At 37.6% G+C, this 72,089-nt stretch overlaps 1 long non-coding RNA gene across 1 annotated transcript; it reads right to left on the bottom strand.

Moving 5' to 3' along the window:
• Window positions 1-18,649: 18,649 nt before the first annotated feature.
• Window positions 18,650-53,070, bottom strand: LOC141523622 (uncharacterized). Its single transcript, XR_012478541.1, has 4 exons — window positions 53,049-53,070; window positions 52,503-52,598; window positions 32,533-32,569; window positions 18,650-23,665 (listed from the first exon to the last, which is right to left on the bottom strand). It is a non-coding gene; the product is annotated as an uncharacterized LOC141523622 (long non-coding RNA).
• Between the last annotated feature and the right edge of the window lie 19,019 nt (window positions 53,071-72,089).

Genomic DNA, 72,089 nt, shown 5'->3' with positions numbered 1-72,089 from the left:
TCTTCCTTCCCAATTCTAATTTCTTCAATTTCTTTTTCTTCTCTAATTGCTGAAGCTAACATTTCTAATACAATATTGAATAGTAGTGGTGATAATGGGCACCCTTGTTTCACCCCAATCTGTTCAGAAATGCCTCTAGCCTTTCCCCATTGAATATGATGCTTGTTGATGGTTTCAGGAACAGTCCATTTATTCTTACACTTTCTAGTGTTTTTAGTAGGAATGGATGCTGTATTTTGTCAAAAGCTTTTTAAGCATCTATTGATATGATCATATAATTTCTGATAGGTTTGTTGTTGAAATAATTGAGTATACTAAGAGTTTTCCTAATATTGAACCAACCCTACATTCCTGGAATAAATCCTACTTGATTATAATGTATTATCCTAGTGATAACTTGCAATCCTTTTGCTAAGATTTTATTTAAGATTTTTGCATCTATGTTCATCAGGTAGATAGGTCTATAATTTTCTTTCTCTGTTTTAACTCTTCCTGGTTTAGGTAACAGCACCATATTGGTTTTATAGAAAGAGGCAGAGTTCCATCTTACCCTATTTTTCTAAAGAGTTTATATAGAATTGGAATCAATTGTTACTTAAATATTTGGTAGAATTCCTTGTGAATCTATCAGGCCCTGGAGAATTTTTCTTAGGGAGTTCAATGATGGCTTGTTGAATTTCTTTTTCTGAGATAGGGTTGTTTAGGTATTTAATCTCCTCTTCATTTAACCTGGGAAACTTATATTTTTGTAAATATTTATCCATTTCACTCAGATTATCAAATTTATTGGCATAGAGTTGGGCAAAATAATTTTGAATTATTAATTTAATTTCCTCCTCATTGGTGGTGAGTTCACCTTTTTCATTTATGATACTAGCAATCTGGTTTTCTTCTTTCTTTTTTTTAATCAAATTGACCAGAGGTTTATCAATTTTATAGTTTTTTTTCCAAATACCCACTTTTGGTTTTATTTATTAATTCAATAGTTTTTTTTACTTTTGATTTTATTAATTTCTTCTTTAATTTTTAGAATTTCTAATTTGGTATTTAATTGGGGATATTTGATCTGTTCTTTCTCTAATTTTTTTAGTTCCATGTTTAGTTCATTGATTTCCTCTTTCTCCAGTTTATTCATGTGAGCATTTAGAGCTATAATATATCCCCTGAGAGTTGCTTTGAATGAATTCCATAGGTTTTGGTATGTTGTTTCATTATTATGATTATCTAGGATAAAATGGTTAATTCTTTCTATAATTTGTTTTTTGGTCCACTCATTTTTTAAGATGAGGTTATTCAGTTTCCAATTTGTTCTTGGTCTATATCTCCCTGGCCCAGTATTGCATATGACTTTCATTGCATTGTGATCTGAGAAAGATGTATTCACTATTTATGCCTTTCTGCAGTTGATCATTAGGTTTTTATGTCCTAGTACATGGTCAATTTTGGTATAAGTTCCATGTACTGCAGAGAAAAAGGTATATTCCTTCCTATGCCCATTCAGTTTCCTCCATAAGTCTACCATATCTAATTTTTCTAACAATCTATTTACCTCCCTAATTTCTTTCTTGTTTGTTTTATGATTTGATTTGTCTAGATCTGATAGCATGAGGTTGAGTTCTCCTACTAGTAGAGTTTTGCTGTCCATGTCTTCCTGTAATTCTTTCAGCTTCTCCTCTAAGAATCTGGGTGCTATCCCACTGGGTGCATATATATTCAGTATTGAAATGACTTTATTGTCTATGGTACCTTTTAGGAGGATAAAGTTTCTTTCCTTATCTCTTTTAACACTATGTATTTCTGCTGCTGTGTTATTTGAGATACAGATTGCTACCCCTGTTTTTTTACTTCAGCTGAAGCAAAATATATTTTGCTCCAACCTTTTACCTTTACTCTATATTTATCTTTCAGCTTCAAATGAGTTCCTTGTAAGCAGCATATTGTAGGATTCTGGTTTTTAATCCACTCTGCTATTTGCTTATGTTTTAAGGGAAAGTTCATCCCATTCACATTCAAAGGTATGATTGCTAATTCTCTATTGCCCTCTGTGCTATCTTCCTTCTGTTTGTATTTTCACCCTTCCCCCTGTTATCCATATTCCCCAGTATTTTGTTTCTGAATACCACCACTTTCAATGTGTTTCCCATCCTATATCACCCTTCCCTTTCTTTCCCCTTTCCCTTTTTTCCTTTTTTCCCTTCCCTTACTTTTGTTGGTTCCCCTTTTTTTCCCAATCCCCCTTCCCTTTCTCCATCCCCATTCCCCTCTTCCCCTTTTAATACTTGAAAGGTTAGGTGTTTTATAAGTTAACTGGGTATGTGTAGGTTGACTTTAAGCCAAGTCTGATGAGAAGAAGATTCAGGTGTTTCTCATCTGCTCCCTTTCCCCCCTCTATTACCATAGGTATTCTGTACCTCTTAGTGTGATGAGATTTACCCCATTCAATCCACTCCCTCCTCCCGACTCTTTCCTGTCCCCCTTTTTAAAGAGGTAGTTTTTTTAGATCATTCTATCTGAGTCATAGAAAATTCTGAGTATCTATCACTTCTAGTTAAGTATATTCTATCTAATAAAGTTAAAATTCTTGAGAGTTATTAGAGTCTTTCTCCCAAGTGGGGTTAAAGCCAGTTTCATCCCATTAGATAACAGTCTCATGGATAGATCATGAATGTCTGTCATTTCTGGCTAGCTGTATTCTCTCTGTTAAAATTACAATTCTCAAGATTTATGAGAATCTTTTTCCCCTATGCTGGGATATAGCCAGTTTCAGCTTACTGGATAGCAGTTTTTTTTTTTTTTTCCATTTACCGTCCCTTTCTTTTTTTACCTTTTTCATGTGTCTCTTGAACCTTCTGTTTGATGTCCAAATTTTCTATTTGGCTCTAGTCTTTTCATCAGGAATTTTTGGAAATCTTCCATTTCGTTAAATGTCCATCTTTTTCCCTGGAAGAGAAGGCTCAGTTTTGCAGGATAGTAGATTCTTGGCTGCATTCCAAGCTCTCTTGCTCTTTTAAATATCTTGTTCCAGGCCCTTAGATCCCTTAATGTTGATGCAGCCATGTCCTGTGTGATCCTTGATATTTAATTGTTTCATTCTGGCTGCTTGTAGAATTTTCTCTTTTATGTGATAGTTCTGGAATTTAGCTACAATATTCCTTGGTGTTTTCATTTTAGGGTCTTTTTCTGGAGGGGATCAATGTATTCTTTCTATAACTACTTTACCCTCTGGTTCCAAGATATCATGGCAATTTTCCATCCTGTAATATTAAGTCCAGGCTTTTTTACTCTTCAATGTTTTCACAAAGTCCTATAATTCTCAGGTTGCCCCTCTCTGATATATTCTCAAGGTCAGTGGTTTTGTTGATGAGGTATTTTACATTTTCTTCCATTTCTTCTATTATTTGATTTTGTTTAACTGGCTCTTGCCATGGAGTCATTAGTTTCTGTAGACTCCATTCTTTTTTTGGGTGGAGGAGTTTTCTTCATTAACCTTTTGCAACTCCTTTTCCAATTGGTAAATTCTACTTTTGAAAGAGATTTCCATTTGACCAGTTGAGGTTTTGAGAGAATTATTTTCTTTTTGCACTTGCCCAATTGAGCATCTGAGAGAATTATTCTCATTTTGTATGTGTCCAATTGATGATGTGAGAGATTTATTCTCATTTTGTTATTGTCCATTTGAGGATCTGAGAGATTTAGTCTCCTTTTGTATTTGTCCAATTGTATTTTCTAAGGATTTGTTTTCTTGTTGCAAGGTATTAATTGTCTCTCCCAAATTTTCCAGTTCATTTTTAAGCTCCTTCCTTATTTCTTCAAGGAAGTCTTTTTGTGCTGAAGACCAGATCATATTCTCCTCAGAGGTTCCAGGTATTTCTGAGTTAGGGTCTTTCCCTTCCAAGAATTTTTCTATGGATCCACCTTTCTGCTGACCCTTCTTCATTTTGCTAAGACCTTGATTTGGGTTGGGGCTGGTTCACAGGGGCTTGGGAACACTAAAGGCTTTACTCACTGAATGCAATTTCTCTGGCTGTCCAGTAGGAGGTGCTGGTTGCTTTTTCTTGGGTGTCTGTGACCTTGATTGAGGCCTTCTCTCTTTGCCTGAAGGGAGGAGTTGGAGCTATTGAATTCTTTTGCCTTCAATAAAGGGTGGGCTTTATTCTAGACTGAGGTCATTTCTCAGCTGGGCTGGTTTTTCTGCTCACATACCTGGGCTTGAGGGAGAATTAATCTGCAAATGTTTCTTCTGGGAAGAGGCTTCAGTTGTAATGGAGGCATGGATTTAAAGTTACTGAGACCAGAGGAGCCCAGAGATGGTGTTGGCAGCATTCCTGCACCTGAACTCTTTCTCCCCGCCCCCCACTGTAGGCAAGCTCCAGGGGGATAGTATCAACACCAGTGCCTCTGCTCCCTAGTTGACTCAAGCCCCTGCTGTGTAGCCCAACCGTTGCTCCAGCAGGTCCGGCTCTCGGGCCCTCAGACTCCCGGCTCCACTTCAGCTGCTAATCTAGCTGATCTGGGGTTGAACCGCCTTCTGAGCCCAGCCTCACCTACTGTAATTTGGCCAATGCTGCTGCCGGAGACAAATCCTGAGGTAGATGTTCTTTCACCTGGCTTTTCTTTCTGTGTTTTGTGGATCAGATTTCTGTTAAGAGGTTTTTTTTTTTTTGATATGATAGATGGTGAAAGTTTAGGAGACTTTAGAACTGTTTTATCTCCTCCATCTTGGCCAGAAACACAGTCCTACTTCTAATCTCATATTTCTATCTCTACACAATTGAACTCTAACCAGTCTTTGGGATCTGAATGTCCTCCAAATTGAGGGACCAAAGAAGGAAAAAAAAGTCTCCGTGAATCATATTTCCTATATTATGACAACCTGATGTTTCCCTTATATTGGTCACTCAAAGGCTATGACAACCTGATGTTTCCCTTATATTGGTCACTCAAAGGCACCAAAAGAACATCTTGGTCTCCTTCCTTGTCCCCATTTGGTTCATAAGAGCAAAGTGGGAGAATTCTTCACATGGAAGTCAGAAGAAATTGGAAGCTCCAAATTTACCATCCCTGGCAAAAGCTTCATTTCTCCTGCCCAATGATCATGGCCTTTATATTGGTCAATGGGTAATAACCACATATCTTTTATACCACAGAAAACATTTGTAAACCTGCAGGTTGATTATTAGGTTCTTTTTTTATTATTGAAATTTCATTTATTATTGACAATCTGTTTGTCTTCTGGGTGAGTAAAGCCTTCCTTTGCATTCATTCAGATTCCACTGACATTGCCATGAAATTCCTTAATTAATTCATTGCAGAATGTGAATTGTGACTCACTTTAGTCAACAATTGTACCCATTTCTTTGGTCAGATAGTAAAACTATTTATACAAAAATATGTGTGTGTGTATATATATATATATATATAATATATATATATATATATATATACACATTTATGTGTATGTATGTGTATTATATATAATTCTCTATAACAAGATCCTATAATATGCAGTTGAAGTATAAAATAAATATAATATATCTATGTGTTTGAATCTGTGACTTTCAAAATGTGTGCAAAGATTTTTTATATGAATGCATATTATAGAACTACAAAGTAGCTACCTTCTACAATTCAGCAGAACTGTGGAACAGAAATTCCAATATAAACACAAACTTGACCAAGGTTTGTATAAGCAATTTGCTTCAAAGTTTCTTCTACCACAATACCCAATTGAAGGATACCTTTATATGGGAAAAGAGAAAAAAGGGACCCATGTTTGTACTCCTTAACTACCTCATTAATGAATCCTGCAGTGATAGGAGCCAGATTGAATTGTGATCTGGCCTGACCTTTGGGAATTGTATTCCAGATGATCTATAATACTCAATCGGGATGGATATGTTAATGCTCCTGTGATGCTAATCTGCATGTTTTTATCTCTATACACATTGAGGACATCTCTCCAAACCAGAGTGCTACTTCCCTGAAACTGATCCACATTGGAGGGCCTATGTTGTGGGGTTAGACCAGTCTGCTGCAATCAAGCCCCAGTTCAGTGGGTGACTGAAACCTCTTCTGGCTGTAATGGGCAGTGTTATCTGGTGATTATATTTTCAAGAAAAGGCAGCAAGGTGTCAAAATGCTGGAGGCATCCCTGGCTAGGATCAGACTATGAAGGCCTTCAAATGTCAAACAGGGCATTTGTTATTTAATTCTAAGGACAATACAGAGTGGGAGTTAAGCAGGGAAATACTTCAGTCAAATTTAATTATGCTTCAGTGATACCACTTCATCACTTTTGTGTATAGATTCAATAAAGAGACTAGAACAAGGAGACCAATTAGGCAACCATTGCAATTGTACAGAGAAGAGGCAACCTCTCAGGTCCTTGGTAACCATAATATTCTACTAATTTTGTTCTTTTTCCATCAGGAAAATCTTAAGGATTTTGTATTTTGAAGTCATCCAGTAAAATGTCAGCCTATGATGTAGTTCAGTCCTGATCCAAATTTGTTCTCCCATTTCTGTGGTTGCTCAACTGTGAATCACTTCATTTCTTATTTTGAAAGTATTAGGGAGAGTTTCTATAGGTGGTGACCATTCTGACTGCCATTCCTCTGTGTTTTCCCATCCATGGGATGCTCTGTGCATGTGTGTGTGTGGTTTGTGTGTGTATGTGTGTGTGTGTGTGTGTGTGTGTGTCTGTGTGTGCACGTGCTCAAAAGTTCTGAATATGACTCTGCTGGTGTTCAATTCTCTGGTAACTACAGACAGAGACAGCCCAGTAAAGTAGAGATAAGTAGCTCCCAAGACAGCTGGTTGGTCCTTGTCATTTCTTATCAAGGAAGAATTAAATGACATCAGGATATTAGAGACAACTTACAGTGTGTCCAACTGGGGCTGATCAGACCTATACAAACTCAGAATGCTCTGCCAAAGTTCAGGCACAAGTCCACGTGAATATCTGGGGTGCTTACTCTAAACTTACATATCTCACGTTTCCTCTGAGTTACTTCAATTCAAATCCCATGAGCTTGCTCATGGAACACAGTATCATCTCTGATGAGGGCATGCCATGCAGGGTGGTCTTGTGCCAGTGTCTCCCATGCTGCACAATCAATTCTAAAGTTCTTAAGAGAGACCTTCAGGGTGTCCCAGTAACAGTTCATCTGACCCCACTGTGAACACTTGCTCTGTGTGAGTTCTCCATAGAAGAGTCTTTTTGGCAATCACATATTTGCTGTTTTAGCAATGTGCCCAGCACATCTTAGTTGAGCTCCCTGTAGTAATGTTTGAGTACTTGTCAATTTACCTAAAGAAAGGACCTCAGTGTCTCAGTTTCCTTCCAGGTGATCTTCAGAATCTCCCTAAGATAATTTAAATGGTGCTGGTAGGCTGTCCAGATTTCATAGTATCACAGTGAGGTCCACAAAACAGTTTTGTGGGCCTTCAGGTTGGTAATCAGTTAATACCTCTTCTCTCCTACACTTCTCTTTGAAGTTGAAAAGGAACAAATTAGAGTATCTTAGATATAGAGCTATAAGGGACCTGAGAAAATATTGAACCTAAATTTCTCATTTTACAAATGAAAAAATAGTGGTCCAGACAATTTAAATGACTTGGCAACTTGGCACTCCTGCTTTGTGACACTTTCTCTGCTCCAGCACTTAATATTGGTCTCTTATTGTTTCCCTTTTTCGAATACTTCAGCTTCAGTGCCATACTTCTCATGCATTCCTTCTCCATAGTTCACTCCATGACTCTCAGGGAAGCAAGACAAATATAGTTATTATTGTTGCCTCTGTTGTTGAATCTCTTTCATTCTCAAAAAAGGCCATGACATTAGGGAAGTGATGCCAAGACATAAAATTGTATTGGATTTCATTGATGGGGGCTTTGCAAAATCACCTGTCTCACTCTCTCCTCTAAATTCATCTATGTCCAATAACTATATTTGGATCAGGATGACTGGAAATGATCCTTTATTCAGTAGAACACTTTGACCTTGAGTTAACAGATCTAAGTTTGAATAAGACACCATCCATTCAATGATTAAGGCTAAATAAGAAAGAGATCAAGCAAAGAAGGATCACATTTATCTAGTTAAAAAAAATCAAACTAGGAGAGCAAGACCTTCAGGATTTCTCAGTGATTAAGGCAGGTAAGAAAGAAATGATGATGCAAAGAATAGGTACTTTTTCACAATCAAAAAAATCAATCTATGAGAATTTCTGGATAAAACAGAAACAATTATTTTTTACATTGAAGGGAGGAAGGGAGGGAGGGAGAGAGGAAAGAAGGAAGGAAGGATGGATGGAAGGAAGGAAGGAAGGAAGGAAGGAAGGAAGGAAGGAAGGAAGGAAGGAAGGAAGGAAGGAGAGACTTAACTGGAAAAACAACATAGGAAAGAGAGAGAAACAAAACTGGATACCTTAAAATACAGATTACATATCCTACTCTCATTGTTTTGCATCTTTCCCTAGAGCACACTTAAAGGAAGGAAAGTTTCCATGTCCCTTCTCTATCATAGAGAGGACTGAGATAAGTCTATTAAAAGGTGTATTTCAGAATTTCGATTCCATCTGTCTCCCTCTGAAGAAACTTCTTCAGCCCTTTGGACTTTAAGTATTGATTCAAAAGGACAGTCATATTCACCTATCAATTGAAGATTTTACAATCCTAGTCAAAATTCCTTAAAATCCATCTTCAAATGTACATTATTAGCATATGGATAAATGTCAATATTAAATCTGGTATAATTATTTTATCATCACTGGTATTGATCTGATGTTGATGTCTAATAAAACCTAAAAGTTATTGGGTGTTCTTACATCCCAAAGAGAAGATTCACATTTGCAGAGGTCCTGGCATAACTGATAAGACACAAAATTCCTTGATTGGAAGGAACCACCCCTGCTGAATGTCCTCCTGGTTATAGCTCCCATCTTAGTTTGGAAGCCACTCCCTTTCTTTGGCAAAAAAGCTTTTCAGATCCCACCTTCTGAGAGTGGAAAGAATAAAAATTCCATTTTGAATCTGTATCCTTGGGGTTCTGGCTTTGTAGTCAGAACCCCCCCCCCACAAATCTGCATAATCTGAATACTTAGAGAAATATTTATAAAATGTGTATACTAATTCTGTTTGGTTCTTTCTTAGGACCAACTCTGAGCATTAACATATATTTAATCTAATTATATTAAGGTCAAAACTCAATAAGGACCCCTCATTTTGGGAGACCCCCTCCACACTCTCAATACTCTTTCATCACATCCGTCTTATAGTATATGCAGGAATATGGCACAATGCAACTCATCACTTGATAGACTTCTTTAATGCCTAGATATCCTTAGTGATACTAAAGTGTATCCTTAAGGAAATAATCAACAAAATACACATTCAGCAGCAGGCATATGAAACAATCATACATGCATATCATTTAATATAAAAGCAAATGATATTCATTTCAAAATATTTTTTTCAGAACCAGGACACATGCAAATATAATTCACTCTGAAATATATGTCACAGTTTGCAGTTATATTCACAGTTTGTTACATGTGTAAAACCCCCTTGAAAATATTTTCTTCTTTGGTTTTCAGGACTTTTCACTGTCAACATCTTCCCTATGCTTCTGGTTTGTCCAATTCCATTTTCATATTTTGGCTTTCTTCTAAATCAATATTCACAATTTGTATTCTGTTTACATATTTTAATACAGTTTGAACTGTCTTTCTTAATTGATTAATTTGGTAATCCTATACTTTAATTTATACATCTAAAAACATTATGTTTTGAAGGGGTCAAAGGGCTTCCCCAGGCAAAATGCCAGATTCATAACAACCAAAAATGTTACTAGCTACACATTCTACCCCCACTCAATCCCCAAATCTAAACTGTTAAGGATTTGGTCCTAAACACTTGACTTGTCTTTTCCTTCCTCTACAATCTCATTCTTTACCACAGCTTTACCTTACAACTCATGGATGGCAAATTCACCACTGTGAAATTCTCTATGGGCTCAGGTATCATCTACATCCCTACTCCTTCCCTAAGTTCAGTTTCTGTGAATAGCACAATTTGATTCCTGGGGCTTCAAGTCCAAAATTTCAGTCATTTTTGATTCTGTCCTGTCCTCTGACCTACCTGTTCAACAATTAAGGATATTTTGTGGGGTCTGGGTTTGTTGTTGTTGTTGTTTTTTAAAGATTTCTCTAGTGTCTCTTACATTTCTTCCTTCTTCATTTCAATGCCAGTACAATATTTTATATCACATATTTTATGAATAAAATGGAATGGAATGTAAGCTCATTGAGGATAGAAACCCTTTTGTTCTGACCTTTCTTCATTACCTAAATAATACCTGTCCCTTAATCGAGACTTAGGAAATGCTTCCTGAATTATGTTGAATGGAATGATCCACTACTCAGTCTTCTCATTTCCCTTCTTGAGTTTCTCTTCAACTTCATGGTAGGGTGGGGGTGGGGGTAAGGGGGATTCCTGCACTCTGTTTATTTGCAGGGTTGACCTTCCTGAAAGCTCTTACCACAATGGTTCAAAACTAATTCTATATGTATGATCTCATTGGATCCTCCAACAGCCCTGTGAGGTGGTTGCTATTATCTCCATTTCATGCTGAAGGAACTAATCGAGGCTCCTACATGCATTCTTAATCCTATGTTATCCTGCCATCTTCAGTAGGGGTGCCCCGTTATCATCCCCACTTTCACTCGTTTTCAATCCCTATTTAGAACCTAATGACAACAAATAAAAACATGCCTCACCTACCCTTAAAAAACACATCTTTGGGGTGGCTAGGTGGCACAGTGGATAGAATGCTGTTCCTGGAGTCAGGAGTACCTGGGTTCAAATCTGGCCTCGAGGCACTTAATAATTACCTAGCTGTGTGGCCTTGGGCAAGCCACTTAACCCCATTTGCCTTGCAAAAACCTAAAAAAAAAAAAAAACCCCAAACCATCTTTAGCTAAGGCAGACTCAAAAACTTTTTGAAAATAATTACAAAACTCTTCTCCGGCAAACAAAATCAGGTTTAAATGCCTGGGCAAACATCAACTGTTCATGGATAGGTTGAGCTAATATAATAAAAATGACAATTCTACCAAAACTAAACTGCTTCTTTAACACCCTACCTAAATTACTTTAATGAGTTAGAAAAAGTTGTAAGTAAATTTATATGGAGAAATAAAAAGTTAAGAATTTCCAGGGATTCAATGAAAAAAGTGCAAAAGAATGTGGGTTAGCCTTAACAGATCTAAAATTATGTTATAAAGCATCAATCCTCAAAACTGTCTGGTACTGGCAAAGAAACAGAGTCATGGATCAGTGGAATAGACTAGGTGCAATAGCAGGAAATTATTATAGTAATCTGTTGTTTGATAAACCCAAAGAGTCCAGCTATTGGGATAAACACTCTCTATTCAATAAAAACTGTTGGGAAGGGGATGGAGCCAAGATGGTGACAAGAGCAGATCATGTCTTAGGAGCTCTTCAAAACTAAGGACTCTAACTAAATTTTTGAGAGACAGAACTCACAGAGGGACTCAATGAGGCAGCTCTTCTACTCAAGGTAACCTGGAAAAGAGCAGAAAGACTCTGCTCCCTGGGGTTGGAGGGGCGGCCTGCCAGAGGGGTGGACCACCAGTGTGAAAGAACTTCAGCCTCCTGGAGGCAGCCCCAGGGAGCTGGGACCCAAGGCTCACAGCAGCAGGGGAGTTTCCTCAGCTATGCCCTGGGGAGCACCGGGCAAAAACTGGGGGAGCTGGGGGGGGACCCTCTGCCAGAGTGAGCACGTGAAGCCCAGCCCACACAGTGAGCAGTGGCCACTGCAGCCTAGATCCAGGAAACAGAAACAGGTGAGCCAGTAAGCAGGAGGCCCTAGGGTATGAACCCATTGAACCTAAGGAGGGGAGTGAAGAGAGAGAGACTACAGACCTCTGCCCCTGGAAAAGGACTCTGGGGCTCTGAACACATTCAGATCCTGATCGCAGTCTAGGCACCCCCCAATAGAACAGCAGGCCCCCCCACCTCAGCCCTGGGGCAAAGGGGGGTACATATGGTCATTCATAGACCACAGGGAGGACAGAGCCTCACACACTGATACCCTTGTGGGAGTGTCCCAAAGGCTCAAGAAGCACCCCCAAAACAGGCTTAGCCTGGGAAAATGAGCAAGCAGAGAATGGAGAGGAACACCATTGAGAAATACATTATCTATGACCCCAAGAAGGATCAAAATACTCAGTCTGAAGATGAGGAAGCACAAGCTCCTGCATCTAAAGACTCCAAGAAAAACAGAAATTGGGCTCAGGCTATGACAGAGTTCAAAAAAAGACTGAAAATCAAATGAGGAAGTTAGAAGAAAAACTGGGAAAAGAAATGTGAGAGATGCAGGAAAAAAACATGAAAATGAAGTCAGCAGACTAGTCAAGGAAATCCACAAAAATGCTGAAGAAAATAGCATGCTAAAAACCAGCTTAGGTCAAATGGATAAAACAGTTCAAAAAGTTATTGAGGAGAAGAATTCTTTAAAAAGCAAAATTGTCCAGATGGAAAAAGAGATAAAAAAAAGCTCTCTGAGGAAAACAAATCCTTCAGACAAAGAATAGAACTCAGGGAGATTGATGAATTTACGAGAAATCAGGAATCAATACTTCAAAAACAAAAAAAAATGAAAAATTAGAAGAAAATGTGAAACATCTCATTGAAAAAAAGCAACTGATATGGAAAACAGACTTAGGAAAGATAATTTAAAAATTATTGGAATACCTGAAAGTCATGATCAGGAAAAGAGCCTTGACATCATTTTCAAAGAATTACTACAGGAAAATTGCCCTGATATCTTAGAAGCAGAGGGCAAAATAGAAATGGAGAGAATCCACCGATCCCCCAGAGAAAGAGACCCCAAAAAACCAACCTCCAGGAATATTATAGCCAAGTTCCAGAACTCCCAAGTCAAAGAGAAAATATTACAAGCAGCCAGAAGGACACAGTCCAAATACTGTGGAGCTGCAGTAAGGATCACACAGGACTTAGCAGCAACTACATTAAAAGCTTGTAGGGCTTGGAATATAATATATTGGAAGGCAAAAGAGCTTAGAATGCAACCAAGAATCAACTACACAGAAAAACTGAATGTCCTCTTCCAGGGAAAAAGATGGACTTTCAGTGAACCAGGGGAATTTCAAATGTTCCTGTTGGAATGGCCAGAGCTGAACAGAAGGTTTGATCATCAGATATAGGACTCAGGTGAAGCATAGGGATTGGAGGAGAAGGGGAAAATATAAGGAATTTAATGAGAATGAACTGAATGTATTCCTGTATAGAAAAAAATGACATTGATAATACTCATATGAACCTTCTCAGTTAATAGAGCAGGTAGAGGGACCTTTTATAGTTGAAGCACAGGAGAAAGCAGAATTTGAAGATGAAAACAGAGTCAATAGAAAATAAAAGGGAAATGTAATGGGAGAAAGAAAAAGGAGAGGGGGAATAGGCCAAGATATGTAATATAATAATATTTTTCTTTATTGCAATGAGCTATTTAAATGATATAGAAGGGGGGAAGGCAAGGGGGAATGAGGAAATCTTTGCTCTCATCAGAGGTGGTTAGGATAGGAAACAGCATATATACTCAATGGGTTATAGGCATCTGGAGTAAGAAGGAGAGAGGGGGGACAGGGGGAAGGAGGGTATGTGAGTCATGGAGGAGAGGATGGACCATGGGGGAGAGTCGTCAGTTATAACACATTTTCTTTTTTACTTCTTGCAAGGGGCTGGGATTGGATGGCCTGTCCAGGACCATAGGGCCAAGTGGATGCTAGGCCTAAGGGGTGGTATAGGGGCTCAGGGCTTCTTGGTCCCTGGGCCGGGGATCTGTCTGCTTTACCACTCAGCTACCCTACAGCAGAGTCAGAGTGAAAGGAGAAAGAAAATATAGTACATGGTAGTGGAGAAATAAGAAAGGAAGGAGTTGCAATCAGCAATGGCAATGGTGGAAAAATATGGAAGTAACTTTTGCCATCAACTTATCATAAAGAATGTGATCCACCTGCGACAGAGTTGTTGGTGTTAGAACAACGACTCAAGCACATTTATTATTATTATTTTTTTTAGGGGGTGCAGGCCAAATGGGGCTGGGTGGCCTGCCTGGGGCCACATAGCAGGGTGATCGTTGGGTGTCTGAGGCTGGATTTGGACCCAGGTGCTCCTGGCTCAAGGGCCAATGCTCTGTCTGCCACCCAGCCACCCCTACTATTATTACTATTTTATTTTATTTTGGGTCTTTTTTTTTCTTTTTGGGGGGTTTTTGCATAGCAGTGGTGTTCTGGTGGTTTTCATGTCACACAGCTGGGTGATTGTTGGGTGTACGGGGCCGGATGTGTGCTCAGATGCTCGTGGCTCCAGGGCTGGTGCTCCATCCATTGCACCACCTGGCCATACCTACAATTATTACTATTATTTTTTTTAATTTTAATTTTTTTCTCTCCCCTTTACTTTATCGCTCAAGCAAGTCTATATTCATGGGGGAGGGGTTATTTCATTTACTCTTAAACAAGAATGTTTTATTAATGCAAAAAACCCATTATTTGTACAAAATGAGAATAAATATTAAATAAAATATTACAATGAGCTATTGCAATGATATGGAAGGGAGGAAGGCAAGGGGGAATGAGGGAATCTTTGCTCTCATCAGAGGTGGCTAGGATAGGAAACAGCATATATACTCAATGGGGTATAGGCATCTGGAGTAAGAAGGAGAGGGGGAGGACAGGGGGAAGGGGGGATGTGAGTGATGGAAGAGAGGATGGACCATGGGGAGAGAGTGGTTAGATATAACACATTTTCTTTTTTACTACTTGCAAGGGGCTGGGATTGGATAGCCTGTCTGGGACCACAGGGCCAGGTGGATGCTGGGCCTAAGGTGTGGTAGGGGGGGCTCGGGGCCTCTTGGCCCCAGGACCAGGGATCTGTCTGCTGTACCACTCAGCTACCCTACAGCAGAGAAAGAGTGAAAGGAGAAAAATATAGTACATGGTAGTAGAGAAATACAAAAGGAGGAAGTTGCAATCAGCAATGGCAATGGTGGAAAAATATGGAAGTAACTTTTGTGATGAATTTATCCTAAAGAATGTGATATACCCACAACAGAGTTGTTGGTGTTGAAACAAAGACTCAATCATATTTTTATTATTATTTTGGGAGGGGGTGCAGGGCAAATAGGACTGGGTGGCCTGCCTGGGGCTGCATAGCAGGGTGATCATTGGGTGTCTGAGGCCGGATTTGGACCTGAGTGCTCCTGGCTCAAGGGCCAATGTTCTGTCTGCCATCCAGCCACCCCTACTATTATTACTATTTTATTTTATTTTGGGTCTTTTCCCCCCCCTGTTTTAGTTTTTGCAGGGCAGTGGGGTTGGGGTAGCTTGCATGTCACACGGCTGGGTGATTTTTGGGTGTATGGGACTGGATATGGGCTCGGGTACTCCTGGCTCCAGGGCTGGTGTTCCGTCCATTGCACCACCTGGCCATACCTACAATTATTACTATTATTTTTTTTAACTTTAATTTTTTTCTCTCCCCTTTACTTTATTGCTCAAGCGAGTCTATATTTTTTTGGGGGGGGAGGTATTTTCTTTACTCTTAAACAAGAATATTTTATTAATGTATAAAAAACTTTATTTGTACAAAATAAGAATCAATAAATATTAAAAAAAACTGTTGCGAAGATTGGAAGTTAGTATGGAAAAAAACCCATCTTTATCCAACTGTCCCTACTAACTGCTGTCCCACACATTTCCACATCTTCATGGCTAAACACATTTGAAAAGTTATCTAAAATTGGTGCCACTCCTTCATCTCCTCTTAATCTCTCTCTATTTTTCTTTTTCTTTCTTTTTTTTTTTTTTTTGGTTTTGGTTTTGGTTCTTTTCAAGGCAATCAAGTTAAGTGACTTGCCTGAAGTCAGATAACTAGGTAATTATTAAATGTCTTAGATCAGATTTGTACCCAGGTCCTCCAGAATCCAGGGCTGGTGCTCTATCTACTGTGCTGCCTCATTCATATATATTTAATACCACTGTTTGACTTTGAAAGCCTTTAGAAATGTGGCCTCTTTCTATCTTTCTAATCTTGCTGCACTTTGCTCCACTGGTTTTCTTGTTGCTCATTTTTACAAGCCACTCTGATTCTGTACTTTTCCACTGACTGTTCTCTAAGACTGGAATGTTATCCCTCATCTGCTTCAGACTTCTAGCTTCTCTGACTTCTTGCAAAGCCCAGATAAAATCCCAATTTCTGGAAGAAATCTTTCCTAGTCTCTCCCCATGTTAGTACTTTTTCTCTGAAACTAACTCTCATTTACTTGTATATTTTGGTTGTATATAGTTGATTTTGCACATTATCCCCTCCATTAGAATGTGAGCTCCTTGAGGGCAGGATATGTTTTCATTTTCTTTTTATCTGCAATGTCTAGTATATAGTAAATACTCAATCCATTTTCTTGATATGCATTATTGATGAGATTCATCACTTTTGCATTTAAAATTTCTAAATATTCTTCCAGTTGGACTAGGAGCTTTTTTGACTGATTTACTGTTTTTTTCTTGATTTCTCTCTTCTAAAAATAGTAATTCAATTTGTCAGGTTAGTCATGATTTAAATAAATCTTTAGGGTATATATAAAACTAGATAGATAGATAGATACAGATATACAGATATACAAAGTATTATGCTTTATTATCATTTTGTTCTGTTCCTTCTTTGACAATTTCCTTTCTTCTATTATTTGCTTTGTATGTTAATCATCTACACTGATGTGCCCCTTGAAACTTCCAGATTTTCCTTTCCCCTGAGATTATATATTGGATTTATGTTGTTCTAGTTTTATTTCTGGTCAATTTGTCTCAATTTTTTTGAGGTTACTTATTTTTTCATCATGCTAGTATTTTTTTATGTTTGCACATTTCCTTCGCATTGTGCTTTCCAATTCTGAATAAAAATTGTCTGTCAAAATATTTTGTTCACAAGGCTAACAAGGTAGGGTAACCATTGGGATATTTTTAGGCATTTGGTTCCCTATTTTTTTAAAAAGTAATTTTTTTGAATGTTCAACTTCTTTGGCATTTGGGTGAACTGTATGATTCATTTATCATCATTTTATTTTTATGAGTATAACCATTGACTCAAAGGGCCATGAGATGCTCTCTTTGTTGGTGGAACATTGCATACCCATCTGAGGGGCAGGTAAGCTTTGCGAGAGCCACAAAGAAAAGAATTCTGAACAATACTGACCTCCAGTATGAAGACAAGTCATAATTATAACCTCTCTTTAGATCCCATTTAGATGGGAATCATTTATCATGTCCCCATTCCCTAGCTTACAATGAATGCTAAAAATTTGTGTATGACTATAACAGAACAAGGGGAAGTAATATATGTCAACTTGTAAGAAGGCAAAACAGAAAAAGGAGGCAAGAAAGTTGTTGATAAACTGAAGGATTGTTTGTATAGGAAATGTGTAGGTGTCCTCAAAAACAGAATGTCTTCAGGATAAAAAACAGGACTTGAATCTATATTATGTCAACCAGGCAGAATTGTTTGATAAAAGATTAAATAAGGATTAATTTGGGATTAAATAAGGTAATTTTGTATTCCCTCAAAACAGGTCACCTGATTTTAAGTGTTTAAGCCTATGTGTATGCACTCTGGCTACAGAATATGAAAATCAGTAAACTTTTTACTAACTTTAATTAATGTGTACCTCCTACTTTTTATAATCCAACAATGAGAATGCCATATCTCTGATGGATTTGAGTTTGAAAAAGAATCAGCTTGAGGAAATTTAGCAATAACTAAGCTGATAAGAGCCCTTGCAATTTCTATCAAAAAGTCTTTCCCATGAATTCTCTCACTCAGCCAGTCTTGAAAAGAGAATTTCATCATGTTCAGTCTGTAGATCTAGAGAGTCAAAAGTACCTTCTGGAACTCCTTTAGAAAAGCAAGTTTAAAAAAATTGTTCAATCTGGTATTTTTCAGGACAAATTAAACTAAGAAACTTGCTAGCTGCATGACTTTAGACAACTTACTTAAACTGTTTGCTTCAGGTTCTTTATCTGGAAAAATGATCTGGAAAAAGAAATGGCAAAACACTTAGTATCTTTTTATTCTTTTTATTTAGAAATTAGAATTTTTTAATAACTAAAAACATCAGGCCCACCTGAAAAGCTAATATAATTGATAAACAAAATTGATAAACAAAAAAAATTGATAAAAAATGCTATGGAATATCACTATAAACAAAAAGTGTCACTATACCATAACAACTTGTATAACATTAAAGAAATATACATTTTAGCAAACCTAATAGAGTATCTGTGTTACAAATTACAGTTAGGAATGCTTTTCAATATCATAATCTAGAAAATTTTGGGTAACAAATTTTTCTTTTTTTAAAATTTAAATAATTTAATGATTTATTTTGACAACTACATGCAGCAGTAGTTTTCAACAATCATTTTTGGCAAGAATTTGCGTTTTACATTTTTCTCCCACTCTCCCTTACATTCACCAATCGTAAACAGAAAACAAGCTAATATAGGCTCTATATGTATGAATATGATAACAGAGGTCTATAGTAATCATTTTCTGAAAGAAGAATCAAATCCAAATGAAAGAAAGTATTACAGAGAAAAAATCCACATAATACATAAGACAAACTTTAAAAATTAAAGATAGTAAGTATTGGTCTGCATTTAAAATACACAGTTCCTTCTCTGGATAAAGAGGGTGTTTTTTATCACAAGTCTTTTAGAGTTGTCTTTGTTTATAGTACTGCTGAAATGATCAAATCCATTGTAGTTAATCATCATACAAAGTTTCTGTTAGTGTGTATTATGTTCTTCTGATTCTACTCACTCCATTCAGCATCAGTTTATGGAAGGCTTTCCAGACTATTCTGAAGTCCCTCATGATTTCTTAAAGAAAAATAATGTTTTCTCTCATATTCGTATAACACAGTTTTTTAGTCATTTTCCAATAGATAGCCATCTTCTCAATTTCTAATCCTTGTTCTACAAAAAGAACTGCTATGAATATTTTTACATGTGCATTTTTAACCCTTTTTGATGATTTCTTTGCTCAGAAGGAGAATGCTTCATCAAGATTTCTGCAGTCAGATAACTGAAGGTGAACTTTCATTTTCTATTCTCTTGGTCTTTTATAGTTAGCCTCCTGCTTAAACTTTCTGATCTTCTTTGAATTTATTTATATACATATTTATCTAGTAGGTCCTTGAGTTTAAGATCTGTATCTTAGTCTTTTTAAAAATGTTTTAAAAAGGATCTCCTTGGAGAAAGATTGAAGGAGATTCTAGAAATATTTGTTCTAGTCTCCCAGTGATTCAAACTTAGACAAATGCATATGAACACACTTAATATTGATGTACAAAACAATGCATCCACACAAACCTCCTGTGTTGTGGCTTGCTTCCTTGGGGCCCACAGCTGTGACCTCCCTCCCAGAGGGGAGCTGAGAATAAAGAGTCAAGCCACTACTGCCTTATGCCTCCAGTTCAATTTTATTATTGCTTAGCTATTACATATATACTGTTTGGTCTCTGGGGTAGAGCAAAGAATAATGAGGTAATTGGGGGGATGCAAGCGGGGTGTAAGTGCAGCATCTTGCATTACAGGATGGGGGGTACTTTAGGGAAGAGGTGATAAGGCATAGCTGTTTCTAGTGCCCTTGGTTGGTGGGGAGGAATATCTAGCTCCCAAGGACTCTGGCACACCTTATCTCTCAGGGCAGCATGCCAGCTCCTGAGACTGTCCAGGTGGCGGTCTGTTAGAATAGCCTGTTTTCCCACATATCCGCCTTGTTTTTCATTTAGGGCCAGGGGGCCTGGATAGTCATAATAAACACCAAGAAATAGTAATAAACATAATAAACAATGTGAAGTGCATAGGCGCTTTTTTATACAGGGTCCAGGGGATCTGTGGGGACCAGAAGGTGGGGGGAGTGTCCAACATCAGGGAGAAAAGGGCAGGGAGGGGTGTGTGGGGTTTGATCTGGATATGCAAAGGACCAACAGAATTGGAAACTTTTAGAGTCCTGGGATACGGTGTGGCTGCTTCTTCTTCTGGTGAGAATGTGGGGAGACCCACAGTTCCATTACTGGCAGAGAGCAGGGAAAAGAGATGCTTCATAAAAGAATGGTGGGGAGGGGATAAGTGTGCGCTGAGGGGTGACCCATACTTTGGGGGTAACAGAAACAAGGAGTTGGTGAAGAGACAAGTGTCCTCTAGGTTTAAAGTCCATCGCTCTTTTTGCCAAGGTAAAGAACTTGTCCTGGAGTGCTGTGGGGTGGTTGTGGCGATCGTCTTTTCCCCCCTCAGTCCTCTGTGTCTCTGGTTTCATCTACAGTTGTTTAGAGACATTCTTTGCATTCCTTTGGTCAGGGCTGCTACAGAGCTAGGTGGTCTAGGGGCTGCTTCTGCTGCTTGTCGGATCAGAGGGTCAGGAATCTACAGCAGGGCTGTGCAATCTGTGGGAAAAACACAAGCAAACCCTTTCCCTTGCGTTAGGATGGGGGAGGAAGGGAAGCAGGCAAGGACCAAGGCTAGGGTTTGCAATTCTGCCCATTGCACAGACTGGGTGTGAGGGCTCCTGTGAGTGAATAAAATGGATCCATTACTGTAGATTACATAGCCCAGGTGCTTTCTGTTTGCTTCTGTAAAGGCTACATACACCTGTGGAATGGGTCGAGGGGAGGGAAACGATAAGGGGAGTGTGTTGACAGGGAGTGCTGAAATCCCTTTGAGGAGAGGGGAGAGCAGGTAATGTTTACCAATAGACCCAGCAAAAATCTCTCATCTGACAGGCATCTGTGAAGTCGTCAGCTGCTGCTGAGAGGGCAGGGGGAGCATCTTGATGGTTTCGGAGAGGTTGGATCCAGCCGTCTTCCCAAGGCAACTCAGGGTACAGATGATGAGGCTTTGGGGGGGGTTTGTCTGGCAGAGGATCGGGGAAAGCTTAAGAGGAGGGGGGCGAGTGGATTTCTCATCAGTTTGAGTGCCCTCATCGCAGACCTCAGTGAGGTGGCACGGGCTCTCTGCTCTGGCCTTTTCTGCATCTAAAGCTGCCTGTAAAATATCTTGAGGCTTTTCCTCTCTCCCTAAAAGGCAGGCATGTATTGCAGTGACAATAGGATAGAAGGGAAGCAGGGGAGAAAAGTTACCACGGACCTCAACTCTGCGGGCAAGTGTCAAAACATGCTGCCAAACATCAGGATCCAGGATTTGACCAGCTTCAATCCAGGGGGCCAAAACAAAAACTGCCTGGAGTGTTACCTTACATTCTTTTTCAGAGAATTTCAGGCGATGGGAGTTGTTTAAAGATCTATACTTGTGTATCTTGGGAAGAAGGGGGAAGATTCCCCATTAGGATAAGGGACTACAGGAGGTTCTAGAAGCCATGGGGCCACTGGGGTGGGGATCGAGAGATCAGTCCATATGGAGCACTTACCTTGGCCAGCAAGGTTGAGTGTGAGTGTGAAGCGTACTTCAGAGGGGCATCCCGAATTTTGACACCATTTGTTGTGGCTTGCTTCCTTGGGGCCCACAGCTGTCACCTCCCTCCAGGAGGGGAGCTGAGAATAAGGAGTCAAGCCACTACTGCCTTATGCCTCCAGCTCAATTTTATTACTGCTTAGCTATTACATATATACTGTTAGGTCTTCCGGGGTAGAACAAAGAATAATGAGGTAATGGGGGTACAAGCGGGGTGTGCATACAGCATCTTGTATTACAGGATAAGGGGGTACATTAAGGGGGAGTTGGTAAAACACAGCTGTGTCTAGTGCCCTTGGTCTGTGGGGTAGAATGTCCAACTCCCAAGGACTCCAGCACACCTTATCTCTCAGGGTGGCGTGCCAGCTCCTGAGACTGTCCAGGTGGCGGTCCGTTAGAATAGCCTGTGTTCCCACACTCCTGTATTGGGAACTCATTTGTGGTAGGACATCTTCAGATCTATGAGTCCCCTCCTTTGAGGAAATCCTAAAATTATAATTCAGTACAATTCTCTTTTGTTTGATGTACATTGAGGCAATGGTGAATCTTTTTACTTTTAAAGTTTCCTTTAAGTTTGCCTTGGTGATTTCTATTTCTTAGTGAATTTGCAACATCTTTTAATTTCAATATTTTCTTGTGGATTTTTCCAGCTTTTGTGATTTGGGCTGGTTCTGTTTTTCACATTTTTTTTTGAAAATCTTGGCTATGTCTTAGACAATCTCATCAAGTTTTGCTCCAAGTATTCCATTACTCATCTGTTCTGTTCACTGGATTTATTTGTAGATTATATTATTTGTTGAGAGCTCCCTCTTCTCCTCTCCTAACCAATACATAAAACAGATGTTTTTCCTTATTTTTGCCTCCATTGAACTATCCCACATGAAGAGGTGACCCTTTTTATTATGATTTACCCCACTACATGCACTCTTGATCCTGTGCTGTCCTGTCAGTTCCAGTAGATGCTCCTATTTATCATTCCCACTTTCATTGATCTTCAATCTCTGTTGAATAACTGCTTCTCTGTTGATCACAAATATAAATGTTTTCTCCATTCTTAACAACTCTGTCTTTCCCCACTAGATATTGTCCTATATCTTTCCATATGTTCACAGCTAAACTCATTGAGAATGCCTGTTAGTGATCCTTGAGGACCACAGCTGTGAGATGACAGGGACAAAGGTCTCCAAGACCCTCTTGCCCCTCTGCTGTTTTGCAATACTGCTGGCTCAGTATCTCAGGATGTCTGCATTCTCCTACTTTTGTATTTGCCCAGAAAGGGGCTCATCCTGAGATAACAGGATTATACCAAAATTGTAAAGCTAAGGAAGTGTGACAAGAATTTGGGCAAACAACTTTATGATCTTTTTGTATGGTTCACTCCCACTGATTATCTCATGAGATATGTTTGTACTGTTCAAGGGTATTGGTAAGATATATAGAGGTTAAGGATACTCAAAAAAGTCTTCTTTTGTTCCTAAGAAAAGAGGCTCATGTCTTTGGTCCTTTCACTGTAGCTGAGAACAAGTTCTTTGCTTTGTCAAAGAACTCAAGGTTGGTGCACTGTTTCATTACACTTGGCACCCAACATGGGGCGGGAAGATCGTGGAAGGACTTCAACCACAGGGTGAATCAGCCTCCGTAGATCCAGGAGGTCTCCAGCTACAGCCCAGTGTATGGACTGGTAAGGTAAGAATACTCTTATCATGGGGCAAGTATTAGAGGTTTTGGATAAAGACATGCACATAAGATTATTATATAAAGCCTTAAAGAAACAGAGTTGTACAGTACAAACCAGATATTAGGAAATATTTAGAAGTAGTTTATAAAGCATCCCCCTAGGTGGTAGAAAGAATGCCCAGTGACATGAATGATTGGATCATAGTAGGGGAACAAATAACAGAACTACATAAACATGAACCTGTTAGTGAAGGAGTATTTTTATGCATAATTTAGTTAGATCTGTTCATGCAGATGAATCGCACTTACAATGCTCTAGAAAGTTTAACACAGAAATGCAAACTTGTGCTCCTAGGTCTGGTCAAGAGATGCCCAGCTCTCTGGTCTTTAACAGCTTATTGTATCCAGATTTGGGTCTGTTTAAAAATGAAAGAGAAAAGGTTAACAAGGAAACAATGGATAGATTAGAAAAAGAAGTCACAGAATTAGCAGAGAAATGCAGTCAGTTGACTTCGCTTTTAATAGGTCAAAAACCGGTTAAGAGCATTATGAACAAACCCATATATAGCCCAAAAGGGCTTGGAGAATTCATTAACTAGTTTAGAAAATAAGGAATTCGACTTATCTCCTCTTAAGAGTGGGCTATTTTGGGCAGGGAGAAAACCTCACAGATTTGGGAATAATGATGCCTGTCTTAGAAGACACTCAAGTGGATTCTGATACTGGACAACAAGCTAGAATCAGAAGACATAATGTGGTTCCTATTACTCAAATAAAAGAGTTAAAGAAGGCAGTTAAAGAATATGGGGTGAAATCATCCTATGTACATTTGCAGTTAAAAAATTTGGAAACTTATGTTCTTACACCAAATGATTGGAAGGTAGTAATCAGGGCTTGTTTAACACCTGTTGAAGCAGTGACATGGATGTCAGAATTTACGGAATATTGCAGGAATGTAGCAGCTTCATTAAATCCAGGGAATCCAATCAATGCTAACACATACTTTGAGCAAATGACAGGAACTGGATAGTATTGTACAGATGGTCAGCAGATCACCCATACTTTGGAAACTTATGAAAGACTTGCAAAATGTGCAGTAGAGGTTTGGGGTAGAGTCCCTGTGTCTGGAGAAAGTAAAAAATCTCTTTGCCACTATCATACAAAAAACTGATGAACCTTTTGTTGACTTTGTGGCCAGAATGCAGGATGCTATAGCTAAGATTATGGGGGGCACTACAGGTACAGACACGCTATTGACACAATTGATAAGAAATAATTGTAATACAGATTGTAAAAAAGCCTTAATAGGGAGCAGACGGGATGCCTCATTGGAAGAGATGATTCAAAGATGTTCTAGTACAGGTTCTGCAGTATATGCAGCTGAAATCATGGCTCAAGCTATGGCTTGGGCTTTAATAAAAGTAGCATAAAATGTTTCAAGTGTGGCAGGATTGTACATATGAAGAAAGACTGCCTCGATAAAGGAGGAGGGAATAGGCCTACCACACCCAGTCCTAAATGTAAAAAGCCAGGATATTGGGCTAGTGAATGTCCTTTAAACTCAATGTCAGTCCACTCCCCATTGGCCCAGGGAAACAAATGGGGAATGGTAAGGTTAGAAACAGAAGTGAACCAAGAGACAAAGGAATTAAGACAGAAATATCAGGAGTTAACCTTTCACAGGGAACAATTTTAATTGAACTCTGTTCCCAAGGGAATTATTTAATCAGGGCCAATACTACAGTTCTTTTAACCATACAAGAAATTTGAACAGATAATGAATATTTAGTAATAAATTCTCCAAGTACAGACTATACTGACTTACATGTTCAAGTAGCTATATTAAAAAGAAATGAGATTTCAGTTTTTAATCCCTTAAAAATCATATAGAAATTGATGATAATCAGGTAGTGGCCCAAGGAGTATTACTTACTAAGATCAGTAAGTCACACACATTAGGAATGTTTACAGAAAGGATACAAGCCTCAAGACCAGTGATTACTACGAAAGTAGGAAAAAGAAACTTTAAAGGGATACTAGACACTGGGTGCTGATAAAACTATTTTTCCTATTAGCATTTGGCCTCATAACTGGCCTCTGGAGGCTACAGGTAATCAGCTTTTGGGTGTAGGCAGATTATAGGACACTCAGATATCAAAATATTATTTAGATTGGGAACTTGAAGATAAACAAGGTAAAATTAGACCTTATGTGGTACAAGGACTTCCCATGATTTTATGTGGAAGGGACTTGCTCACATAAAGGGGACTTACAGTCTCCTCAGATTTTTCATAGGGGCCTCTGTAGAAAAGAGCCAAAAAAGAACAATTGCTGCCCCCCTAAGATAAAATGAAATTCAGATGAGCCTATTTGGACATATCAATGGCCCCTTAGTTCAGAAAAAATACAGACTCTAGAACAAATTATTAAAGAACAGTTTGAGAATGGGCATATTGAGGAAAGAACCAGCCCATGGAATTCCCCAATCTTTGCTGTTCAAAAGAAATCAGGAAAATGGAGAATGCTTACTGATATCAGGGCTGTAAAGAATTTTATGGAATCAATGGGAGCTTTATAACCTGGACTCCCCTGTGCCAACATGATTCTGGAAAATTGGCCTTTATGGGTAATTGATATTAAAGATTATTTTTACTCTATACTCATACATGCAGAGGATGCTGTTAGATTTGGTTTCTCTATACCCACTCAATTTAAATTCGCACATGAAATGGTTTCAGTGGCAGATACTGCCACAGGGGATGAAGAATAGCCCTACAATGTATCAATATTTTGTGGAAAAGATATTACAGACTATCCAAAATACTTTCAAGAATATTATTATTCTCCATTATATGGATGATATATTAACAGCTCATCATAATGTTAACCTTTTAGAGACAGCTTTACAGGAGTTAGAAAAGGCTTTAGCATTTCAAGGTCTCAAAGTAGCTCCTGAAAAAATCCTGAGACATCCAACCATCAATTATCTGGGACAATTGATCAATCCTACACAAATAAATATTATACCCCCACATTTAGATATAAGTAAAGTTACATACATTACATACATTACAAAAATCACTAGGAGAAATGCAATGGATAAGGCCAAAAATCTATTTGCCTTCTGATACCTTGAAACCCTTATATGAAATTTTAAAGGGTAATCCACCTTTAAATTCACCAAGAGAATGGACTCCTGAGGCTGGTCAAGTCATTTCTCAGTTCACTGAAACCCTGAAAAACACTTATACTAAGGATTGGCCACAGTATGCCACTTGATATTACTATACTTAATACTCCTTATATGCTTACTGGTGTCATTCATCAAGGGACAGGAATTGTTGAATGAATATATAAGGGTTTAAACCAAGGAAAAACATTGGTTATGTATGCCACTATGGTAGCAAGGCTCATACATAAGTGTAATTCCCAAGTATTACAAATAAGTGGAAGAATACCTAATAACACCTACACACCATATTCATTAGATGTTATAAAAGGATTTATTATAGAAGAGCCTATTTGGCAAATAGTTGTTAATAATCAATTTTGTACTGGCACCCCATTGTTAATAAAGTCATTATTCAGATGTGGCCTTGGGATGAATCAAAGATATTGAAAACAGAACCTGTGCAAGGTTATAATGTTTATACTGATGCCACAAAGAAACACAGGACCTCTATTTATTGCCCAGCACTGAAATTGTTAAAAACCATAGGAACTCCTTTTGATTCTACTCAAAAGAATGATTTTATGCTACTATTTTTGCTACTTCCACCCCCCATTCCATCAATTTGATTGTAGACAGTCAATATGTGGCAGGTATCATAGCCCAAATAGAAACTGCATTTATTAGACAAAGTGATAATGCAATGTTAAAATTGTTTCACAATTTACAGTCTTCAGTTAGGGCACAATCTTATCCTATGTTCTGCATGCATATTCGTTCACTCTCAGGACTGCCTGGCCCCCTGTTGGTAGGTGCAGTGGGTGAGGCCTGTGGAGCTCATTAATTGTTTCACCTCTCTGTACGGTCCCTTAGGTTTTTATATCATATTTCCAAAGAAGAAGCCAGACACATTGTGAAACGATGTGTTCAGTGTCCCTTTTCAACCTCCTGATCGGTCCCTGATCTCTAGGAACCCTAGGGATACCTTCTCTAATGAATTATGGCAAATGGATGCTACTCATGAACCTTCTTTTGGCAGACAGAAGTATGTTCATGTAACGGTGGACACCTTTTCTTCATTTATTATGGCCACACCACTGTCTGGGGAATCAGTTAAGGATGTCATTTGTCACTTAATATCCTGTTTTTCCATTCATGGTGTCCCTGCTTCTATTAAGACTGATAATGGTCCAGTCTATGTTTCTTGGTCTTTCTACTCCTTTTGTGAGGAATTTCATGTGATGCACATAACAGGAATTCCTTACAATTTCCTTGGTCAGGATATAGTGGAATGTGCCAACAGGACCCTAAAGACCTTTCTTCAAAAACAAAAGAAAGGGGAGTTTGGGAGTAAATCTAAGATAAGAATAGACATGGCATGTTATACATACAATTACCTAACCTTTAATGAAGACCATATTACCCTGGCCATGAAATATCACTGTTCTCCCTTAACAAAGGATTGTGCCAAGGGACATAAAGAAATTGCACAACCGAGGCACGATGAACAGGTTAAGTGGAAAAATCACGATGGAATTTGGAAAGAACCTAACAAGGTACTAACAAAAGGGTCAGGTTTTCTGTGTGTTTCTACAGATGAAGGAACTGATTGCTGGATTTCTCAAAGGAATGCACAGACTGTCTTTGAAGGGACAAAGATGCAAAACATGGAGGAGACAATCACATAGAAGGGGGACAAACCCACCATACAAAAAATATTAAAGATCATGATGCTGTTATCTCAATTAAATATTGGTGCTGAAGCCCAGCAGGAAGAAGCAAAAAGATGGGCCATTTATCCACAACCACCATGGGTCTGGATTATAGAGGAAGGAGAAAAAACTCCTCCAATTATCATTATTTGGTAACTTGTCTCAAATAATTCAGCCACAATCTGAACAGAATACTTCTGGCAATTATATCAACCCCCCCCCCCCCCAGTTAAATTCAATTTTTCAGGACTTCCAGTCAAATCCCCTCTTTGCTTTTCCAAGAAGAATGATAGGTGTGTTCCAGTAGTTCCTGTGACTTATCACTTAACAGAAATTCCCAATGACACTATCCCATTTCCACAGATAATACCAAACCTTATGAATTATAGGATGCAATTTGATACTTTTGGGATCAATGGGACATTTTGTAATGTCACTGGACAAAGATTCTATTTTCCTTGTACTATGGGATCTAGATACTTGCATCCGGAGTTATATCCACACATGACTAAATGTAGTACACAGCAAGCTACTTGCTTCAAGGACTATGTGTCATGGCACATTGACTCACTTCCTAATGGAACACTTTATCATGGATTCCCTGCTCCATTATACCTGAATAAGGTGGGAAAGATTTGGGGGGAGGATGGAAAATAGCTATGGGTGTGGGATGGAATAAGATCACATGGAGGGATACATCCAACAGGACTACCTCAATAGACATATTGATGGGAAGGGCTTGTTTGGAGGATAACTATGCATTTATGTCTGGATCTCAAGTAAACATAACTATGATTGACAATTATTACAATGTATTATGCATGAATTGTACTGTATAAGAATGTATAGGTAGAAAAGTCAAAGGAACAATATTCATAGTTACTAGACCAAGATATATCATGATACCTGTAAAAGCCCAGGGTTGGTGTCGAAGTAGGGCTGATCAAGTATTTTCAGAAATAGAAGAAAGAATATCTCACTCTCCTATAGCCATCAGAGAGAAAAGGTATATATTCATGTGTTGTCTTGGGAATATCTGTATTAATATCTCTTATTGCTTCTTCAATTTCCTAAGCAATGTCTGTAAGTACTGCAAGGAATGAAATAGTACAGGCTTAATTTTTGGAAGAATTAGCTAAGAATGTCGTTTTGGGGTTTAAAGAACAGTGAATTTTAGATGAAGAATTTTATAAGATTATCAAAGCACTAAGGGATACTATCAAAAATGTTGGGGATAAAGTAGACATGATAGAATATAAGGCTAGTTTAGCATGTGATTATCGATATTCCTCTTTTTGTTTGATGAAATTACAATATAATGAGTCACATCATTCATGGGATAAGATTGAGAATAATCTCAATGGGATTATAGGTAATGGTAATATTTCTATGCAAATTGAAGATTTATATGATTTAGCTCAACAATTTAATGATGCTTCTAAAAATTATCTTTTGCCTGATAAGACTGCTCAAATAATTATTATTTTAGTCATTTATCCTTTCCTTCTTGGGTACAGTATGCTCTGTACACAATCAGAGCAACTATCAGAGCCACTGTTATGGTTTTGATTATCTTGTCATTTCTTGTTCAATTTGCCATTTCTGTTATACATTCCAACATTGATCATATGAAGTTGCATATTTGGCAAAACAAAAGAAGGGGAAATATTAGTGATCCTTGAGGACCACAGCTGTGAAACAACAAGGACAAAGGTCTCCAAGACCCTCTTGCCCCTCTGTTATTTTGCAATACTGCTGGCTAGGTATCTTGGAATGTCTTCATTAACATACTTTTGTGTTTGCCCAGGAAGTTGCTCATCCTGTGATAACAGGATTATACCAAAACTGTAAGGATAAGGAAGTAAGAGAAGAATTTGGGCAAAAAACTTTATGACCTTTTTGTATGGTTGGCTCCCACTGATTATCTCACAAGATATGTTTGTGCTGTCTAAGGGCATTAGTAAGATATATAGAGGTTAAGGATACTCAATAAAGTGGTCTTTTGTTCCTATGAAAAGAGGCTCCTGACTTTCCTCCTTTCACTGTAGCTGAGAACAAGTTCTTCCCTGGTCAAAGAACTCAAGGTAGTTGGTACACCATTTCATTTCGAATGCCTTCTGAAATGTATGCCTCCCTTTTCTCTCCTCTTCGTCTCTTTTTTAATGCTCTGCATTCTAGCTTCTGACCACATCATTTAACTGATACCTATCTCCCTAAAATTATTAGTGATTTCTTATTTGTCAAATCTAATGGTAAAGTCACCCTCAATTCTCATTCTTCTTGAACTTTCTGCTGATTTTAGCACTGAGAGTCAATCTTCTGGAGTCCTAGGTTTTCATAACACTTCTCTCTTTGGCTCTCCTCTGATGTCCTTTATTTAGATCATGTCAACTAATCACAGGTGTTTTCTAAGGCTCTATCCTGAATTTTCTTTTCTGCATTCCATATTACCTTGTTTGGTGGCTTTATCAGCTCCTACAAAATTAGTTATCACTTCTATGTTGATTATTCTTAGATTTATTTATCCAGACCTAATCTCTCTCCTGACCTCTAGACTCATAATTCCTGTGTATAAAAGAATGTTCTACAGATAAATGATACTCCACATATCCAAAGCTCAATTTATTATCTTTCTCCCCTAAACTATCTCCTCTCCCTAATTTTCCTATTACTGACTAGGGTACCATCATCCTCCTGGTTTCCCACATCACAACCTAGATGTTATTGTCAATTCTTCACTCTCACTTATATATCCAATTTGTTGCTTAATTTTGTCACAATTTCAATAGTATAAAAACCCTTTTCTCCTCTTATTCTTTTCTTCTCATCAGTCCTGCTTAGACTATTGCCCTTGGCTTCTGATTCATCTTGCTTCCTCAATTCTCTCCTCATTCTATTCAGTCCTTTACTCCTCTATCAAACTGATCTTCCTAAAGTATAAATCTCACCATGTCATTCTTCAATTCAGTAAATAACAATGACTCTCTATCACCTCCACAATAAAATATATACCACTGAATTGTAAATCTCTTAGAACCTGGCCCCTTCCTATCTTTCTAGGTTTGTTACATACACTTTGTTCCATTTGTTTTCTTTCCAGTCTTTGTACAAGACACTCCATCCCCTAATTCTGTACTTTGAAATGCTCTCTTTCTTCTCCTCTGCCTTCTGGCTTCTCTGGCTTCCTTCATGACTCAGGTGTAATCCTTTCTGCAAGAAATCTCTCCTATCTCTTCCCCATACTAGTAGTATTTTTCTCTGCAATCATCTCTCATTAGCTTGTATATATTTTGTTTGCAAATAGTGAATTTTATATGTTGTCTCCCCCCCATTAGAATGTCAATTCCTTGACAACAGGGGATGTTTTTGTTCTCTCTATATCCCCAGCATTTAACACAGTGTTTGGTACATAGCAAATGTTTAATTATTCTTGATTTGTATTATTGACTAGATTCATCACTCTTGCTTTTAAAAACTCTAAATATTCTTATATTTGAAATTTTTAGGGGTTAGTTTCTTGGCTGTTTCTTGAATTCTCTCTTCCAGTAGTGAATTGTATTTCTCAGTGGCATCATGATTTAAAAACATTTTCATTCTATAAATATATATAAATAAAAGATATTATGCTTTATCATCATATTATTCTGTTCTTTCTTAGCCAATTTTCTTTCTTCTGTTATTTCCTTTGATGATAATTATCAACATTGATGTGCCTGGGAAAGTCTTAGATTTTGTTTTCCCTTGATTTTATATATTGAATTCATTTTGTTTTATTTTTATTTGTGCTCACTGTTTCAGTTTTTTAGATTATCAATATTTTTCATCTTGCTAGAACCTTTTATAATTCGCACATTTTCTCAACATTGTGTTTTCTGTTTCTGCATAAAGAATGTTTATCAAAATATTTTGCTAACATAACTTCTTTGAGGAGATAACCATCGATTTGGGGCTTTTAGGAGTTTGTTTCCTTACTTTTTTAAAAAAGAGTTCTTAAATATTTTGAATGTTTGAGTTCATAGGCAGTATGGCAAACTCTAAGACTCACTTATCATAGTTACACTTTTATGTAACTCTCCTCATTTATGCTCTCCTAATTGGTGAAACTTATTTTCTGAATATACTGCACCTATATGAGGAGCAGGTAGGATATCTGAGGAAAACAGAACTGGATTCTACTGGCTTCTAGTATTAAGAAAGAAGACATATAATTACAACCTCTCTTCAGGTCCTTGAAGAAGAAGAAGACCAGATGCAGAGAAGATGTAAATTATTATCATGTCCCCATTTTGTAGATAAGAACAAAGCTTAGGGGCAGCTAGGTGGGTCAGTAGATAGAAGACTGGCCTTGGAGTCAGGAGGACCTGGGTTCAAATCTGACCTCAGACACTTAATAATTACCTACCTGTATGATCTTGAGCAAGTCACTTAGCCCCATTTGCCTTGCAAAAAACAAAAACAAAAAATGAAGATTAAAACATTGTGCATGACTAAAACCAAAAGAGAAAATAATTCACACCAATTTACAATATTGCAAAACAGAAAAAAGGAGGCAAGAGAGAGTTTCTGATGAACTATAGGATTATTTGTATGGGAGGTCTTTGGAATGTCTTCAACAACAGAATGCCTTCAGGATAAGAATGTATATGTCATTCAACCAGAGTTGTTTGAGAAAAGATATAAACATTGGGATTGAATAAGAGAATTTTATATTTCCTCAAACAGTCTACCTGATTACATGTATTTAATCAATGTATATGCATTCTGACTTCTGAGTATGAAAAATCAATAAACTTCTCATTAATTTACTTTCCAGAATATCATATCTCAAGCCCTTCAATCATTTAATGTAGAAACTGATGAATCTTGCATAATCCTGACTGTGGCTCTTTGATAACTGAATTAGTTCTTTCTGGCTGGGTGGGATACAAATCCACTTTAAAAATATAGAGACACTCCTCTGAGCAAAAAAAAAAAGGGAATAGTTTATTTTGGCTTTTCTTAAGAAAAGGGCACACTCCAATTCTCACAAAGGTAGTGAAGATCAAGGAGCTTCTCGGAATTGCCAGTCAAGCAAGATTATATGACCTAGCATGATCCCGTCCTCCTCCCTATCATACTTCTCTATTGACTCATTGGTTAATCTTCAGAGTTATATGCTACTCACAAAAATCTACCCCAGCAACAAAGAAAGGAATGAAAGGCTTTCATGAAGTAATATCTCATGGAACTTGTCTTGGAATGCAAGGTCTGGGAATACTCTACTTAATCATTAAACAAGAGGAGGTTTATGAGCTTCTTTGTGGAATGCAAGGGTTTTCTCATGGGGAAAAAGCCTATGTTTCTAGTTGTCAATAAAATTAGTTTTTTGGAACACAAGGGGCTTTCTTCTAGAAATAGTTTAAGAATAATAATTTGTTCTTTCTTTAATATTTCTTAACCCTGAAAGGACTTCACTAGAAATAGTAACCCTGAAATGGTTTTATTGGGAATATTTCATTCATGGCTACTGCAATGTTTTTTCCATGACCAGGGAACTCTGTTGTGCTACTGCTCCTCCTGGGACTTGAACCCAAGACTGAGATCCAAAGTTGAGTATCATCAAAGCCACAGAGTTCTGATTCAGGTAGCAAAGAAACCCCTGACCTTGTTATCACCAAAGACTGAGAAGCAGTTGCCTCTGATGAATTAGTGACTCCCAATGACCACTCCTGGTCTGTGCTGCTGAGGCTGCTCTGTACTCCTCCTCACCCTGGTGCAGCAAATTCTTCCTCATCAATTTTCCAAGTTATCTAGAACTGGAAAGTTGTTTCACTCAATCTTTTTGTGGGGTTCACCACTCTTGAATTTGTTTAGAGTCATTATTTAAAGGTATTTGGAGTGGTTTGAGGGAGAGCTCTGGTAAGGCCCTTCCTTTGTTCTGCCTTCTTGGATCTGCCTCTCATTAACTTTAGATAATGTATGCCCCCTGATTTTTATGACCTGTGATGTATCTGAAGTGGAGCAGAATCTTCATGTGGAAATTTGGTCACCACTAAGCTACTAAGAGATCCTGTAATTTATATCAAAAAGCCCCTTCCATAGTTCCTCTCACTCTGCTTCTGTACTGAAAATGAAATTTCACCATGTTTGAACTGTGGTTCTAGACAGTCAAAGGTACCTTATGGGATTCCTTTAGAAAAGCAAGTGAATTTGAACAGTGTCTTAATTCTCAAAACAATAGGACTTCTAGTTTTATGACTACTAAATGTTGCAGGCTGAATACATTGACAGGACCACATCCTTTCCATATACTTAAAGAATTTCTTTCTTACTAAACAGGAGTAACATTTGGGGTTTTATCCTAGATTGTTGCAGAAACAATAACTGAGTACTTCTACAAAGTATATTGAGAATTGGTCTGATTTCATTCCTTTCAGATATATATATATAGTACATGGATTTGAACAACAATGGTTTGGTTTTTTTGGATTTGTTGTTGCTGTTCTTTGTTGTTTTTTGTTCTTTGTTGGGTTAAGAAACAGAAAATTAGATTTTGGCAAATTTGAATTACAGCCAGAAATTCTTTTTTATCCACTTCAAGTGAAGTCAACAGGATTTCTCTATTTGGGCTTTTTGATTACTTGAAAAACTTGGAGTTTTAATTTGCCTTCCACCTTTTATTCTAAATTTTCAGAAATCAGGTCACTTGTTTATTTAATTTAAAATTAAAAAGTTCTTTGATAATTCATTCATATATACATATATATGTATATATGGTGATATTTTATGGGAATCTGTTGACTATGTGTGACATTTATTTTGTGTTTGATGTGTTAATGTGTTAAAGTTATCAAAACCAGAGTTAAAAAAAAGAAAGCAATTTAAAGAATTGGTTGAGCTGGCATTTTTCAGAAAAAAAGTTTAGTTCAATAAAAAGGCCAGAAAAAGATTGGAAATTATGTATGGACTAGGAGTCTATGTCTATAGACTAGTAGTCTATAAATAGGAAAAATTAAGTGTAAAGCCAGAACAGAATTCTAAAAACAAGTTGTGGGGTGGGGAGAAGGTCATTTTTGCAGTTTTACCTTATATAAATAAAACATCCTTAGTGATAAATGTAATATTTGACATTAAGGCAATTTGTTTAGGAGCTGCAAAAACAGTATAATTAGATAAAAATTGATATGTTATGATAATCTTGACTGCAATCATTATAGAATGCCAAAACTAATAATATGAAGTCATTTTCTGGGTAAGAGAATTCAGAAATAAATTTGGAAATTGGGCTAATAGCATTTGAATGGCAAAGGTTTTTTTTAATGTTTTCAACATAGACTATTGTATTATTAAAGACATAAAATTTTTTTGAATTTTTAATTTTTTGGAAACTATTTTATCTGAAATACTGTCAAGAAGATGTTAAAATTGTGGTAATAATGGTAAATGATAAATGATTTCTCTTTTGATATGGATACTATGAAATGATTAATTAAGTCATTTAGAGGCTATTGTCAAGTATTGGATTGGTATATTTTTAAAAAGGAAAAATAAAAAATTATTTCCTGTATGGAAATAATACTAAAAAGGGAACTTTAAAAATTCCTTAACCATAAAATGACCTGATTCCTTGGGACCAACTGCTTGGGCAAGGTCATAAAATCATTGGCCTTGTGAAAGAACTTGCTTGATATTTTGAAGTTCTAAAATAATGATTTTTTTTTACTGACAAGAGTAAAAAATTAACAGCTCTGTGGTACAGTAGATAAGAGGGCTGGGACTAAAATCAGGAAGTTTTAATTCCAAATACACCCTCAGAATCTTACTACTGTGATCTTTTAGGCAAGTCACTTAAAACCTAAGTGTCTGAGATTCCTCATCTGGAAAATGATAAGGAAAAAGAAATGGCAAACCGCTCAGCATTTTTTCCAGGAAAATTTCAAATTGGTTCATGAAGAGTTAGGCATGACTGAACAAGAGTAAAAATCACTGAGAAACTGGGATCTCCTCTTCAATTACAGACTTTTATTGCCAAAGTGGGGAGGTTAAAAGGACTTACAAGTCTTATTATTTGTAAAGAAGTAATTTATAAGATGATTTGTAATGACTGAAATTATGAAACTATGGATAGAAAACATATACAGAGATTATATCTTGAATTACTTTACTAATTTTCAAAGATTTCAGCATTAAAGCTTTATTTTTCCCAAAGAGAAGAAATATACCATATCTAAAGAGATGAATATCAGTTGGTGTGGAGGTTTCAAATAAGTAGTCAGTCCTTTATTCTGATTTTTGAATGAACAATCATATATTTATTTATCAATATAGAATTCCAGAATGCAATTGTTTTCTTAATTGCACTTTACCTATTTTGATAATAAGGTGAGTTTCAATTTGTAAATATAAGAAAAGAATGTTGAGTGAATTTTTTTTTGATGTTCAATACATACTTTTTGAAAAGCTTGGAAAATTATTATTAACTGTTGTTACAAAAATATGAGAAAAATAATAATGATTGTATCTAACCAATTGCTATTAGGAAAACTTGTTACTTGAGATAAAATTTGTTGAATCTATATTTGATATTGTTCTCAGTTTTGAATTCAAGTATGATTGTATTACTTGTCATTAAGTCAACAACCCATCATTTCAGGGAAATGCCACAAGCTACTCAAAGGAAGTATGATCAAAGAACTGTCACAAATAAATGTCTGTACCTGAGATGGTTAAGAGAGTGACTTTATAAGGTATTGGGGTAATTCTCCTGACTCAATTATTCCATTGTGTTATTTCTTATTTATTTATTTTGCAAGGCAATAGGGTTATGTGACTTGTCCAGGGTCACACAGCTAGGCAATTATTAAGTGTTTGAGGACGAATTTGAAATCCTGAACCCAAGGCCAGTGCTCTATCCACTGGACCACCTAGCTGCCCTGTTATTTCCTTTCTTTAATAGAATTTTTTTTTGCTCCTGGTTAAAACTGAGCCTGGTTATGTTACCCTATGAATAATGCAGTACTTTATTATATTATTGACTATTCCAAAAAATTAACTATGTGTCTTACTTGAAATCCAACAGAACTATAGATGCTTTGTCTTGTTATACCTATGTAAAGTCACTCTGAGCCCCTGAGGAACAGTCTTGAAGTTGGTACAACTTTGTCCTTTGTTTTTCCCTTTGTGGTGAATCACTCAACCTTACTGCAAAGCAACCTATGCCAGTAAGTGTGAACTCACCTGATCTACTATATCTAGCTGATCCTAGCTATCTTTCATAGGTTATCTAAACATTTTACCCTCTGCTCTTCCACCAAAGGAATCATCTGTACTCCATCCCCATCTCCCATCCTTCCCAGCTTTGGAAGCATTGAAATTAATAAAATTATTCTTTCTGAAAAATAAATTAACAATAATAAAAGCATTTATATAGCAGTTATATGTGCCAGGCACTTTATTATTATTATTATTATTATTATTGTTACTATTATTATCTCATTTGGTTCTCACAATAAATATGAAAGATTGTTTGTTTAATTTTTGTGACCCCTTTGGGTTTTTCTGTCAAAGATACTGGGATGATTTTCTATTTCCTTCTCCATCTCATTTTACAGATGAATAGCTGAGGCAAACAGTTAAAATGTCTTGCCCATGGTCACACTGATACTAAGTGTCTAAGATCAGATTTGAACTCAGGCACTTCAACACCTACCTGCCCAGCTGGGGTTCGGTCTTATTATTATTATCCCTATTTTATGGATGAGAAAATTGAAAAATAGTTGTTAAGTAAATTGCCTACACACACACACACACACACACACACACACACACACACACACACACACACAAAGACACTTAGAAATGCCTAAAGCTTGATTTGAATTGAAGTATTCCTAACTCCAGGCCTGGTACTTTACCTACTGTGCCAACTACCTGCCCCATGATAATTAGCTACATTATGATTCTACTCATCATTCTTGTGACTGACTCCCCAAACTAAAACTCTGTTCCCTGGCTATCACTCTTTTATATATGTAGTCTCACTCAATTTGAATGTAAGTTTCTTGAAAAAGGAAGGAAGGAAGGAAGGAAGGAAGGAAGGAAGGAAGGAAGGAAGGAAGGAAGGAAGGAAGGAAGGAAGGAAGGAAGGAAGGAAGGAAGGGAGGGAGGGAGGGAGGGAGGGAGGGAGGGAGGGAAGCAGAAAAAGAAAAAAAACCAAGGTTCTTGAAGGCAAGATCTGTCGCTTTTGGTTTTTAAACATTACACCAGGCATGTAAATGCTTTATCATTTACTCATTCCTTTATAATAGAGGTCTTGAATGGAAGAAGGAGGAGTTTGGACTTTATTCAGTAGATAATGGGAAGCTATTGAGAGTTTTGAAAAGGCAGTGTAGACTTTATTCTGGTAGTAAAGTCAGGAGAGCCCTGAAAATGAATTCTCTGTTACAGAATAGTTGTACTACCCTAGGCAAAACACTTAACTTATATCCTTATGTTCTAGATGTTATAAAAACCCTCAATTCACAGAATCGTTATATACAGTTATACAACCTATATCAGATTAATTGCTGCCTTGGGGTGAGGGAGGGAAGGGAGGATAGTAGAAAGTGTGAAATTCAAAAGCTTATAAAAAGATGAATGCTAAAATCTATCTTTGCATGTAATTGAAAAAATAAAATAATGCAGACTTGTTAATAAGTATCAAACGAAACAAAATCTATTAAAATGTTATACAAAATGTTAGGATGATGATAATTACTGACCTGAGATGTGCCTTAGAAAATTAATCTTTCAGTTCTTTGTAGAATGAGTTTAGAAGGAGAGAGGCTGGCTATCAATTCAACTGAGAAAAATCTAGACTGTAGGCTGAAAATGGGCCAGGAGTGTGATAAAGCAATCAAAATTGGTCCTCCTAAGGAAGTCCATCTCTACAACTGGGAGTCACATGGTAAGAGCGATGCCCTGAGCAGTGACTGGAACAATCATCTGAGGAGCAACAGGCCTTCAAAGGAACTGGGAGGCATTTATATAATACTACTTTTTGCCAAGCATTTTTTACAAATACTATCTCATTTGGTTCTCACTACCCTGGGAGATAGGTGTGATCATAATCCCCATTCTTACAGTTGAGGAAACTGATGAAAACAGAGGTTAAGAGACTTGCCCAAGATCACACAGCTAATATGTGTCTGATGTGAAATATAAACTCAGGTTTTCTTGATTCCAGGGTCAAGCTTGGTTCAACTGTGCCACCTGCTTTCTCTTAATGGAATGCTTATTGTCATTTCTAGAATGGAAAACTGTGGAAAACAGATTAAACATGTCTACTTCAATTCCAGAGGGATTTAGTTTCCATGTAAGGGGAAAAACACATATTTTTGAAATTTTTATTTATGGCAATGGGCTTAAGTGACTTGCCCAAGGTCACACAGTCAGGCAAGTATTAAATGTCTGAGGTCTCATTTGAACTCAGGACCTCCAGACTCCAGGGTCGGTATTTTATCCACTGCACCACCTAGCCATCTCTTAACTTCTTACCAATTAGAACTATTTAAGGGTAATTGGGGAATGGCTTCCCTAACACAGGAGGTCTTCAAGGAAAGTTCAAATGCTCTTGTTTAGGATATTGTCGGTGTTTGATGTATTGACTCAGCTAACAGTTGAACTAGCTGGCTTTGAGAATCCCTTATCTCTCAAAGATTCTGAATTCTGTACCTAAAAGTGAAAAGATTGTTTAGCAGACTATTGCAGTAATCTAGCTGAGATAAGAGTCCAAATGAGGGAAATGGAATTGGGAATGAGGAGGTCTTGGATTCTATAGAACAAATTGCCTGCTTTTGCTTCAATTTACATGTCTTTGACTGCCCCAGGGAAAGCAAAAGGGTATTTATGTCTCTTTCCCATTAGATCTGTGGGACAAAACTAAGGCACTATTGAGAGAGAACTCAAAGGTCCCAACCTCCCTCTCTCAGCCCCTGAGATCCTCAGACCATTCTCTAAAGAAGTATCACAACACCAACTTTTGTCAAGGAGTTAAAAGACTTGGATTTGAATCCTGGCCCTATATTTTACTAACTTTGTTACTAGGGACAAGTTATGAAACTCTCTGAATCACTATTCACTCATCTGGAATATAGGGAAATCACTAACTTTGTAAACTCTATGTGTATATATATATACATATATATGTATATATATATATATATATTATGCCTATGTATTGTATATGTATGTATGCATATACAGTTGTAAATGTATTATAGAAGGCTGTGTGGACACACATGCATGTACATACTCACACATACATGTATCACCACACTCATACAGACAATTATGTGGCAAGATAACTAGAGCAACAGGCTTAGAGTTAGGAAGACCTGAGTTCAAATCCAGCTGCAGACACTTAACTGTGACCCTGGACAAGTCACTAAAACCTGTTTTCTTCGGTTTCCTCATTTGTAAAATGAGCTGGAGAAGGAAAGGGCAAACCACTCTAGTGTCTTTGCCAACAAAACCCTGAATGGAGGCAGGAAGAGTCAGATAAAACTGAAAAACGACTGAACAACAACATTTCTGTATGTCTATGTGAATAAGTTATTAAACTTCTCTGAATTAGTTTTCTCATCTACAAAATCGGGACTTCACTGGACTGTGAAAGTGCACTGTAAACTGTGTTTGTATATATGCATTGTGTATATGAATCCATGTATACAATATGCATGTAACACAACACATAGATATAATCATTATGTGCCTATGTGTGTCTGATAATTCACCCATTATTTATGTAAGCATGGATGTGCACATAGACATGATACATAGCCAACATTTAAGGTTTTATCACATTGCATGCGTTATCTCATTTGATCCTCACAACAACCTTGTGAGGGAGGTATTATTATAATTATTTCACAAATGAGTAAACTGAGGCTCTGGAAGGGTGAGTGGTTTTCCCAGGGGTGCACTTAGAGAGTGTCCAACATGGGATTCAAACTCAAGTCCCTTGGTTCCAAATTCAGTACTCCATTTATCATGTTTTTTCATTTAATATAAATAGATATTGATGAGATATTATTATTATTAGTCCAGTTACTACTCCACCTATCATATTTTGGGACCTGATTTTATTCTTTGTTTCTCTTCCCTCTCAGAATGTTGGTATTTTGTTTACTGGCTCACAGCCCCTTTTTCTTTTTAGCCTTTGTTATATCTCTCATATCCCTCTGGGAACCCAAACAATCTCCACCATGGACACTATCTTCCCCAAGTCTCCAACAGTTTCACTCAGGCTTTACTTCTCATAACTTGGACAATTAAGAACCACCACCCCTTCTCCTACCCTCCCCACAGCCTCAATACATGTATATCTTTCTCTTTGCATACACACATCCACACATATCCACACTGGATCCCTGCTCTTCTCTTACCCCAGGAAAGTGGCTCTGCTCTCTCTTTTCTCTGTCTGCATCACTGGGCTGCTCTGCCTTGACCAGGGAGAAAGAGGCCAGGAACAGCTGGTGGTACAACCAAGAGTGAGGGGAAGGATAAAAACTAGGAAAAGAAGGACAGAGACTTAGGACAAGAGAAAAGAGCTGTTCAAAGTTGTCCTCTGGTCTTGCAACAACTTGCCAAAACCTATAGCATAGCTATTAAAACAATTATTATAATTCATATTTTCATATTTCTATAAAACTTTAAAGTTTGAAAAGCATTCTTTACACAGCAAACCTGAGACCCTTTGTGTCAGGTGGGACTTAGCAAGGAGTGAAGGCATTACAAAGGGAATATGATGAGTTTCTCTTGATGGTCAGAGACCCTTTTCCCCATGCTCTAATCCAGAGAGAAAGAGAGAGAGAGAGAGAGAGAGAGAGAGAGAGAGAGAGAGAGAGAGAGAGAGAGAGAGATGGAACTATGTTACTTTTCATGTGGTCTTAGGGAGTATAGATATCCTGAAGTTTGAGGGATTGACATAGATCATGTGTATCCCATTTCCCCCTCCTATCCTCTCCCTAGCCTTACCCTATCCTCACAAAGTTGTAGCAGCTTGACTAAGCAAGTCTTTGAGGAGTACAGCTGAGACCTGAAGGGAGATAAAATGAGGTGTAATTTCCTGACAGATCCCTCTTACCCTTACTTTGATGGGAAGGTCAACTAAAGCACAGATAATAAAGTAGGAAATCCAAATTTTGTGACTTTTTTTCTGATAGCACTGTCCCTTCCATCTTGCAGAGCCTTCTCTATCCTTCTCCCTTCTTGACACACCATGGTTTTTCAAAGAAGAACACTGAAACACAGAGAAGGGGAAGGAAAACCCAATCTCCAGAATCATGTTTGGAGTTAAGAAGAAAAAGTACAGTGTTCCAAAAACTTATGGGTACATCAAGAGCCTCTGGGTAGTCATCTTTCACTTCCGCAACAGACTGTTGAAGCCTATGGAGCAATATCTGGGACCAAGCACTTAGGGAGAGATAAACAGGGTGCGGTGGAATTCATTGTTTCATAATTTTCTCCTGACAACTATAAGGGGTGGAAAATCTAAGGAAAAGCAAATTTATAGCTCTTCTGAGCTATCCAAAAACCTCTCCAGGCAGCACAACTCCATAGCGACTTCTGAGGGGGGCGAGGATCCCCTATATATCCCTCCTCTTTGCTTCACAGCAAGGTTTCTTGGACTGGGGAGTTCAACCAGAGGCTGAGAAAGCCTGCCTCTCTGCTAGGACAGTAAGGAATTCAGGGAACTGAGGTAGGGGCTTTCTGAACTTCAAAAAAGCTAGGACAAAAAAACTATAAGATGATTGTACAAACAGAGATCCCTCCTAGATAAATAAAAATTAAAAGGAATACAATTAGACAATTAGGAAAATTGAGGCAGGAGTGTTTTTCTTTTGTTTTTGGTCACAAGCAGGGAGCACTGGAAATAGAATGAGCACCTGATTCTCCACCTGCACATTTGCACTGTCCAGGGAGGACTGGGACCTCTGGTGTGAGTGCTTGCTGAACCTTTTCAGGGCTGTTCATCTACCTTTGGGGTCCACCTGGCTTCCAACTCTCACTTGTAGCTTCAAGAGCCGTGCTGTCTCTTCCTGGTAAAACTGACTCAGCAGCCAGACTAAACCAGGCTGAGGCCCACAGGCCTCCAACCCACCAGTGAATTAGGGAAATGTCTGCACCAGACATGTGAAGACTTCCTTCAGTGGAATGGGCAGATAAGAACAATGGATTGAAGGCCATGAAGGTGGCTGAAGCAGATGCTGTGGAACACTTAAAGCTTGGTCAGACATTGAAAACACCAAAGTCAAGTATCTTGACACTGGACTTTGATGACTCTGGAAGAGAGCAAGGCTGACAATTTTGTGCAACTCTGCCTCATTTAAACCAATTTACACACAAGTCAAGACATCATCCCATGATGTCATTGGTCCCCTTTGACTCAAAGACTGGGCACCAAACCCTGGGATACCAGTTTCCAGTTGCACTCCTGGTCTATTCATTCTTAAAAGATACAGGACTTTGGATTAAACTTGTTTCCCTTTTTTTCAGAGGTGGGGGAATGTTGCGGAATATTGCATATACTGCCATGTAATGGTTAACTTTCCTAAATGGCTTTGTTTCTGTCTTTTATTTGTTATTACAAGGATGGAACCACCTTGATATAAAAAGGAAAGGATATATTCAGAAATGAAGATAGTATCAAAACACAGTACCTAGCAGGCATTTAATATTTATCGAAGTCAATCAAGTAAATCAACATTGATTAAGCACTTGTTTGATATAGAAGGTAGGGTAGCAAAGATAAATTGAAAAATAGTCCTTTCTCTCAAAGAACTTACATACTATGGGAGCAGGGAGGGGAGGGGAGGGGGGAAGGAATAGAATGTTTACAGAAAACATTATTAAATTAGAACTAAAAAAAATAAATTAGAACTAATAGTTGTTTATTTTGCAAAATGCTGTACCTATTCTCTCATTTGATCTCCTCAACAACCCAGTGAGGTAGTTACTATTATTATCCTCATTTTACATATGAGGGAACTGAGGCTGAGACAGATTAAGTGAGACAGTGGGATTAAGTGACTTGCCCAAGGTCACACAGCTAGGTAATTAATAAATGTCTGAGGCTGCATTTGAACTCAGGTCCTCCTGACTCTAGGGCCTGTACTCTTTCCACTGTGCCACCTAGTTAGTGCCTAGCTTGGTAGTTTCAGGGCCTTCATATGTATAGAAGAATATTTTTTCTTCTATTTGTGTGATGGTCATTGTCAACCTTTTCCTGAGTAGATGAATTTATATTGCCACGTAGGAAATAGTAATGTGTCTATATTAAAATCTTTCTCCTCTTATTAGAATCTTTATGTACTGAAATTCATTCTCCTCTTATAGATTCTTTATGCATTGGAAGTTCGCCTGCCACTGAAAAGTAATGTCTTGTTGTCACAAGCCCAAAAACAAATCTTAGAAGAACTTACAAAAAGGATTTCAATAATCAAATAAGTGAAAATGGGGGAAAAATTAGGGAAAAAAATGCAATTAAAGAAAATTATGTAAAGAAAGTTAACCAACTGAAAAAAGATATAAAATCATAAGAAAATAAAAAGGAATTAAAAAATCAAATAGAGAATGAAGAAATATTAGAAGAAATAAATAAAAGCAAATAAAGAAAATTTTGTAAAGAAAGTTAACTAGTTAGAAAAGGATATACAAAATCTTAAGGAAAAGATAACTCCTTGAAAACTAGAATTGGGTAAGTAGAATCAAATGATATCATAATACAACAAGATAAATTAAAACTAGAAAAAAATAGAAAAGATGTGAAACATCTCATTAAAAAACTAACTGCTCTGAAGACTGAGAAGAGACAATTAAAGAATGATAAGACTAACGGGAAGCTATGATCAAAAAAAAAGAATTTATTTACAATATTATAAGAAATCATTCAAGAAAATTGCTCTGAACAAGAGAGGTGAAGTAGAACAAGAAGGTGAAGTAGGAATAGAAACTACCAATCACCACCTGAAAAAAATCCTAAGAAGAAAACTTCCTAGGAGGAATGTCATAGACAAGTTCCAGTATTCCCAGCTAAAAAAGAAAATATTTTAAGCAACAACAAAAAAAATTAAATTCTGTGAAAAAGCAATCAGGATTTCACAAGACCTAGCAGTTTTTATGTTAGAAGACCATAGCTCTTGGAACATTATATTTCAGAGAGCAAAGGAACTGGGGTTTCCAAGAATAAATTATCCAGCAGTTGATTATAATCTTTTTGTTTGTTTGTTTTTTGGCAAGACAGTAGAATTAAGTGACTTGTTCAAGGTCACACAGCTAAGTCATTATTGTCTAAGGCTGGATTTGAATTCAGGTCCTCTGGCTCCAGGGCCCCTGCTCTTTCCACTGCACCACATGGCTGCCCCAAAAGTTGATTATAATCTTGAATGAAAAAGAATGGATATTTGATGAACTGAAAGACTTTCAGGTATTTATAAGAAAAAAAAATTCAATGGAAATTTTCATATAAAAGAGCCAGAAGAAATATAAGAGAATCATTAAAGGCTAATTATAAGGCACTAATAAAGATTAATCTGTTTACTTATGATACATGATAATGTTATCAGTATTCCTAAAACTTATCATTACTAAGGTAACTTGAAAGATTGTAGCTGAGTAAGATATGATGGAGTAACTTAAAAAACAAAATGGATAGGAAAGGTAAAAAGGAGTAAAAAAAAATGGGGCATGAAAAGAAGAACTTATATAGAGGAAACAGGTAGAGATGGAGGACTGGTAATATTGGAATCTCATTCTCATCTGGATGGAAGAGGAAACGGTGTATATCTGAAGAAGGTTAGAAGTCTTCTGAACTTCTAGAAAGGTGAGAAAATGAGGATTAGGGAAGAACTTTTAAAAGCGTGTATAGAACAAAATTAGGAAGGTAAGGGGAGAAGATAAGTGAGGAAAGTTTAGAGGGGTGTTAAAATAAAGAATAGGAGGGTAGGGGGAAAGAAGGTAACAGGGATAGGGTAAAAAGAGAGGCTGAGAAGGAAAGTAGAAAGTAAAAAATAAAATGGGGGAAATTCAAAATAGTAATCATCAATCAGAATATGACTCATTCCCCAATTGATAAACAGTCAAAGGATAGAAAGAGGCAATTTTCTAATGAAGAAATCTGAACAATTTCTAGTCATATAAAAATACTCTAAATCATTGTTGATTAGAGAAATGTATGTTAAAACAGCCTTGAGATATCATTTTATACCTACCCAAATGACTAAAATGATGGAAAGGGAAAATGACAAATGTGGAAAGATGGTAGAAAAATTGGGACACTAATTCATTGTTTGAGGAATTATAAAATAATACAATCATTTTCAAGAACAATCTGAAATAATGCTCAAAGAGTTATTAAATTATCTATACTGGTATATGACCAAATAACTTTGAGCAAATAAATTATTTTGTTTTTATAATTATTTTTTATATTATAATATCATATACTATATACTATATAATATTATATCTATATAATATATATTATAACTACATTTAGAGTAAGTATAAGGAGAGGGAAGAAAAAAATTTCCATGATAATTCTGTTGTATATTTGAAAGGAATAGGAAGTTGTGCATAGTAGACTTGCAGTTCCACATATAATCATTTTTAATTGCACTTTGTGAAGAAAAATGCTTGTTTTATTCCATTAATTAAAAAACAAAGAAATATTTGTTAAACTGAAAAGAAAGTTCACTTGCCCTCCCCTATAGAATTGATTTACAGTCATGTAACATCACAAGGAATTAGCTATAAATACTTCCAGAAGACCTTTGATACTCACTTAAGAAATTAACCCAAAGTCATCCTTCTAGCATCAGGCAATTTAGAGACAGAACTCTTTAGAAAGTCTCATTCGTATTAAAAGAACTGCTAAATCAAATCAGATAAAGATTTGGAGGTCTACAACACCCACCATTCCATTTATAGTTTATGTTTTTAAAAATACAGACTAATAATTATTCTCATAATAAATCTCTTTTGGACCCTTAACTCTTATGTGTGGGCTTTCTCCTTTCCTCTTTCTCTAGTGCAAATGTTAGATAATTATTTTTCACATTTCTTTTCAGTTCTTCAATTTCCTCCTCAAAGTCCATGCCTTCTGGCCTGCCAGGTTGGAAGATGGGCTCTTTCCTGTCAGTGGTATCAGGTCTGATGCAGCAACTTGCCTCCTGTTCCAGTTCCAACTAAGTGATCCCAGGTCTTCCACATTCTCAAGCTCATAAAGGTGTCTCCCAGACAGGAAACATACCCATCCTAGGTTTACTGACCAGGAAAGGTTGGACAAAGAGGAAAAAATGGTAGCCAGAGCAGAACATCTGCTAGATAAAGTAAAATGTCTACAGTAGTGGTCAGTTTTCATATGGGAAAAGAAAACTGAGGAAGGCTCACCCCTTTTTTAATATCTTTGGTATCACTAGTTCTTCCTTATCATTACTCAATAAGAGTATTGCTTTATTATCCCTAAAAACAACCCAGTATAGTGCTGCAACAGACATGTGGCCAGGTGGAGGTAGCTAGGGTTTCGTTATACATGCCCTGTTATGTACAGCAGAATCATATAATTTCTTCACAGCAGAATTTCATATGTGCATGTTTCAGTTGAACAAAAAAGGATCATTTTACTACTTAACCAACTAACAAGAAATGTTTATCTCTTCCTTTTAAGCCTCTGACAGTCACTCTCCAGAATTACCCTATAAACTAGCATTTCTATTACCCAGAGGAATACAGTCAAAATATGCCCAAAGAGGATTAAATGAATAGTTTGAACAATACCAGAATTTAAAAAAAAATGACTGTCCAAAGGAAACCACGTTCTCACAATTGTGCTGACAGGAGTTTATTGTGTGCACAATGCTTTTCTCATTCATTTATTCTAATGTCACTATGCCTAAAATCATCAAATCTTCACTTAGGTCAGTAGAGAAATTAATCTAAATGGCTCAAAGCTGTAATGGGATTTTATACGTTCTGACAAACATGTCAAACATAAGACTTCAGTCCATCTTTACCTATTGTCCCTAGATGACTGATATCATTAGAAATCCTATCAGACTGGCTTCAAGGGCCATTTCATTTGCACATCCATATCTTTGCCATCTTATTTTTTTATAGGGGTTTTTTTTTTTTTGCAAGGCAAATGGGGTTAAGCGGTTTGCCCAAGGCCACACAGCTAGGCAATTATTAATTGTCTGAGACCGGATCTGAACCCAGGTACTCCTGACTCCAGGGCCGGTGCTTTATCCACTGCGCCACCTAGCCGCCCCGCATCTTATTTTTTTTAGTGTATTTCATCTAAGGGAGTTCAAGATAGACTATAGCCTGCATAAATCAACAGCCATATTTTGCTCAAACTTAAGACTCATATTCAGAGTGCTGAGATACATTTAGGAGTTGAAGCTTCAGGGTCTTGTTCTCTTTCCTCTGCGAAACTAAATACAAACCACAAATTCTAGCAGCAAACTGTTTTTGAATTTCTGTGGACTCCAGGAAACATCACTAGGAAATTCCAAGATGCTGAAAGATGAAATCAGGCTGCTATAACTCATCAGTAACTTCTGTCCCTCTGATGGAGGACAGGTCATGTGCTCCAAGGCCTTTTTGTAAGGAGAGAGTTCAGCACGGTTTTCCTCCTCCTTTCCTACTAACTCTATCACTTTTGGGAGTTCTTTTGAATCTGAAAGCCACGATCAGGAGAAGAGCCTAGACTTCATTTTTCAAGAAATAATACAGCAAAATTTCCCTGAGATCCTAGAAGCAGAGGGTAAAATAGAAATAGAGAGAATTCACTGGTTACCCCCTGAAAGGAATCCCAAAAGAAAAACTTCCAGGAATATTATAGCCAAATTCCAAAACTCCCAAGTCAAAGAGAAAATTCTAAAAGCTGCCAGAAATAGACAATTCAACTACCGAGGCTCCATAGTCAGTATTACACATGATCTGGCCGCATCTACATTAAGGGCTCATAGCGATTGGAATATGATATTCTGGAAGGCAAAAGATCTTGGTTTACAACCAAGAATCAACTATCCAGCAAAACTGAACATCCTCTTTCAGGAGAAAAGATGGATTTCCAATGAAACAGGGGACTTTCAAACTTTCCTAACAAGACAACCAGAGATGAACAGAAAGTGTGATCTCCAAGTACAAGACTCTGGTGAACCACAGAGGGGGTGGAATAGAAGAACTAACTCTGAGGAACTTAATGATATTGACTGTTTGTATTCCTACATGGGAAGAAGATATTGATAACTCATATGAACTTTCTCATTTATAAGAGCTATTAGAAGGGGCATATATAGATAGGACATAGGAAGGAGTGGAATATAATGGTATAATATAATAAAAAGATGGAGTCAATGGGTGATGGAGGAAAGTACTGGAAGGAAGGAAAAGGAGATAAGAGATTTCACATTAGTCAAAAAAAAGTTTTTTTCAATAGAGGGGAGGGGGGAAGGCAAGGGGGAATGAGTGAGCCTTCATTCTCATCTGAAATGGCTTACAGCACTCAATAGGATGAGGAAATCTGTCTTGCCCTGGAGAAGGATGGAAGGAAAGGGACAGGATGAGGGGGAATGGGGGGAGGGAAGGAAGGAATAGGTGATAGAAGAGAGGGAAGATCAAGGGAGAGGGTACTCAGATGCAATACACTTTTGGATAGGGCCAGGATGAAAGGAGAGAGAGAGAGAGAGAATATAATAAATGAGAGTGGGGAGAAATAGAGTGGAGGTACAGCTAGTGATAGCAGCTGAGGGAAAAATATTGAAGCAACTTCTCTGGTGGACTCATAGGGAGAGCAACTCACCCCAGAGACAGCCATTGAAATCTGAACACAGAATAAAGTACATTTTTTTCTCTCTCTCTCTCTATTCTTGAGGTTTCCCATATTCTTGGGAGAGGGGAGGGGGTTTATGTTTATTCTTATGTTTACTCTTACAACATTCAATTTACATCAATGTGTGGCATGGAAACAATGTAGAGACTGTCAGACAGCCTTGGGAAGGGGGGAGGGAAGGGAGGAGGGAGAAAAATTGTAGAATTCAGAGCCTTCTAAAAAATGTTGGGTACATATTACTATTGTATATAATTGGAAAATAAATAAAATGTTAAAATAAAAAAAAGAAATATTTCTTTTTCAATATGTGAAACTCAGGTGCTGGAAGTTGTCACTAGCCCAATGACAATTAGAGACTAATTATCTGAGGTAGGTTGTGGAGTAGAAAGGTGCTTTCAAATGACCTGAATTCAAAACAAGACTGCTACTTCAAGTCACTTACTTCTCTGGGTTAATTTCCTCAATTGTAATGAGGGGATTTGACTTGACCTCTAAATGTCCTTACAGTAAATCCTATCACCATTTACACAGGGAAGTGTTGCAACAAGTCTTGATGCAGGTAAATGATATAGAGAATTATGAATGTAGCAAAAACAGAATCTGTGATCTTAGATGCTGTTAAATGTTGTTAAATGGGTGGAGGTTCAACCACTCTTGAGATTCTGCCTCCCCTGAACACTGTTGTTTGTATTTTGACCCCTTTCACTTAACTATGCCCTGGATGGTGGCACCACCTTGGAACACGAGGAACCAGTACGTGGCTTGCCATTGGGTGATACCTAACCCAAGGTATAAGAATACTCCCCAAGTACCACCTATCAAAGAGGGGTACATAACAGGAAGCACAACCTCTTCAAGTGTTGCTTCTTCCAGTCTCCCTGCAGAAGAGGGGGTTTTCTCTGGTTCTCCCTTAAATCCACAGGGAGCTCTGTGGGCCCCATCATGTGGCCTTGTTAAACCAGACCCCATGGCTTCCTGCCTCTCTGTCTCTCTCTCTCTCTGTCTCTGTCTGTCTGTCTGTCTGTCTGTCTGTCTCTCTCTCTCTCTCTCTCTCCCCAGACTCCTGCTGAACCTAGCAGCTGGCCTGCCAAGGTTAATTAGCAATCCACATGGCTTTTTCTTTAATCTCCTCTTAATTTGTCTATCACTTTCTTTTGTGTTGTAACTTCTTTTAATAAATCTCTATTTTCTTTTTACACCTGCATTCCCAGGTCATATTAGTGATTCTTAACAGCAGAAGATCAAACATGTGGCAAGGGTCTCAGTTATCACTGTCTTGTTTTCAAGCACTTAGAAGAAAGAATTAAAGCAAATTAAAGTAGAATTATTTTATCTTCATCCGAGTCACCTATTTGATAAAAGAAGACTGCACCACAGGATTTCAGAGTTGGAAGGAAACTCAAAGGCTGGGTTGTTGAATTGTAGCTGAATAAGAATGACCTCCAGAACAGGAGTTCTGAAATTCCATGAACCCCAAAGGGTCACTGATGAGATTTCAAGGCATCTATGAACTTGGTTAAGAAAAAAAAGCACAGCTTTATTTTCACTAATCTTTGGCTTCCTTTATAATCCTATTTGTAAAGCACTTTAAAGTTTTACAAAGCACCTTCCTTAGGACTTTCTGAGGTAGAGAATACAAATATTAGAGAATTTGTGCCTAGTCACATTCCCACTATCAGAACCAGTATTCAAACTCCTTAACATATGGTATCCGCATGAATAAGTCAATGAGGATACTAATAAAAATGATTGTATGTTCATTTCAACTATAAGTAGATACATCCCATCAAAACATGCCCATACTCACACACTTTCAAAGTGCCTGGTGCTGCATAAATCCATTTATCACTGTAACCCTGATAATCTCCTAGTGGCAGCAAATCCTGAGAAAACACTATCTCTAAAAAATAAAATGAAAAACAAGAGGATAATAGAGAGATAAAAAGGAAGAATTCAGATACAACCAGCTAGGGGGGGTCTGTTACCAATGCCAACCTACCCATAATAAGCAGGACAAAGGGAAATTAGCAGGAACACAAAACACTTGAAAAGAAAGTAAGCCAGTCATGTAGTAAAAATGAATGACAAAGTTTCCATTTAAGGTGGAATCACCAGAGGTCCAAAAATTCAGTTCTCCTACACAAACCCCAGAAAATATTTGAAAACAGTCCCCAAAAGACCAACAATAAAGAAATATGAAAAGAAGTAAACTTTACCTATTCCATAACTTGCACAAAAAGACAGTCAGAAAAGGTTAGAGACCAATAGAGGGGGTCAAAATAAGGAAGGCACCAGTTCAAATGAACCAAGAAGCAAGGGTTACTTACACACTTATAGAAACCAGCATGAACTCTAGCCAGTAAAGATAAGGGAAGAGGAATTGGGGTAAACAGGGATGTCTCAAGCTTGGACTGTCAAAATGGAAGTGGGAAACAGACCAGGTCTACAGGGAGACTGGTCCATCCCAAGACTCTTCAGACCAATAGGAGCTAAGGAAGACAGACAAGCGTACTCACCTCCAGGGCACCAGTGTAGGGAAGAGCATTATGCAGGGAGTCTTAGATTAATATAATCTTCAGTTCATTAGCATCCATTATGACAGGTGACAGAACCTGATTGAAGATTATGAAACAGAAGAGAACACTGAAAAGTCAGAATTCACAATGCACCACTAGGAGACTGATTCAGTCACTAGAAATTGAGGCAGAGGTGGGGTCTAATAGCAGCATTCATCTAGATCAGTAGCAGCAAAGGCATACAGGTTGAACCCCAGACAACCAAAGAAGATACAAACCAAGAAGAGTTCCAGGATGAGCATAACATCCCAAACAAGAAACACACACACACACACACACTCACAGCACCTATGTAAAGGTGAACTGAGAAGAAAGTAACACAATGAAAAGCAAATCCCCTGAAGAAAAAAAATGGCCATCCCTAAGTGTTACAAAAGTACATGAGAGAAGTAAATTTAGTAATAGATGAAATGAGTTTGAAAGTGTTGTACCCTAAGAAGCGAGTCGGAGACCAAGCTATGAATTTTGGGGAATAGAGTTTATTACCAATGGCTATGTGGGAGTTACATCCTCAGAGCACATAACACTGAGTGTTCAGAGGATAAGCTTTTTATAGTTATTTTGAGGAGGGGAGGTAATTGTGAGCAAGTAAGATACAGAAGCAGAGATAGCAGTTAGATATATTTCCTTGTCAGACTGTTGCACATGTATCTCACAGTTCCAGCTGCATCTGGGAAAGGGGGAGGCAGTTTTGGGAGGAAGCAGGAATTTTGCAGATACAGCACAAGAGCATATTGTGAGTCTCAGATAAATTTATGGTATATTTCATGACCCCCAGGGTCAACCAATTGGGTCCTGTCAGGATGTTCCCAGACCCAAATTTATATTTCTGAGTCAAATTTATAAAAACAAATGAGTCAATCCCCACCTGATAAATGATCAAAAGTTATGAACAATTTTCAGATTAGGTTATCAATACTATCTATTTAAACCATTTTTAAAATGTCCTAACACTATTGACAGGAGAAATGAAGGTTGGAATAGTTCTGAGGTACTACAATATACCTATTGGATTGACTAATAGGACAGAAAGAGAAAATGACAAATGTTGGAAGGGATGTAGGAAAAGTAAGAATTGATGCACTGTTGGAGGAATTTAGAAAGGATTCAACAATTCTGTAGTGTGATTCAGATTTATGCCCAAAGAGCTATTAAATCATGCCAAACATTTGATCTAGCACTGCTGCTACCAGGTCTATCTTTCAAAAGAGATGAAAAACAGGTAGGAAAAGGACTAATATGTATAAGGTTATTTATAGTAGCTCTTTTCAGATGTCAAGGAACTGGAAATTGAGAGGATACCTATCTGTTGGGGAATGGCTAAAGAAATTGTGGTGTGTGATTATGATGGAATGATGTTCTATTATGACAAATGATGAACAGCATGCTCTCAGTAAAAATAAAAAACAACTTTTAAGAGCATATGCAATGGGAAATGTACTATATACAAAGATATGGAAATGTTGTAGGATGATCAGTTGTGAATGACTTCTCTTTTCTCAACAATGTTGTGAGCCAAGAGACTTCTGATAAAGAACACTATCCAGGGGTGGCTAGGTGGTGCAGGGGATAAAGCACGGGCCCTGGAGTCAGGAGTATCTGGGTTCAAATCTGGTCTCAGACACATAATAATTACCTACCTGTGTGGCCTTGGGCAAACCACTTAACCCCATTGTTTTGCAAAAAACCTAAAAAAAAAAAAAAAAAGAACACTATCCATCCCAAAGACAGAGTTGATGGTATCTGAATACAGATTAAAGCATATTTTCTTTTTACTTTAGTTTTTTGAAGTTTCTTTTACTTTTACAACATAACTGTTGTGGTAATGTTTTTCATGACTATGCATTTTAACTTATATCAAATAAAATTGTAAGGAATGGAGAGAATTTAGAAATGAAGTCTTTAAAAGTAAATGATGAAACTTGTTTTTGTATGAATCAGGGAAAAATAAAATAAAATTATAAAAAAAGAATAAGTTGAAATTTATCATTAAGATGATAGACTGTAATTCATTCAGGGAATATTCTTTCTTGTGCTGAAAAGGTGTGTAATCTAAGAACTGCTGCAGGTGAGTTTAAATACTTGGGAAAGGTGAGAGAGCATTATAAAAAATAAGAACAAAATTCTCTCGTTAGTTTCCTCATTATTTTATTTTTTCTCTGCAAAGGAAATTTTCCCACGTGTTAAACTCAGTCTGGTTAAGATACCCTGTGAATAATGTGAAAGTTTTCTGAATAACTGACTATTGAAAAAAGACTATGATTCTTCCCTGGAATCAGACAGAGGTAGAAAAACTTAATTCTATAACACTTTGGGTCAGGTAAGTCTGCACCCCTGAAGAAACTGTCTTGGTATTGTGATTACCATGTCCCTACTTTGTTCCATGTCAGGTAAACTTTAAAAGCCATTTTTTTTAATATAATGAATTTCTTTGTTGAAGTACTCAAACATCTCTGGTTTACAGTAATAGGATGCAAGATTGATAGACCTTTTAGGTTTATTTTAACTATTCTAAATTTGTGATTATTATTTCTTTCAAGTTTCTTTCCTAATTAGCTAGGTAAATAAGTTTTGAGGCTTACTGGCCATCTCCTTGCTATGATTGTGTTTTCATGTATAATATCAGGTCAACACATGATATAATCACATAGAAATATGCATGGCCTCAAAGATGGGCTAGGCCAGAGATGTAGTGTGCTAATGATGTAAAAGTTTTAAGTTTCATATAAACTTTATTTGGAGAAAAGCAACAACATTCTTTGCTCAAAAAGAAATAAGATTGCTTCTTTAGACTTCCAAGTGTTTTCATGAATAACAGTATCAAAAGTACAAGTAAACATTATGCTCCTGGATTATGCAATTTTAGTTTTTTTCTTTTGATCTTGAAGGTAATAATTAACAAGACTGAAAATTAGAGTAAGCCTTTAATCAAATAGACATAGATGATTTTTTTCAGTTATAGCAAACACAATTTTCTTTTACCCTTCTGAGATATTCAGGCTTTAATTGTTTTATAATAATAATAAGTAATCAAAAATTAGTTATGGATTCTAAATTGTAAATTACATTAATAATGAATGATTTTTCCCCCTCTATTTCAAAGTCTTTCTTTGATAATATTAAGAAATAAAAGAGTTTCATGTCAGGACTTCATGTATCCTTTTAAAAGTTCTTCCTTCAACCTGTAGATGTCCACATCAGTTACAAGGTTCAGGTAAAAATGGAAAGAGGAGGAGTGGCTAGGTGGTGCAGTGGACAGAGCACTGGCCTTGGAGTCAGCAGTACCTGGGTTCAAATCCGACCTCAGACACTTAGTAATTACCTAGCCGTGTGGCCTTGGGCAAGCTACTTAACCCTGTTGCCTTGAAAAATCTAAAAAAAAAAATGGAAAAAGGGAATGTATATTAAGAGTAAAATTCTCTGAACTCTCAGGTGAATTGTTCTTCCTAATTTAATATTTTTCACATAGCTCTGTTGTTAATAAGGTTAGTTTTGTAAGTCATGAATTGGTTTTTGTCACATGAACTGGTCACTGGAGTCCAAATTAAAGAGGTTCTATTTGGCCTTACTAAATTGTATTAGGTCTTATTACTGGCAGGTTTTAGCAGCATTATCTAGGGAATCTCTGCAAGTGACTTGGAAGTAGAGATGTAAATCTACTTGGAAGAGCACTATCCAGAGCTGCTCTGGGAATGAGGCCTAGTCCATAATTCCCAAGGGAAAATGTATCCAAGGATAAGAGTGTAATGGGACAGCTTATGGAATGAGTTATGAGAAGCAATCTGGATGAAGGAGATCTCTTATTTGGTATTAGTGATGATTATTGTTTCCTGGAAATTGTGTTTGCCTAATTGTCTGATTTTTGGGGTCTTTGAGCCTTCTCTATGATTAAAATTAAAATGGAAGTCTCATTTTCTTTTATTTTGCTTTTTTTTCACCTGAATATCTGGCTGACTCCTGTAACCTGTTTCCTGCTAACCTCATTTCAGCTTTAAAAAAAAGAGAGACGCATGCAATGATCATTTAAAGAGAAAACTTTTGACATTCCCAAGATAAGAAACCAAATAAGAAAGGAATGTAATATCAATATCTCCAAAAAATATTTTATTTGTGGATGAATTTTCCTATAACTGACTCTTAGTGTTGTACAAATCGCTATCAAATAATCCACTGTGACTTGAAAACTAAAAGTTTAATTTCCTACTTAGTTCACCTATTGAGTCAGTTTAACCACGTATGTTTCCTTTGAGAAAAAGTGCATTATGATCTTGTTTAAATAAATTTGTTTAATTTTTATGGCAATAAAGTATAGAACCATGAATCTCTCAAAAAAAAAACACTTTGCCTACAACACTATATGAGATTGCAATATATAAAAGAATTTATTTTTGTCTGAAATAATTTTCTCTATAAAGCAACTTTGATCTTTGATTAGATTTTTTTAAAATCCTGAACCTGGGCTTGAGCATATGAAAACATGGTTTTTGGCCTCTATAATTTCTATGTTGTGGTATATTAATTTCAATAGCAGTAACCTCCTAAAAAAGCTGAATTAGGAGATATTTCTCTGATAATTAAGTGCATACGCTTCTCAAGGTTTCCAAAGAGGTCCTAGACACAAAAGGGGTTAGGAACCTCTTGTGTATAGATTATCAATATCTGGATGTCTCATCAACTCAAACTCAATTTATCATATTCCCACCCCCCACCCCCAGACTTTCTCTTCCTTGCTGGCTATTCTTCTTGCCTTATCTCTCCCCATTCTCTACTGAAAAATCAAATGGATCCCCCAAAGCAAGTTTCTGTCATCCTTCTATTCAACAACTCCTTTGTTTCCCTATTATCTTTAGGATCAAATATAAAATCTTTTGATTCTTAAAGCCCACAATAAACCAGCTTCTTACTAAATTTTCTCTCTTCTTATCCCTCACTGACCATCATGTACTCTTTGATCCAGAACATGCCTGGAACATTCTTCTTCCTCTCCTTCTTTTAGCTTTCCTGACTTCCTTCTTGTCTCAGCTAAAGTTGAAGCTTTTGCAAGAATCCCTTCAAAGTCTTCCTCCATCCAAATCACCACAATATTCTGAGGTTATTTGCAATTTATCTAGTAGAGCATGTGCACAGCTGTGTGAACACAACTATTTGCATGCTGTAACCTCCCTTAGTGAGAGCAGGATCTGGGTTTTTTTTTTTTTGCTTTTCCTTGTATTTTCCCAGTTCAGCAGTGTTTAGCTCACAAAACTTTAACAATCTTTCCTTTTTGATGTAACAACATAACTTGTGATTTCAGTCTTGATCAAGTCCACCTCTATTCATTGAGAATCTCCCATGGAAATCCTGTTGTTATTTTCTATTTTTCTCCATTGACCAGATACAAAACGTTGCTGAATGCATCCCTAATATTTGATTTTTCTCTATTCCTGATATTCTTTATAATAGGAGAAGTCTACTGGACCTGGGGTCAGGAGTACCTGAGTTCAAATCCAGACTCAGACACTTAATAATTACCTAGCTGAGTGGCCTTGGGCAAGCCACTTAACCCCATTTGCCTTGCAAAAACCAAGAAATAAAAAATAAAAAATAGGAAAGGTCTTTATTAATACTTGGGAGGCAAATATGAGGTGTAGAGAGCTGTCTTGATTGACCTGCTAGATGCTTTTCCTAGAAAATTCATATTCTCTTCTATTTTTATTTGTTTTATTTTGCAGGTCTCCTAGTTTTATCATTCAGTGTGATCCTGACCTATTATATTTCATAACCATTTCCAAAAAATCCATTATTCTTAATGAGAATGCTTACATACTTCCAGTCATCCAGGTCTGAAAAGTTCAGTATCATCTTCACACTCCCCATATATCCAGTCACATGCTAGTTGTATGTGTCTTTCTGTGTGTGTGTGTGTGTGTGTGTGTGTGTGTAGCATTTGTTATATACTTGATAAACTCTAGTGCTTCTTTTCTTTCTCAAAACATATACAAGGATATTTTAATAATTTATTATCTTTCTACTTGCAAATATTCTGTTTCCTTTGCTTTAATGAAAAATATTTTGATCTTTTATTTTTTTATGACATTTATTTATTAATACTTCCCTCTTCCTTAAATTTTGAAGGACTGAAAAAAATTATCCCAATGCTACTGTATTTGATGGTTTATGAATCATTTCATACCCATAATCTTCTGCTTCTGCAGTGTAGGGATGTCCAATTGCTCTCTTCTCAGAGGTCCAAATTCAGTCACAAATATACATCATAATTTTGATGATTCATTCTTTCCACTTGTATTCTTATAATTGTTGAATATAATATTTTTTCATGTTTCTTTCATTTTATAATAGGTAATGTTTTCCAAGGCTGCTCTGACCTCTTTCTCTTCATTAACTATATATATATATATATGTATATATATATATATACATATATATATATATATATACACACACAGACAGAGAGAGAGAGAGAGAGAGAGAGAGAGAGAGAGAGAGAGAGAGATGATGATTTATTTCACTGTTAAGCAATCAGTGAGAACCCCTCTTGGTTCTCCTTCTTTGGCGCCACCAAGTGTTGCCACCAGTATTTTGATCTATATGTACTTACAACTTTGTTATTTTTAATATGATAAAAATATAAATCTAAAGCTGAAATTAGCAGTATTTGCAAAGGCTTAACACAAGACATTTTCCCAAATAATAATAATAGATTAAAGCCTGGAGGATTCCTTTTACCACCATTTTGGGCACCTGCTACCCAGTGGAAGTAACATACACTGCCTCTGGTATCAAAAAAGACAATTATAAAACTAGTATCTGGTACTTAATACCTATGTGATTTGGACCTCTGCCCTGGTCCCTGTTTTTCTATATTATTCAGTTTGGTGATCTCATTGGGTTTACAGATTAAACAGATGACTTTCATATCTAATTGTCCAAAACTAATCTCTTTTCTTACCCCCTTCTCACATCTCTAGCAGCCTATTGGACATTCCTAAAATGGATGTACTTTAGATATCTTAAGTCAAAAACTGAACATATTATTTTTGCTTTGTGTCCACCCCCACCCTAGTCCTACACTCACTTCACTATGAATGAAGAAAGCACCCCCATCCTCTGTGACTCATGTGATAGTGGATTGGTTTTCATTTCTGCATTAGTCATGGGAAATTGAGGAAAATAGTTCATATTGTACAGAGAAACAGCTTGGGAGGATGAAGAAAAAAAAGCTAAAGCGGCAGAATCAGAGGAATGTTGGCTTACAGGTACAAATCAAGTCAATTTATATTTTACTGGGAACAAAAGGAATCCTTTCTATGGAGAGTGTGTGGGATGAATATAACCACATAAATAAATTTCAGAGATTTCTCAAGGTATGAAGAGAAAAAGCTTTATTCGATTCTCAAGAAGCGGGCCCCACTCAGCCTTAAAGATGGAGAATGAGGCAAAGGGACAAAGGACCCTAAGGATCATATATCCTGGATCTTCCCAGTCTAAACTCATAAACTAATCTAAAGAAAAAATCATATAATTCAAACAGAGACCGGATTACCCCTCCAACACCAAGAAATGTCTGGACTTCAACAGATAAGACAGGGTCAGTTGACTCTTTACATTTCAGTCATGGTACCCCAGAAGTTGCTTATCAGGGGAGGAGGGGCAGAAGATATATAACATACAGTTCAACTATCTCTAATCTATAATATTCTACTGAAAAATCTCAGGCCTTATCCCACTCAGTCCCTCCTCTTTATTTTGATAAGATTTCTGGTCGTCATCCTCAAAAGTTATGTTATTAAGAGGATCTATTGCTGTCCCTTTAGGATCAGTATTTTCATCTGATTGGAAGTGATTGTCACCATTTTATTAAGACTATCCTGAGCCACTCGTGTTATTCATTGAATTAAAGAGGGCAGACAAATTGGCAGTAAAAATTCCACAAAGTGCAAATTAAGACAAAAAAAAAAAGAATCAGTTTCTACCAACTCCCATTAAATCAGGACCACCAAGAATTACCAAAGGAAGAATTCCAAGTTCTCACAGGAACATGGGCTAACTTCCTAATGTCTTTAGTGATCTCTTTAACCAATTGTCTATTATCATCAATCTTAATACAGCATGTGGATAGATTCAATGCCCTACATACGCCCCCCTCCTCAGCTAATAAATAGTCCAGTACCAACCTGTGTTGGAAGACTGTCTCTCTGGTTTGGAAGGCTTGAACAGTCAAAAGATCTAGGGCCCTAGATGTTTGATTAGTAATAATTTCTACAACTGCCTGGAACCTAATTATTCTATTCAGCATATAGAGAGGGGTCCTATATCCCCAGCTTCTATCCTGTGCTCAGGTAGTAGACCCTTAAGTCTAGATAATAACTGCCTGATCAACCCTATATAGAAACTCTCTGACCAACTCTTTGGACAACTGGGAGTAGGCAGTATTCCTATATATCCAATAATTTCCTTCTAATGTTAGTTGGTCTTCCAGGAATATAGCTTCCAACAAACGGAGAATACTGTTCCTCCTTACTTCCAAGGGGCCCTCTTATATAGGCCATATAATCATCAGGATAATAGGCACATTTCCAAAGTTGCTGTACCTCCTTCCACTGGCATGTTTTTATACCAATGTCTTTAGGAAGGTCTTCTTGGCTCCAAAATTGATCAAAATAAATTCCTGATTTTGTGCCATTGGATCAACCCCAAGAATAGCTAAACTGCCTAGTGATGTTCCTTAAATTATTTTTCTTTCAAATGGTCATTCCTACATTTTCCTTGCAAGTCTACATTAACTCATGATCATAGTTTCCCTTACCAAGTCCCAAGTTTTTGCATCTTTACAAAGAATCCAGGTACCATTATTAATCTCACATGAGTCTGATACTAACTATTTCTAAGTTGTACAGTCCAGAATATATGTATCCTGCTTCTGGAAATGTCTAGACATTTGCTACTCCCCAGGCAAATATCCTGACCAGACTGGTGTAAACAGTAGTCACCCTGAGCTGACTCAGTCATATGTCACTGATGTTTTTCTCCTCTGGATCAGAATCCTCTGACCAGGGACTGAGAATCTAGGCCAGACCCAGGGGTACTGCCACTCTCCATCTTTCACTCTCAATGGAGAACATTTTCACCCTGCCACCCTTCCTCCTTTTCCTAAGGAGAAGGACATAAGTAGGGGTGTCACACTTACAGAGTCTAAGGGGACATTACAGATAAACAATGTATATACATAGGTAAGAGATAGTGGAGATGAACTGGTCCCCCAGTGTCTCTCCTCCCCTCCCCTCCCCTCCCCTCCTCTCCCCTCCCCTCATCTTCTATTTTTTTCTAGAGACATCCCTTCATCTGAAATCATATCTACTCCATCTCTATATAAAGATGATGTATTTGATTCCCCGTGGCTAGAGAAACCTCCTTCTAGCCTGTTGCATTTTACAACAAATAAACGCCTCCTTTGACCAGGAGATTGCACAGAAAAATCTAAAATAATCTTGTGCTTATCTTTCTCATATTACATAGTAGTTTTACTTTGAAGCAAACAGCCACAGCTTTGGAATATATGTGTATATATATATATATATATATATATACACATATATATGTATATATATATATATATCCAAAATAATCCAAATTCACTTATATAACTAGAAACTTCTATATATAAACTTGTTTAGCTCCTAACCATCCTCAACATACAAATGTTTAATTTTGTTTTGGCAAAGGAATTGGGGTTAAGTGACTTGTCCAAGGTCACACAGCTAGGTAATCTCTAAGGGTCTAAGGCCTGATCTGAACTCAGGTCTCCTGACTCCTGGGCCTAGTGCTCTATCCTCTGCACCACCTAGCTGCCCCCTAACATACTAATTACTTTTCAGAATTCTTTAAAACCATTAGAATATCATAGGTGGATTTAAATTTCCAAAATTTGTTATTAATTTCATTATAACAGAGCAACAATAAGAGTAACACACAAATTATTAGATTGCACAAAGTGATCCTTCCATTATTATGTTATTTATAACTTTTTGATATTTCCCTTATCACCCTTCAAAGCAATCACACATTAATCCCAGACTTTAATACAGTATTTAAATTACATTCACAAGAGATAACTAAATATTGCAAATATAATCTCTTTACAGTTACAAAAGAATATCACATAACTGATAAATACATCTTATTCATCAATAAGTTACCTTACAATGGGGCCCACAATTGTTATTTGTTCAGAGCCCCCCCATCAGCTGTCTGCAGTTACCAAGAGAGAAGTCCACATTCTTGACTTCTTTAAAATTAAATATACATTGCTAATATACTTTAATCATAAGATTCTTATTTAAACAGTTCATTTCCCTTAGAACAAGAACAAAAAGAATATTCCATGTTTTATACTTTTTTTCTCTTTACCCAGAACCTCAGAATCTGATCTCATACATATGACACATTTAAAACAATTACAACTAAACTTTCCAACAGTTTAGTCTGATAAAAGCTTTAGAGTACCTTATACAGAGAATCCAGCATTCACATTCCAAAAACTCTATCCAAAATAGAAATACAGTTAGCATTATTAGGCTTAACATTAAAACTAGAGATTATTCCCATCAGAAATCAGTAAGCATTCTTGATAACATAGGTATTTCTCTTCTTAGTAACACAATACCACTTTTCTTTAATCCCAAAGTGTTACAATAAAGTTTAAAATCCCAAACCACTTAACTCCTTGCAATAGATACAATAGCATTAAAATAGTTTATAATCCCAAACTAATTTAACAATCTAGGTTATTTAATTCCTTCCATTCTGTACAAATTTTGCCAAAATGTTACAACACTAATAACCCTCTTTTAAAACCCTCAGTGTGCTTCTCAAAACTCTAGTCCAGAAACCTTAAAAACAATGAGAGTTATCACTCAGGTCATGTGGTCAGAGCAGATATTTATTAAATGTGATTTCCTTTCAATATTCTTCCTTTCCCAATCACATATCCCACCTGTGGAGGGGTCCTCTTTCCCTTTAAGGTTTAAGTACTTGAAGTCTCCTGTCTCCCTGCCTTCCTCTCTCCATGGGTGGGTGGGGCTCTCAGGTGGACTCATCTAGGCTTCAAGTCTTAACAAGATGATGGATGGGATCAAGACCACCATGTGTCAACCCACCATCCCCTTCCCCTAGGGAGAAAGCATGGGACCTTTCCCAGATACTCATAAAGATAAGAAATCTTCCCTCCTATAACTTCTCAATCTTTCCCTTAAATGTTCTATCTCTCTTAAACTCTTCTAAACTCTCCCCAAACTGCAGCTTTTTCTCTTTACGAATCTCCCTCCCCTTTTCTCTTTACCTCTACAAACCAGCACCACTACCACCGGCTTAGTGAGGGAGGGGATGATTTCCACATTTGGGCTGATGCATACCTACTTCCTTCTCTCCCACCTTCTGAAACTACTTGTCCCAACTCCCAACTCCCCTTAAGTTTAAAACTTAAGCTGGCTCCTCAGACCCAGAAATACTCAACACAGACATTTACACAAGACAGGACATAGAACAAAAACATATTTCTCTGGAGTCCCCAACCTTCAGGTTTCACAGGAACTCTTGGTTGGGCTTGAGGAACAAGAGCCCCCCATTTTCCTAGTCCTCTTCCTCAAAGGTCATGAGGGGCATGATCCGTGCCTCTTTCTCCAACTCAGGGCATTCTCTTTTAAAATGTCCCGCTCTACCACATTTAAAACATTCATTCTGTCTGCTCTTTCTCCCTTTCTTTCCCTTGTAAAGAATATTTTTAAGATTGACATTAATTCTCCCCATGTGAAGAGGGTGAACCCTAAGAATTGTTCCAGTTGGTCAGATATTTCTATTGGATCCTCTACTAATGATTTCAAATCCTTTTTGAATTCCCTGACTTCTGATATACTTAAAGGAATGTTCACATGACTTATTCCTTCTCCCTCTCTCATAATGGAAACAAGGACAAAGACTTTTGATCAGTTAATAAAAGCAGATTCTCTTTTTATCCCTTTTGCATTGTTCCAGCTTCTTCCTTAATTTAGAAAATATTTCTTTTTCTCCTTTCTTTGAACTTACCCTTTCTTCTTGGGCTCTACTGTTAGCCTCTTCCTCTCTAGGAGAAGTTGGAATAGAATGAGAATCAGGGGGCTGGGGTGTAGGGCAAAGGCAATATTGCCAGAAGATCCCACCTATGTTTCTTATCTCTTTCTAACTTACTTAGAAATAATTTAGTATACCTAATTACCCAGTATGCTGCATATTCCTCTTTGTTTAAAGGTACCTTGTTGTTTACAAAAATGTTTAACTTACTCTTCTTCCTTTCTTCCTTCCATTAGTCTTATTCTCCAGATTCAAGAACATCTTTTCCCTGAGAAGCCATAAACTGGCATACACTACTTCCTCCAGGTTAACAGGCTCTTTCCATTGACAAATAAATTCAATTTTTGATGCAAGAACACGTCAACAGTGCCATAAAGTGACCAAATAGTTCCTTCTCTTATATCCTTATTTTCTCATTCAAGACAACAATACTTAATCATTTTCTTCTTACTTTTCCCTTTATATTTTGGTAACTTATACCAATCAATCTTCTCCCTAAGTGACTATCTACCAATATCTCAATCTTCTTATTTATCATATCTACTGTGGGGGAAGGCTTAGGATGGGACCCTTTCCATTTTAAATATTGAAAGAAATCTCTCAGAATCAATTGCCTTTAGATCCAAGTCTCTTAAGACCAAATCAGTGGGGGTCAACCCCCAACCTTCAGTCAACAAAATGGTCCTGACCCTCCAGCCTTCAGATTCCAAAGTCTTACTTCTTTGGACCCTGTACACAGAAGTTGCCAACTGTCCGTCCTCAATGACAAGTCAGAATTTTGCCTTAGATTTGCTTTTCTCTTTCTACCAAGTCTCTCCACTCCAGATCACTTGCACAGAGGGGAAATCAAGAGCTCCAGACAATAGCAAACTGCCAAGCAGGGGGCCTTTTTTTTTTTTGCCACGGCCTGAAAGGCCACAGCCTCCAGTGGCATGCAGTCCTGAATGATTCCCCCAACTGTGTGGGATGAATGAAATAAATTTTGGTAATTTCTCAAGGTATGAAGAGAAAAAGCTTTATTTGATTCTCGAGAAGCGGACCCCACTCGGCCTTAAAGATGGAGAATGAGGCAAAGGGACAAAAAACCTTAGGGGTCATATATCCTAACTCGAATCCCCCCTCCCCCACCACTGACCCATCCTCATTAGTGAGGAATGTGGTCTTCACAATCTAAAGAAAAAAAGCATATAATTCAGAGACAGGATTACCCCTCCAGCACTGAGGAATGTCCAGACTTCAATAGATAAGACAAGATCTTAACCATCTTGACTCTTTACCAAAAGTTCATGATACCCAAGAAGTTGCTTGTTAGGGGAAAAAGAGATATAACACACAGTTCAATTATTTCTAAACCATAATATATACTACTGAAGAAATCACAGGCCTTATCCCACTCAAGAGCAAGGGGATAGACTGACAACAGGAAAGCAAAGGACCACAGAATTAAAAGGTTGGGTAAAATACTGGATAAACTGGTGCCAGTCTAAATGTAAGATTCACATATCTGTGTTATACCTTTCAAGGACCTGGCTACAAAATTGTGGGGAAGGGGAGGTTTGAATGGAACCCACATGGGGAGAGAATTGGAATAGGCCTTTGACCTCTGCAATATCCACTGATGAGAACATGGGAGGAACCTGAGTTTCTGTATAGGAGATAAAAATTCATGCTTTTGTGTAACAGGTGTGCTCATTTCTGTTTTGGAAACCATTCTTAAGAATGCTTCAATAAAGGATTCACTTAGATTCACTAATGTTGGTCATGAGTTCTTGGTAAGGTATTTGTTTCTTACAGATGGGGTCTTGTTCTGGATCCAGACGTCCTGAGTCTGGGATCAGTAAATAAAGGAAGTCACAACCAATTGATTTCAATGGTCCTGTATATTTATTGCTGGTGAGTTTCCCTACTAGGAGACTGTTCAAATATCCTTGATCCACATTGAGTAATAAAGTCATTAGCAAACCAAAGGAATAAGGGAAGAAAAAAAAGAGAAACTATGAAACTTTTGTGCACAAAATCCATAGTAAGAATAGTGGACTGGGGCACCTAGGTAGGTGGTGTAGTGGATAGAACACCAGCCCTGGAGTCAGGAGAACCAGAATTCAAATCTGACCTCAAACACTTGAGAACTGCCTACATGTGTGACCTTAAGCAAGTCACTTAGCCCTTTTCCTTAAATAAATAAAAAATTAAAAAAAAAAGAATGATGGACTTACTACTATTCCCAGAATGGTTAAGAATTCAAGATGGGGGGGCAGAGCCAAGATGGTGACAAGAGAGGATCGTCTCTTAGGCTCTCTCTCATAAAACTAATAGCTAAGAACTCTAACTAAATTTTCGAGAGACAGAAGCCACAGGGACCCAGTGAGACTGTTCTCCTACTCAAGGTAAACTGGAAAAGAGCACAAAGGCTGTACTCCCTGGGGTTGGAGGGGGGGCCTGCCAGAGTGAAAGAACTTCAACCGCCTGGAGGCAGCCCCAGGGCGCTGGGAGCCATGGCTCCCAGCAGCGGGGGAGTTTCCTGAGCTATATCCCGGGGAGCACCAGGCACAAATTGGGGGAATGGGGGACCTCTGCCAGAGTGAGTATGTGAAGCCCAGCCCTCACGGCACACAGCAAGCAGTGTGGCCACTGCTTTCCTGATCCAGGAACAGAAGCAGGTGGAGCAGGAGCTGCCAAGGCATGAGACTGCAGAGCTCTGCCCCTGGAACAGGACTCTGGGGTTCTGACCACATTCAGATCCTGATAGCAGTCTAGGCCCCCCCCATAGAACAGCAGGCCCCCCCCCCCACCTCAGCACCGTGGCAGAGGGGGATGCATGTTGTCATTCACAGACCAGGAGAGAGGACAGAGCCTCACACACTGAGACTCTTGTGGGAGTTTCCCAAAAGCTCAGGAAGCACCCCAAAACAGGCTTAGGCTGGGAAAATGAGCAAACAGAGGAAAAAAAGCAACACCATTGAGAAATATTTTGCATATGAGCCCAAGAAGGATCAAAATACTCAGTCTGAAGATGAGGAAGCACAAGCTCCTGCATCTAAAGACTCCAAGAAAAACAGAAATTGGGCTCAGGCTATGACAGAGTTCAAAAAAAGACTGAAAATCAAATGAGGAAGTTAGAAGAAAAACTGGGAAAAGAAATGTGAGAGATGCAGGAAAAAAACATGAAAATGAAGTCAGCAGACTAGTCAAGGAAATCCACAAAAATGCTGAAGAAAATAGCATGCTAAAAACCAGCTTAGGTCAAATGGATAAAACAGTTCAAAAAGTTATTGAGGAGAAGAATGCTTTAAAAAGCAAAATTGGACAGATGGAAAAAGAGATAAGAAAACTCTCTGAGGAGAACAAATCCTTCAAAGAATAAAATTCAGGGAGATTGATGAATTTACCAGAAATCAGGAATCAACACTTCAAAACCAAAAAAATGAAAAGTTGGAAGAAAATGTGAAATATCTCATTGAAAAAACAACTGATATGGAAAACAGACTTAGGAAAGATAATTTAAAAATTATTGGAATACCTGAAAGTCATGATCAGGAAAAGAGCCTTGACATCATTTTCAAAGACTTACTACAGTAAAATTGCCCTGATATTCTAGAAGCAGAAGGCAAAATAGAAATGGAGAGAATCCACCGAACACCCCAAGAAAGAGATCCCAAAAAACCAACCCCTAGGAATATTATAGCCAAATTCCAGAACTCCCAAGTCAAAGAGAAAATATTACAAGCAGCCAGAAGGACACAGTTCAAATATTGTGGAGCTGCAGTAAGGATCACACAGGACTTAGCAGCAACTACATTGGAAGCTCCTAGGGCTTGGAATGTAATATACCGGAAGGCAAAAGGGCTTAGAATGCAGCCAAGAATCAACTACCCAGGAAGGCTGAATGTCCTCTTCCAGGGAAAAAGATGGACTTTCAATGAACCAGGGGAATTTTAAATGTTCCTGTTGGAATGGCCAGAGCTGAACAGAAGGTTTGATCTTCAGATACAGGACTCGGGTGAAGCATAGAGATTGGAGAAGGGGAAAATATGAGGGAGCTGATGATGAACTGCATGTATTCCTGCATAGAAAAATGACATTGATAATACTCATATGAACCTTCTCAGTTAATAGAGCAGGTAGAGGGAGCTTTTATAGTTGAAGCACAGGAGAAAGCTGAATTTGAAGATAAAATATGGTGTAAAAATGGAGTCAATAGAAAAAAGGGAAATGTAATGGAAGAAAGAAAAAGGAGAGGGGGGAATAGGCAAAGATATTTCATATAATAAGATTTTTCTTTATTACAATGAGCTATTGCAATGATATGGAAGGGAGGAAGGCAAGAGGGAATGAGGGAATCTTCGCTCTCATCAGAGGTGGATAGGAGAGGAAACAGCATATATACTCAATGGGGTATAGGCATCTGCAGTAAGAAGTGGGGGGACAGGGGGAAGGGGGGGAAATGTGAATGAAGGAGAGGATGGACCATGGGGGGAGAGTGGTCAGATATAACGCATTTTCTTTTTTACTTCTATTAAGGGGCTGGTATTGGATGGCCTGTCCGTGACCATAGGGCCAGGTGGATGCTGGGTCTAAGGAGTGGTATGGGGGCTCAGGGACTCTTGGCCCCAGAGCTGGGGATCTGTCTGCTGTGCCACTCAGCTACCCTACAGCAGAGTCAGAGTGAATGGAGAGAGAAAATATAGTACATGGTAGTGGAGAAATACGAAAGGAGGATGTTGCAATCAGTGATGGCAATGGTGGAAAAATACGGAAGTAACTTTTGCGATGGACTTATCATAAAGAATGTGATCCACCCATGACAGAGTTGTTGGTGTTGGAACAAAGACTTAAGCATATTTTTTATCATTATTATTTGGGGGGGGGGTGGTGTGTAGGGCAAATGGGGCTGGGTGGTCTGCCTGGGGCTGCATAGCAGGGTGATCATTGGGTGTCTGAGGCCTGATTTGGACCCAGGTGCTCCTGGCTCAAGGGCCAATACTCTGTCTGCCACCCAGCCACCCCTACTATTATTACTATTTTATTTTATTTTGGGTCCTTTTTTGTTGTTGTTTTTGCAAGGCAGTGGGGTTCGGGTGGCTTGTATGTCACACGGCTGGGTGATTGTTGGGTGTACGGGGCCAGATATGGGCTCAGGTGCTCATGGCTCCAGGGCTGGTGCTCTGTCCGTTGTGCCACCTGGCCATACCTACAATTATTACTATTATTTTTTTTAATTTTATTTTTTCTCTCCACTTTACTTTATCGCTCAAGCAAGTCTATATTTATGGGGGGGGTATTTCATTTACTCTTAAACAAGAATATTTTATTATTGTAAAAAAACATTATTTCTACAAAATGAGAATAAATATTAAATAAAGGGAAAAAAAACAAATTCAAGATAAGGAGGTGGCTATGTGGCACAGTGGATAGAGCACTCACCCTGGAGTCAGGAGTACCTGGGTTCAAATGTGACCTCAGAAACTTAATAATGACCTAGCTATGTGGTCTTGGGCAAGACACTTAACCCCACTGCCTTGCAAAAAATAATCTTGAAAAAAAAGAATTAAAGATAGGAAAGGCAAGCAAGTACTATCTGAATGAGTAAGACTCCTGCAGGGATTAGGGGTTGAGTATGTGAATGTCTGAGGACACAAGACTAAGGAAAAAATATAAACTACAAAAAAAAAAAAACTACAATATACAAAAAAAAAAAACCAAACCAAACCAAACAGGATGGGGAAGAAGAATTTGGCACAGTCAGGAGGAAGATAAGGGAACCCCTGGGAATATAGGTTTTCTTCACTATAGAACCAATGGGAGAAGGTCAGCAATTTGGGGATAGTGCTAGTTGTCCTAGGAAAAAGAATAAAAAGAAAATTCGGGGGCGGCTAGGTGGCGTAGTGGACAAAGCACCGGCCTTGGAGTCAGGAGTACCTGGGTTCAAATCCAGTCTCAGACACTTAATAATTGCCTAGCTGTGTGGCCTTGGGCAAGCCATTTAACCCCATTTGCCTTGCAAAAACCTAAAAAAAAAAATTCAGAAGATAGGAGGATGCAGTGAAGAATTCTTGAAAGTATTACTGAGTTGGGTTGTGTAGGTGTGTGTTTCAGGTAAAATCAGTTTCTTCTCTCCTTCACTAATTTTAGTTTCCTAGTTTTTCAGGATCCTGGGAATGGATAATTTTCTGTCCTCCTGGTCTTTTCATAGTTCTCTAAGGTAAAATTGGTTCAAACTTTAAACTGTGCAAACCTAGGGACAGAGGAGAGAGACTCTACCCATTGTAGAGTACTATTTCATGGTAAGAGAAGTAAGTTTTTTCCTTTCAGATCTGTATTTCTGATCCTTGTAGGGGCTGGGTGTGGAGGGAAGACTTTTCCCTTTCCACCCCACCCCCCCCCCCTCACTGTCTCCCTCTTGAGCTCCAAAACTAGGACTGGGCTGCCAGAGCTTTACTTTCTCTCTCTGCCCTGGGGCAGGCTGCTGCATTTCTGTCTGGGCTGCTCCCTATTCTGGTCATGCTGAAGGATGAGAGCTTGTGAGTCACAGTTTCTCAAGGTTAAAATGTCTTTTGAATGGGAAAATTGTCAGTAAAGAGTGAAATTCTTGTTATGCAACTTGATAAAGTACTTTGAAAAGGTTTGGTTGCGAGTTGTGAGTAGTCTAAGAGGTTGAAAAGAGACATTTGTTAGTGGATGTTTTTATTTTCTAAGGGGATTATTTGAATTGTAACAAACTAAGAGAAAGATGTGGTGTTGTAGTTGTAAAAGTACAAAAGTATGGTTTAATAAGTTATTGGTTCTGGTCAGAGAACAATATGTACTAAAGTCAGTCAATGAACTCTGAAATATGGTTAAGCAGAATAGTATAATAATACTATAAATGGGAAATTTCTTAAGTGGATTTTAAGGAACTTGAAAAGAAATGGAAAGTGTGAAATATTTGGGGTTTTCTCTGAACTATAAGAAAAGTATATTTGGGAGAAAGAGGGATGATCTTGGGTATATGAGAAAAGTCTTAGTAAGTCTGAAAAATTATACAAGAAGTTAAGTTATATAAACTTTCTGGGATTATGGAATCCAAACAAACTAAATTGAAGTAAAATTAGTTCTCTAGTAATGAATTGTCTGGGAAATAATAAACATCAGAAAAATGGGATATAGTGGAAAGAAGATTGTTTTAGTCAGTCTGTGATTAATAAGAATAATGCTAAAGAAGGTTGTCAACAGTTTAGTAAGGAGGAGAGATTTTTAAACTGTTCTTGTGAAGAAGGGAGGAATACATTTAAAGGGAGGTAAGGATCATATTTAGATCAGAAGATTCAGCTGAAAGTCTCTCTCTGGGGGAGAAGGCAATTTTCTCATCTAGGGGCTTAGTCCAGAGGGGGATGGGTAGGAACTTTGATAAGGAAAGGCATCTGCAATTATTCAGATAAAAAC

The sequence above is a fragment of the Macrotis lagotis genome, chromosome 5 (assembly GCF_037893015.1).
Source record: "Macrotis lagotis isolate mMagLag1 chromosome 5, bilby.v1.9.chrom.fasta, whole genome shotgun sequence".
NCBI lineage: Eukaryota > Metazoa > Chordata > Mammalia > Peramelemorphia > Peramelidae > Macrotis > Macrotis lagotis.
This window is presented reverse-complemented; position numbering and strand designations above follow the sequence as displayed.